Source organism: Pituophis catenifer, unplaced genomic scaffold, assembly GCF_029215685.1.
Source record: "Pituophis catenifer annectens isolate HBS135680 unplaced genomic scaffold, rPitCat1.0.hap2 SCAF_43, whole genome shotgun sequence".
In the NCBI taxonomy this organism is placed as follows: Eukaryota; Metazoa; Chordata; class Lepidosauria; order Squamata; family Colubridae; genus Pituophis; species Pituophis catenifer.
The window spans coordinates 184144-253859 of NW_027256923.1; the positions used below are offsets into that span (position 1 = coordinate 184144).

Below are 69716 nucleotides of genomic sequence, written 5' to 3' on the forward strand. Positions count from 1 at the left end.
CAAACAAAGGAAGAATGGATGGAAACTGAACAAGGAGAGATTCAACCTGGAAATAAGGAGGAATTTTCTGGCAGTGAGAACAATCAACCAGTGGAACAGAAGTTGCCTTCGGAAGTTGTGGGAGCTTCATCCCTGGAGGCTTTCGAGAAGAGACTGGACTGCCATCTGTCAGAAATAATGTAGGGTCTCCTGCTTGGGCGGGGGGTTGGACTAGATGACCTACAAGGTCCCTTCCAACTCCGTTTATTCTGTAATCTGTAACCTGTAATCTAACCCAGCCCCAATCCAAATATCACACCTCCCTGCTTGGCCCCAAGCGTCCATTGTTGGTTCTGAGCATCTCCATCCGAGCGGTCTTCTTACGGCCCCCAGCCAAAAGCAGTGGCGGCGACGGGAAAGAACTGTTATAATTAAAAATAATTATGACAATAATGCAGGCAGACAGTAGCAAATAAGTGAACCTAAGACGGCGCGCTTGCTAATTGCAGTGCAGAATTGCCGTCAAAACAATGCGACTGTGGATAAATATTGATGGGGGCTAAATAATAATCGTATGCAAACAACGCAGGAGTTGGCCCTGGGGGGGGGAGAGAGGGGGGGAGACGGAGCAGAAATGGAATGAAACATAAATCAAAATTTAAATAAGCCTGCTGAAGAAGGCTCCCATAGAGGAGATATTAAGAGCAAGGAGGAAGTTTTCCCTGTATCTAATTATCCGTTTTACAGTCGCCCTGTGCTATGGAGGGATGCGGTGGCTCAGCGGCTAAGACGCTGAGCTTGTCAATCGAAAGTTCGGCAGTTCAGCGGTTCGAATCCCTAGCGCCGCGTAACAGGGGTGAGCTCCCGTGACTTGTCCCAGCTTCTGCCAACCTAGCAGTTCGAAAGCAGGTAAAAAATGCAAGTAGGGAAATAGGTACCACCTTTGGTGGGAAAGGAACAGCGTTCCGTGCGCCTTTGGCGTTGAGTCCTGCCGGCCACATGACCACGGAGACGTCTTCGGACAGCGCTGGCTCTTCGGCTTTGAAATGGAGATGAGCACCGCCCCCTAGAGTCGGGAACGACTAGCACATATGTGCGAGGGGAACCTTTACCTTTACTTTAAATTTATGGATGGCGAATAAATTTACTAAATACAGGTAATTCTAAACAGTAGTTTGTTTAGTGACAGTTCGAAGTTACAACTGCCTTGAAAAAAGCAACTTAGGAACCATTTTTTCACACCACCGTCATGGCCTCCGCATAGTCACGTGATCGAAATTCTGACGCTTGGCCACTGACTCGTATTTACGACGGGTGCTGCGTCCCGGGGTCGCGTGATCTCCCTTGTGCGACCTTCGGATGAGCGAAGTCGGATTCATTTAACAACTGGGTACTAACTGAAATAACTGCAACGGTTTGCTTAACGACCGGGGGGGCAAGAAAGGTCGTAAAATGAGACAAGGGCTCACTTAATCTCACTGTCTCGCTTTGCAACGGAAAAGGTGGGCTCGATGGCGGTCGTAATGCATAAATAAATTTCAGATAGGGGCACAAGGCTGAGGAAAGGGCCAAGAACGAGCCTGAGAGTTTTACAGCCTCTTCTTTTCAAGGAATGGGAGCAGAAAGAAAGGGCAGCCTTGCCAGCTCTGTTTGCATTGGTAGTTTATTTTGGAGAAATTGCAGAACCGAAGGGCAGCCGGGCGGTATTTCCTCATTTGGGTTGTGTAGGTTTTTAATCGTTTTGCTGCGCGTATCGCACAAGGCTACTGAGCCACTGTGGCTGGCCTCTCCTCTTTATTTATTTATTTTTTTTGCAAGAATATTTTCTCTACTTAACGATAAATCCAGCAAGCCGATGAATATTACATGATTGTTTTGTGCATGTTATTTTCCTTCCTCCCTCCCTTCTTTCCTCCCTTCCTCCCTTCCTCCCTCCCTTCTTTCCTTCCTTCCTTCTTTCCTTCCTCCCTCCCTCCTTTCCTTCCTTCTTTCCTTCCTTCCTTCCTCCCTTCCATCTTCCCTCCCTCTCTCCCTTCTTTCTTTCCTTCCTTCTTTCTTTCCTTCCTTCCTTCCTCCCTCCCTCCCTCCTTCCCTTCCTTCTTTCCTTTCTTCCTTCCTTCCTTCCTTCCTCCCTCCCTCCCTTCCTTCCTCTCTCCCTCCCTTCCTTCTTTCCTTTCATCCTTCCTTTCTTCTTTCCTTCCATCCATCCTTCCTTCCTTCCTTCTTTTTTTCTTTCCTTCCATCCTTCCTTCCTTCTTTCCTTCCTTCCTTCCCTCCTCTCTCCCTCCCTCCCTCCCTCCTTCCTTCCTTCTTTCCTTCCTTCCTTCCTCCCTCCCTCCCTCCCTTCCTCTCTCCCTCCCTCCCTTCTTTCCTTCCATCCTTCCTTTCTTCTTTCCTTCCATCCATCCTTCCTTCCCTCCTTCTTTCTTTCTTTCTTTCCTTCTTTCCTTCCTTCTTTCCTTCTTTCCTTCCTTCCTTCCTTCTTTCCTTCCTTCCTTCCTTCCTCCCTCCCTCCCTCCTTCCTTCCTTCCTTCGTAACCACCCTGTTGCTAACTCAACGGCTGCAGTGATTCACTGAATGGGTTTGTGGCTAGAAGAATAGAAATGGAATGGAATGACAGAGTTGGAAGGGACCTTGGAGGTCTTCTAGTCCAACCCCCTGCTTAGGCAGGAAACCCTACATCACTTCAGACAAATGGTTATCCAACCTCTTCTTAAAAACTTCCAGTGTTGGAGCATCCACAACTTCTGAAGGTAAGCTGTTCCACTTTCTCACTGTCAGGAAATTCCTCCTTAGTTCTAAGTTGCTTCTCTCCTTGATTAGTTTCCACCCGTTGCTTCTTGTCCTGCCTTCAGGTGCTTTGCAGAATAGTTCGACTCCCTCTTCTTTGGGGCAGCCCCTGAGATACTGGAACCCTGCTATCATGTCACCCCTTAGTCCTTCTTTTCATCAGACTAGACATACCCAGTTGCAGAAAGGGAGCAAAAGTCATATAACCGCTGTCTCGCTTTGCAACGGAAATGCTGGGCACAGTTGTGGTCGTAAGACAAAGATTACCTGCATCCAAAATGGCTCTGGTTTAAGCATCTAATTAGAGGAGTGGTTTTGGGAATCGTGTGTCCGGAAACACGTGACTTCATTTCATGCCCAGCTGTTTCTTCAAAGCCTGGAGACCCGGCAGACTGATCCCACTCCCCCCACAAACAATGATGACGATGGACTCCAGCGTCTTGCTTAGCCTTCCTTCTTTCTGCAGCTTCTGTAGGTAGCCCGAATATAAAAGAGCCAGCGAGGCACCACAAGCGGGGTCTACCAAAATCCGTTCATCGTCTGAGAAAGACACAAGCAGCAAATGACAGCCGGGTTAAAGAAGTCAGGAGCAAAGGGGAGGGGGGGGTCCCTCAATATAGCATGTAACGGCAGCCAATCAGAAAAGCAGAAAGAAGGGGGGAAGGGGTGGGCTTCAAAAATTTTAGCAAGGGGTTCTCTGCCTGATTGCTGGGTGGGCGTGGCCTAGTCAGCCTCCAGCACCACAGTGGGGAGGGCATTTTTGCCCTCCCCGGGCTCTGGAGGCTTTCCTTGAGCCTCCGGGAAGACGAAAACGGCCTCCCCAGGCTCCGGAGGCCCTCTGGAGGCCGGAAGGCCTGTTTCCAGCCTTCCCAAACTTCCGGTAGGCCCATTTTTCACCCTGGGAGGGGAGAGGAGAGATGGGTGGGTCCAGCCAGGAGTGGGATTTGGGGGTTCTCCGAACTGCACAGAATCTTAGCTAGAGGTCAACCTTGAATGGAAGGAGACTACCATGCATAAACAGATCAATCAATCAATCCGTTAAAATAAAGAGGTGATATCCAGGAAAGTCTGGACATGTTCATGGAGTCAACCACAGGAGATGTCCAAGGAATTCTCTAGAGTTGATTGTCTCTCTTCAGGACTGGAAACATCCACCCAACCTTCCAGTCCCGTCTCTCAAAGTCAACTTCTAACACTCACCCAGAAATTGCTCTACAGCTTTCACAGCTTCCACGTCCTCCAGAACATAAGAGATGATTGGACATTCCTTGGTACAATCTAAGGCCCTCTGGGCCACCGTCTTAGCCCCAAGGCACCTGGCCACGCTGCGGAGTGATAAGCGGAAAAAAAGCCGGTGTAGAAAAGATCAACCACAAAGTTCAAGGGTGGAAGGGTGGAATTCCCCCACAGTTTCTTCAACCATGTATTTCACGATTCCCCTAGCCCAAACCCTACCCCTACCCCTACCCCTACCCCTACCCCTAACCCCCAACCCTACCCCTACCCCTAATCCTACCCCTACCCCTACCCCTACCCCTACCCCTAACCCTAACCCTAACCCTAACCCTACCCCTACCCCTACCCCTACCCCTACCCCTAACCCTACCCCTACCCCTAACCGTAACCCTAACCCTAACCCTAACCCCCAACCCTAACCCCAAATATAGGGTATAGGGTCTATTTCCTGAGCAGGGGGTTGGACTAGAAAACCTCCAAGGTCTCTTCCAACTAGAGTAGTATGTTTTATGACATTGCATTATGGTATATTTTATTGCATTTGCTATTTTTGCTTTATGGGATTCAAAAGGTAGAGTTCAAGGAGAAAAAGAAGGAAGGAAAGAAGAAAGGCGAGAAAGGGAAGGGAAGGAGGGAGGGAGGAAAAGAGAAGGAGGGGAAGGGAGGGAGGGAAGGAAGGAAGGAAGGAAGAAGAGGAAGGGAAGGGAAGGAGGGAGGGAGGGAAGGAGGAAGCAAGGAAAAGAAAAGGGAGGGAGGAAAAGAGAAGGAAGGAGGGAGGGAAGGAAGGAAAGAAGAAGGGAAGGGAAGGAGCGAGGGAGCAAGGAAAAGAGAAGGAAGGAAGGAAGAAGAGAAAGGAAAGGGAAGGAGCGAGGGAGCGAGGAAAAGAGAAGGAAGGAAGGAAGGAAGGAAGGAAGGAAGGAAGGAAGGAAGGAAGGAAGGAAGGAGAGAAAGGAAAGGGAAGGAGGGAGGGAGGGAGCAAGGGAGTGAGGAAAAGAGGGAAGGAAGGAAGGAAGGAAGGAAGGAAGGAAGGAAGGAAGGAAGGAAGGGAAAGGGAAGGAGGGAGGGAGCAAGGGAGTGAGGAAAAGAGGGAAGGAAGGAAGGAAGGAAGGAAGGAAGGAAGGAAGGAAGGAAGGAAGGAAGGAAGGAAGGAAGGAAGGATTCTTCAACCACCTTGCAGTGAAGTTCAGCTCCACACCACAACATACCTGGTGATATCGGGCAAAGTGACCAGCTGACCAGCCTGGATGGCTGCATTAAAACTTTCAGCTCCTCTGGTCTCCACAGCAATGATGGGGACGTCCGACCAGCCCACTTCCTGCAAACCAGAGACCACTCCAGCCAGAAGGCCACCGCCTCCCACCGACAGCACAATAGCTCCTGGTCTGATCACTAGAGACCCCTCCAGCTCCTTGACAAGGCTGCCGTGTCCTTTCCTGCAAGGAGAGTAAAACCCCAAGTCCTTGAAGGAGCTCCCCAAAGTTGCAAAGTTGGGGCCAAAGGTGTGCTCCAGGGCAGGGGTCTCCAACCTTGGCAACTTTAAGCCTGGTGGACTTCAACGCCCAGAATTCCACAGTCAATGAACTTCAACTCCCAGAATTCCACAGCCATCGGACTTCAACTCCCAGAATTCCACAGTCAGTGGACTTCAGCTCCCAGAATTCCACAGCCATCGGACTTCAACTCCCAGAATTCCACAGTCAGTGGACTTCAGCTCCCAGAATTCCACAGTCAGTGGACTTCAACTCCCAGAATTCCACAGTCAGCGGACTTCAGCTCCCAGAATTCCACAGTCAGTGGACTTCAACTCTCAGAATTCCACAGCCAGCGAACTTCAACTCCCAGAATTCAACAGCCAGCTTTGCCTAACCATTAATCCTAGCCAGCTTTGCTTGCTGTGGAATTCTGGGGGTTGAAGTCCACCACGCTTAAAATTGCCAAGGTTGGAGACCCCTGCTCCAGGGTAGAGCAGATGCCATCCTTAAGTCATATTTATTTATTAATTAGATTTTTATCCCGCCTTCGTTAGTTTCTAAATAGCTCAAGTTGACATACATACTGTACTTACAATAGTGGCCAAAATTGTGGGAAGCTTTTGGGAAAAGTTGTATTTTCTAAAACTAGCTAATAACACCACTTTTTTTTGTGGGTTTTTTGGGAGTAGTACCATAAAATTATATATCAGTGGAAGATAGTTTAATCAAGAATGTAATAATATTTATGAAGGATTTGCTATTAGAATAGCAGTTACAGTATAAAGAAGAAAAGTGAAGCACGTAGAAAAAACGAGATATACAAAAATTACCATAGAAAAAACGAGATATACAAAAATTATCACCACGTCAGTTCATACTTCGTTGGGTCACCTTTAGCACGAATGACGGCCTTACAACGTCTTCCCATGGAGTGAACCAAGTCTTTTAGTTCTGCAGCTGTTCTAATGTGAAACCAAGATTGAACGATGGCTTCTGTTAACTGGGTTTTATTGCTGGGTCGCTTCTGACTAACCAGTTTCTTTAGTTGGCTAAAGAATTTAGAATTTTCAATTGGGTTAAAGTCTGGGCTATTCCCAGGCCATTCCAGCAGTGGAATAGAATGATCTTGAAACTCCAAAAAATGGAGTTTTTTAATGGTGTTATTAGCCATCAAACCTCAAAAATACACTTTCCCCAAAACATTCCCACAATTTTAGCCACTGCTGTAGTACAACCTCAACTTTCTACAGTTCGTTTAGTTCAAATTTACAACAGCATTGAAAAAAAGGGACATAGGACCGTTTTTCACACTTAACGACCGTTGCAGCATCCCCATGGTCGCATGATCAAAATTTAAACACTCGGTCTCATATTTATGTCGGTCGCAGTGTCCCAGGCTCAGGTGATCTCCTTTTGCGACCAGACAAAGTTAGCGGGGAAGCAGGATTCGCTTAACCACCGTGTTACTAATTTATGAACTGCCGTGATTCACTTAACAACGGTGGCCAGAAGGGTCATCACGCGGGCCCCTTAACAAATGTCTCACTTAGCAACAGAAATGTTGGGCTCAATTGTGGTCGTAAGTCGAGGACTGCCTGCATTCCTTCCTCCTTAGAAAGAGATGGGGGATTCGGGAATGGCCCTCTTGTAATAGGTTTCTTACCATACTAGCGGGTGGTCGAAAGGATGGATATTGACCCAACCATCAGTCTTAGATAGCGCCATCGCTCGATCGTTGGCATCATCCCAGACCTGCCAGGATGAACAAGGAAAACCTGAATTTAGTAGAAAGCAGCATTCAAAACATGGCAATACCTAAATCGCTTGTCCAACTAGCAAGATGAAACTTTGATTCTGCTGCTTCATATAAGGTAGGACTCAGCATCTTGATCTCAGCCTTACCAAGTGTTAGAAATCGTGTGTGTGTGTGTGTTTGTGTGTGTGTGGAGAGAGAGAGAGAGAGAGAGAGAGAGGGAGGGAGGGAGAGAGAGATCTCCCCACAGATCAAACAAAGGGTACAGTCACCATGTGCTTTACTGCTTAACTGTTTTAACTGTAACAAGAAAAAAGAAACTCAATATATAGAGCTGTGACGGCAAACCTATGGCACGTGTGCCACAGGTGGCATCCGGAGCCATATCTGTGGGCATGCGAGTGTTTCCCTAGATCAACTCCAGCGCGCATGCGCACACCGGCCAGCTGGTTTTTGGGCTTTCCGGGCCCACCGGAAGTCAGGAAACAGGCTGTTTTCGGCCTCTGGGGTGGGTGGGGAAGGCCGTTTTTGCCCTCCCTAGGTTCCAAGAAAGCCTCTGGAGCCTGGGGAGGGCAAAAAAACTAGGCCTACTGGGCCCACCAGTAAACCTTTTGCCGTCACGTGCCAAAAGCAGGGGGGGGTGCAGGGGGGAGTGTGCGCATGCACGGGGGGGGGGGAGCATTGAATTATGGGTATGGGTATGGGCATGTGCGCACGCAAAACTTCCCCTGCACTCCCCCCACTTTTGGCACGCGATGGCAAAAAGGTTAGCCATCACTGATATAGAGCAGGGGTCACCAACCTTTCGGATCTCAGGGACCACTAAATTCATAATTTTAAATCCCGCGGACCACTAATACGATCTGCCTAATGACTGGTTGGGTGGGTGTGGCTAGGTGGTCATGTGACTGGGTGGGCATGGCCATCTCAAGGTCAGGTTGAGAGGTGCCTCGCCAGCCTCTACTCAACACTCCCCTGCCAGCTACTCCTCGTCTCTCCACCCGGGCTCCTTAGAACCCCAACAGGAAGCAGTTGTTGGAGCTAAGCAGCCACCACGAGAAACAGTTGGCAAAACAGCTCAGTTCAAATTGGATCTGGCCGAGAAGGAGGCTCAGCAGAAGCACCTCACTGAGGACTAGGAGCATAGGCTTTCCAAGCAGAGGGAAGACCTGTGGGAGTGCAAGGCCAGGTACTGGTGCCTGGAGGCTCAGCAGGCTGAGATGGTCAGCCAGTTCCAGGCCATGATGCAGTCCCACTGGAACGAGGCCCTCCGGCTCTTTGCCACCAGCGGCTCTTCCCTCCAGCCTTCACCCAAAGCCCCCTACCAGGAGGCTGAAGCAGACCCCAAGTCGGAATTTCTCCCCCCCCTTCGACCCACACAAAAAGACCCCGAAGGGGGAGACTCTCTGCAGCAACACAAACATTCATTGCACGTATCTGTCCCAGGGTCTGTAATTTGAGGACCCCTGATTTACTGCAATATAAAAATGCAAATCATTTTTCTGCGGACCGCCGAAATTTTCTCACGGACCACCAGTGGTCCTCGGACTGCTGATATAGAGTATAGATCCAGACTTGTAAACACTGCCATCTACTGGCTGAATACTACTGTGGTTGCTGCAGAAAAATACATCCCAACAATGAAGGACCAGATGGAGAACATGCCCAGATAAGCTAATTCTACTTTCCTGTAAAAAGGTAAAGGTTTCCCTGTCAGTTGTGTCCGATTCAAAGGCATGGTGCCCATCTCCGTTTCTTAGCCGAGGGAGCCAAAACTGTTCCTTAATTCTGGAACATTTTAATTTCCCTATGTTTACCTTCCCGAAAATTTCCACGTTTGCTCCGTACTGCTCGAGCCTTTTTATCGTTGACTCTGTGGTGCCGCGGGGCACGACGATTGTCGCCGGCATCCTCAGTTCCCTGGCTGCGTAGGCTGCAGCCAAACCGGCATTTCCACCTAAAAGGTTTTGGAGGAAGAGAGAGAGAAAATTGCTTTCTATGGGAATCTCAAAAAGTGCTTGAACAAGAGGCAACTGGACTTCCTTTGTTTTTCCCTGAAGAGGTTTCGCTTCTCATCCGAGAAGCTTCTTCAGTTCTCGGTGAATGGTGGGTCACCTGATCAAAAATTCAAATGCTTGGCAACTGACTCGTACTTATGACGGTTGCAGTTTCCCAGGGTTATTTGATTGCCTTTTGTGACTTTCTGACAAGCAAAGTCTATAGGGTAGCTAGCCATGACCACGTTACTAACTTAACAACTGCAGGGACTCCCTTAACAACTGTGGCAAGGAAGGTCGTAAGATGGGGCAATACTCACTTAACACGTGTCCCACTTACAACATGAATTTTGGCCTCCGTCGTAAATTGAGGACTATTTGTATAATCCTTTGCAGTCATCTGGTCATTAGCACTCTCTCTGAGAGCCATTGTGGCCATTTGGGGGTCACCTGAATCAGAGTGCAAATGGATGTGGAGCTTTCTTGGTCCTGCTGAAAGGACTGTGTTGTGAACCGGAGATGGGCGGTGTCGTATCCCTCCCCCTCTGTTGAGAGATGGCTGTTCAGTTTTGATACACATGGCCTCTTTTACCCTTCTTACAAACCAGAAGGTTCAGAATGTGGACTTTGCTGTCTTCAAAAGAGTGACCTTTGTCTTTCAAATGCAGATGGACTGCTGAATCTTGTTCTGGTGGGTTTGTTCTATGTTGTGCCATGAGAATGTAAAGTGGTTGTTTTGTTTCTCCAATATATACATATACATATATATTCCCCAATCTCTCTCTCTCTCCCTCCCTCTCTCCCTCCTCTAATCTCTCTCTCTAATCTCTCTCTCTCCTCTAATCTCTCTCCCTCTCTATCTCTCCCTCTCTCCCTCCTCTAATCTCTCTCTCTAATCTCTCTCTCTCCTCTAATCTCTCTCCCTCCCTATCTCTCCTTCTCTCCCCCCTCGCCCTCACCCTCCCTCCCTCCTCTAATCCCTCTCTCTCCTCTAATATCTCTCTCTCCCTCTCTCCCTCCTCTCTCGCTCCTCTAATCTCTCTCTCTCTCCCTCCTCTAATCTCTTTCTCTGTCTCTCTCTCCTCTAATCTCTGTCTGTCTCTCTCCCTCCTCTAATCTCTCTCCCTCCTCTAATCTCTCTCCCTCTCTATCTCTCCCTCTCCCCCTCTCCCTCTTCCTCTCTCCCTCCTCTAATCTCTCTCCACTAATCTCTCTCTCCCTCTCTCCCTCCCTCTCTCCCTCCTCTCTCTCTCCTCTAATCTCTCTCTCTCTGTCTCTCTCTCCTCTAATCTCTCTCTCTCTCTTTCTCTCTCCATCATAAATGTGACTCAGTTGCAAAGCGCCTGAATTTTGATCGCATGACCATGGGGATGCCTGCAACGGTCGTTAAGTGTGAAAAACAGTCATAAGTCCTTTTTTTTCTGGAACATGTAACTTTGAACAGTGAACAGTTGTAAATAGAGGACCACCTGTATGTACAAGACAGAGAGTATCAATTAATTACGGCATCTTTCACGTTTACGAGAAACGTTATGTATTATACGACAATATTTGGTGTAAGGCTGCCATTGTGTACACTGGAAGACTTGAAAGCAACCAGCCGGGTCAATTCCATCCAGTGGTTTTTGTTGCAGATGTGCAAAGCAACTGTTTACCTGAGGAGCAGACCAGATGTCGACAGCCCTTCTTAGCCATCTGAAATTTAAAAAAAAAAAGAGAGAGATTTTTTTGGGTTCGTTTTTCTCTATCATTTCCATTTGTCCATGAAAAACCGAGAAGGGCTTTAGGAAAAGCTACCAACCAAACCCAGGAGTGACATCACACTCCTGTGCTGACTTTCTTCCAGCTGCCTCTCACCTGTTTCCAGCATGCAGGTGAGTCTCTGACACTTCCTCTCACCCCTCCTCTCTCCATTGAAAACAAAAAGGCACCCCCAAAAACCAGTGACTCAGGGACATGTCCAGTGGTGAAATCCAATTTTTTTTAAACTACCGGTTCTGCGGGCACGGCTTGGTGGGCGTGGTGTGGCTTGGTGGGCGTGGCAGGGGAAGGATACTGCAAAATCTCCATTCCCATCCCACTCCAGGGGAAAGGATATTGCAAAATCCCCAATTCCACCCCACTCCAGGGGGAAAGATATTGCAAAATCCCCATTCCCTCCCTACTCCAGGGGAAGGATACTGCAAAATCCCCTTTCCCACCCCAGGGGAAAGGATACTGCAAAATCCCCATTCCCACCCCACTCCAGGGGAAGGATACTGCAAAATCCCCATTCCTACCCCACTCCAGGGGAAAGGATCCTGCAAAATCCCCATTCCCACCCCACTCCAGGGGAAAGGATACTGCAAAATCCCCATTCCCACCCCACTCCAGGGGAAAGGATCCTGCAAAATCCCCATTTCCCTCCCCGCTCTTTGGAGAAGAATATTGCAAAATCTCCATTCCCTCCCCACTCTGGGGCCAGCCAGAGGTGGTATTTGCCGGTTCTCCGAACTGCTCAAAATTTCCACTACCGGTTCTCCAGAACCTGTCAGAACCTGCTGGATTTCAACCCTGGACACGTCTGAAAAAAAGACTAGCACATACTTTTTTAAAACTAGGTTTCCCGGAGGCCGAAGGAGGATCTGAGGGGTGTCACCGCAGCCAGTGTGCAAATATGCAAATCTCCCAGGCGACACACAAGTTGTGACCAGAGCCCAGAACATTCCCAGTTGTCCATAAAAACTTACCTGTCCTGCCTCAGTCACTCACCTGTTGGCAAAAGTAGCCAATGCCTCGGATTTTGAAGGAGCCACTTGGCTGGACGTTCTCCAACTTCATGTAGACTTTGGTTCCAGCCGTTTGTGACAAAGAGACACTTTCCAGCAAAGGCGTCTCAATGTGGAAAAGTTTGTCGAAACCCCCGTCAGGCAGCGTCTCCATTTGGGGTGGGGGGGCAACAGAAGCTCCCTATTCAATTCTACGAAAAAAAAATCTGGGAGATGGAAGTTTGAGGTTCACCCAAACCTCTGCATTCTTTCGGGTTAATGCTTAATTAACGGTTAGTGATTTTGCTCTTCTTTTTCCGTCATCTACTTCTAAGGTTGTGCGCAATAATATAATATATTGCGCACAATGTATCGTACGATTGTGCATCATGTTTGCTATTGGTATATTTACATTTTTAATTCCCACCCCCCCCTCCCCGTTTTATTGATGTCAGGCACCCAGAGCAAGATTGGCAGCAAACGAATTTAGCAAATAAAATAAAATAAAATAAATAAGGCTCAAACTTCAAAACTCAAATCATCTTCAATCTCAAAGGTGTCTATTCGGAGGGCCAGCGTTATTATGTGATTATAGCGATAGCACTTGCAGCCCTCTCTAAACTGTTTACAGAATCAGCCTCTTGCCCCCAACAATCTGGGTCCTCATTTTACCCACCTCCGAAGGACAGAAGGCTGAGTCAACCTTGAGCCAGTCCGGATATCCTATTGCTTTGAAGGCAGAAAAGAATTGGGGTGTGTGGGGGGGGCAGGGGAATTCAGGAATTCGGGAAGGAAGGAAGGAAGGAAGGAAGGAAGGAAGGAAGGAAGGAAGGAAGGAAGGAAAGAAGAGAAGGAGGAAGGGAGGGAGGGAGAGAGGGAGTGAGGTAGTTAGAGAGAAGGAAGGAAGGGGGGAAGGAGGGAGGGAGGAAGGAAGAAAGGAAGGGAATGAAGTGAGTGAATGAGTAAGGGAGGGAGGGAGGGAGAGAGATAGGTAGAGAGGAAGGAGGAAAGGAAAGGCGGGAGGGAGGGAGGGGGGAGGAAGGAAGGAAGTACGAAAGGAAAAGAAAGGAGGAAGGGAAGGAAGGAAGGAAGGAAAAGGAGTTAATCAGTGAGGGAGGGAGGGAGGGAAGGAGAGAGTTGTAGGGAGGGAGGAAGTAAGGAAGGAAGGAAGTACGGAAAGGAAAAGAAAGGAGGGAGGGAAGAAGGAAGGAAGGAAGAGAGGAGTGAATGAGGGAGGGAGGGAAGGAGGGAGGGAGGGAGAGAGTTGTAGGAAGGAAAGGAGAGGAGAGGAGAGGAGAGGAGAAAAGAGGAGAGGAGAGGAGAGGAGAGGAGGGGGAGGAAGATGTCCCAATCAATTCTAGTTCCACAAAAGTAAGAAAAGATCTCAGAAAAGCAATTATCCCTGCTTAGCATTTTTGACCCAGCTTTGGGAATTATAAAACTCCATCTGCATACAAGTCACATTTTCTGACTTTTTGAGTGATACATTCAAACCCAGGGAGGCCATTTCCTAATTTTTATGGTTTTTCTAACCATTTGGGGTTTTTAACAGGTCTCTATCAAGATCAGCCTTTTACCGGCTCCACCTGGAAATACAAGGAAGAAAAAAGACAAGGACCTGGGGGGGGGGGCATGGGGAGGGGAGGAGATGTGGGGGAGAAAGCCCCCCCCCCCACGCCTTCCAAACCAAGAAATCAAACTCCAGCCAGGAGTGTTGTTTTTCCCCCTCTATGCCCCCAAACCTTCCCATCATCCACCACCAGATGCTCGCTGGGTTTCGGAACTTCTCAAGAAACCTTACTCTGTTTCTTCAAGCCGAGTTGTTTGTTTCCCTTCTTCGGAGGAAGACGACTCTGAGCGGGTGAGCAAAGTTTAGGAACGGAGGAGGGAGTCGGAAAAATGCCAAGGATGATGACGCTGTGAGTCTCTCTCTCTCTCTCTCTCTCTCTCTCTCTCTCTCTCTCTCTCTCTCTCTCTCTCTCTCTGTGTGTGTGTGTGTGTATTTGTGGTCTGGAGTGGTGTGTGAAAGGGAGGAAGAGATTGGGAAAGGCCTTCGCCGATGCCTTTGAGAACTGCCAAGTCTTTAACCTTGGGTTGATACGACATGTTGCCTTCTCAAGGATTTGCAGAGAGGAGGCAGTTCATTTAACATACTTCTTTTATTTTTCTCTCTCCGGTCATTTTTATTTTTTCCCCCTCCCAAAAAAGAAAAGATGATGTGGGAGACGGAAGGTTATTTTAATGAGCCAAGAACTGTCTAATATTCTTGTGAAAAGAAGGACTAGGGGAGATGCGATAGCAGCCTTCCAATATTGGAGGGGCTGTCACAAAGAAAGGGACGTGGTGGCTCAGAGGCGAAGACGCTGAGCTTGTCGATCAAAGGGTCGGCAGTTCAGCAGTTCGAATCCCGAGCGCCGCGTAAACGGGGTGAGCTCCCGTGACTTGTCCCAGCTTCTGCCAACCTAGCAGTTCGAAAGCAGGTAAAAAATGCAAGTAGAAAAATAGAGACCACCTTTGGTGGGAAGGGAACAGCGTTCCGTGCGCCTTTGGCGTTGAGTCATGCCGGCCACACGACCACGGAGACGTCTTCGGACAGCGCTGGCTCTTCGGCTTTGAAACGGAGATGAGCACCGCCCCCTAGAGTCGGGAACGACTAGCACATATGTGCAAGGGGGGGCTGACTTATTCTCCAAAGCACCTGAGGGTAGAACAAGAAGCAATGGGTCGAAACTAATCAAGGAGAGAAGCAACCTAGAACTAAGGAGGAATTTCCTGACAGTGAGAACAATCAATCAGTGGAACATCTTGCCACCAGAAATCATGGGTGCCCCAATACTGGAGGTTTTCAAAACTAGATTGGACAACCGTTTTATCTGGAATGGTAGCGGGTATATGCGGTTGCTAAGAATTAACACCAACTTGATGGTGCATAACAGGGTTGGTATTCACTTACCTCCGCTACCAGTTTACAAATGTGAGCCCGGGTAGGCGGAGCCTCCCTGCACCGCCGCTACCAGTTTGCCAGAACCTGATATAACCTGCATAATAACCTGATTATGCACTACTGGTGCATAATCAATCAATATGTATATACATATGAACATATATAGATATGAAGGGTGTAGTGGCTTAGTGGTGAAGATGCTTGCCTCCCCCTTGGAAGATGGAGAGTTCAATCCTACCTAGTGGCAGCTATTTCTTTCCCCAAAGAGCAAAGCAAAAATATCTGCTGTGAACTCCGCATAGGCATCAGGAAGGGCATCCAGCCAGTAAATGCTCAGCTTCATCCAGTTGCTGCTCTGACATTAAGGGATTTTACAAGGTCATAAAAGGGAGTTTTTATGGACATATATACATGTGTGTGAGAGTAAGTGTGTATATATGTGCATACCGAGACACACAATTCAGCACAACTTACTGGAGGTCCATGGATTCAGAGAAAATTCTACCTACTTTCTTAAGCTATCTTTTCTTTTATGTACACTGGGAGCATATGTACCGAGACAAATTCCTTGTGTGTCCAATCACACTTGGCCAATAACAAATTCTAATTCTAATTTATCTAAGCAATATAAATAAATGGTAATATTTATTGTTTTAATGTTTCGATTGCTATTGCAGTGTTTAGCTTGTTGTAAGTCACCTGGTTACCTGATGGCAAGACGGATGGCATAGACATGTAGTAAATAAATAGAAGTCTATTTGTTTTGAAGGCTTCATCAAATCGCCCTGAATCCAGATGTTCTATTACATCTTTACCCATAATTTAAGATCGATATTCACGAGAGAGCTGCTGTCAAAAATCCCACCTATTCTGGAAATCTTTGGGGGAAATGACTTGCCTCTTTTTTTAACTGTAAAAAAAAATAAATACATTTCTGGAATAGTTAAAGATTCTGTCTTGGTAATATGAACAAGAAATCTGGATTTGGGCTTTTCAGATGGATAATAGAGCCGAGGCGCTATGAGGACTTTGTAGCTTTCTTATCTCTTCAACTCTTGCCTGTTGCTCTGTTGTTGTAGCATCTGTTGTGGATGTCACAATTGTTGGAACTTGACCCTTCACCTATTCCTACTCAGAGGGAGAAAAATTCTGGAATTCCTTCGCAATCATGAGAATTTGACACGGGGAAGACGGTCTTCAGGATTTCTGGAGTCATGTCCACCATGTTCCTGGAGGTTCTTTAGGTACCTGTGAAGGTCTCCCCGCCCCCCCTTAGATCTTGGTCGGGGCATAGTCCCTCCTATAAAACTCCAACCTAATGTGATTGGCTAAAAGGTGGGTAATTGAAGCTAACATCATTGGTTCTCCACTTCCTCTAATCAAGTGCAGGAAAAATCAGGAAGTCTGGGCAGTTAAAACTGAATATAAAGGTTTAGTGCAAGCTCTCGCTCTCTACAAGAATCTGAACTACTAACGGTCAAAGCAAATTGGCGGTAGATAAGAGTCAAGGTAATTCAAGGAGGGCTGGATTTAAATCTCTTGTGGGCATGCAGGGACTCAAGACTGATGATATATTTGACTCCCCCTTCGGGCCTGGTCATCACCTTCAAAACGGGCCGCATGGGGACTCCTGGGAGGGGAGGGGTGGGCGGGCCAGCCAGGAGTGGGATTTGGGGATTCTCCGAAGTGCACAGAATCTCAACTACAAGTTCTCCTGAACTGCGAACCCCCACCCCTGCTTAATATGCTTAAAGAGGAAGGAGTTCCAATTCACGAGTAAGCCTTATGAGCCCTGCACTCACTCACTCACTCACTCTCTCTCTCTCTCTCTCTCTCTCTCTCTCTCACACACACACACACACACACACACACACACACACAATAAATAAATAAAAAGGAGCTGGCTGCTAGAATGAAATTTGCAGGAATGTATGTCAACAAGACTGCTGCTAGATTGCGGCATCCGTGCAAACTCCAGCTTGGAGAGAATCAATACTTTATAATAAGTTTCTAGGCTGCCTGGTAGTGAAAATATGTTTTGAGTATTATATGAGAGTAGAAGAACCGAAGCCCCGACAAAGAGAAACCAATTAAATTTCCAACAGGCAAAATGAGATGAATTTGCAAAATGCCTTGCTCGGAACGATTAGCGAAAACGGGGTGAAATAATCAGGACAGAACCGATTTGTAGGATGCAAATTATGGTTGCCTGCGAAGACTCCTGGATTTTCCAATTTGGGGAGTTGATAGTTGAAGGTGTATCCGCTTCCCATGCTTGGCCCCAGAGATAAGGAGTCATAGTGGTGGTGTAGCCACCGGAGATTCTATTTTGAAACAGTATCCAAATCGCCCACAAGAAGTTGGTCTTTAAAAGTTGGCCACCTGCACTTAACCCCTTTGAGATTAGCGAAAATATACCCTAAAATGAGCCCTATGTGTTGGAAATGTAAAAAGAAAGAGGGAACATACTACCATATGTGGTGGTCCTGCCCTGAGGCTCGAAAATATTGGTTTAAAATTAAAGATTGGCTACAGGAAATTACTAGCGAACAATTAGATTTAGAACCGGAACTCTTCCTATTGGGGATCTTCCCAAAAAAATATGTGAAGAACACAAAATATCTAGTACTACACATACTAACCGCTGCCAGGATTGCCTTCGCTCAATGTTGGAAACAGCCATGCACACCCGCAGAGAAATTCCCAGAATGAAGCAAGTTGAAGGACCATTGCCAAATTATTGAGTCTGTCATCTGCACCTCTATAACTGTCTGGTTTGGTTCTGCAACCCAACAAGACAGACGCAGACTTCAGAGGATAATTAGAACTGCAGAAAAAACAATGGCTACCAACTTGCCTTCCAAGGAGGACCTGTATACTGCAGGAGTCAAAAAGAGGGCTGTGAAAATATCTACAGATCCCTCTCATCCTGGACATAAATAGTTTCAACTCCTACCCTCAAAACGAGGCTATAGAGCACTGCACACCAAAACAATGAGACGCAAGGAGAGTTTTTTCCTGAATGCCATCACTCTGCTAAACGACTAATTCCCATGACACTGTCAAACTATTCACTAAGTCTGCATTACTATTAATCTTCTCATCGTTCCTATCACCCATTTCCTCCCACTTATGACTGCATGACTGTAACTTCGTTGCTGGTATCCTTACGATTTATATTGATTGTTTCCTAGTATGATTTGCTTGCTTATTTGTACCTTATGACTATCATTAAGTGTTGTACCTTATGATTCTTGACGAATATATCTTCTCTTTTTATGTACACTGAGAGCATATGCACCAAGACAAATTCCTTGTGTGTCCAATCACACTTGGCCAATAAAGAATTCTATCTATCTATCTATCTATCTATCTATCTATCTATCTATCTATCTGTCATCTATCTATCAATCATCAGTCTATCTATCTGTCTATCTATCTATCTATCTATCTATCTATCAATCATCTATCAATCATCAGTCTATCTATCTATCTATCTATCTATCTATCTATCTATCTATCTATCTATCATCTATCTATCAATCATCAGTCTATCTATCTATCTATCTATCTATCTATCTATCTATCACTCATCTATCAATCATCTATCTGTCTGTCTGTCTGTCTGTCTGTCTGTCTGTCTGTCTGTCTGTCTGTCTATCTATCAAGAGATCCAAGTTGGACCTGTTTTGAGTCTCTTTCTTACGCTTTCCTGTTTTCCTGGACCGAATTTACGTTTTTGCTAATGGTCTCTACATACTGTACCTTCTCCAAGCTCAGATCTGTGCTCTTTTGCAGCCCGTGATGGATGCCCAGTTTGGCTAAGCCTTGCTGGCCATTCCTCCTTGTTAAAATCTGCCCTCGTCCTCTCAGCCACCTCCACAATCTTGCGTTTCCTACAGAACCCTTCAATAAATTGAAGAAGGACCACAGATTCAGCATGCTCAGTGGCCAAGACACTGAGCTTGTCGATCGAAAAGGTTCATCCCTAGCACAGGTATCCTGCGTGAGCAGGGGGTTGGACTAGATGACCTCCAAAGTCCCTTCCAAATTCTGTTACTGTTACATCTCAACCACAGCGGTGTTGAGATTCTTTGGTACAACTTTCTTTTCCCCGCCCCCGCAAGGAGTCGTTCTTTTTTTCCAACCCAAAAGTCGATGGCGGAGGAACTTTTAAAATAAAACGAACCAGGCAGACCTGGAAAAGGGTGGGTGGGCACGGCAGGGGAAATCTGAATTGTTTGTTTTGCCTGTCAATGTGCTGGATTGGATGGGAGGTTTTCGAGCTGGCTCTCCATTCCGGATCGAGCCACCCGTCCTGGTTTCAGCCGGTTTTGGTCAGCATGAAGGGTCCCTTTGTCATTTTAGCCTGCTTGCCCTGCTTTCCAGGCCCCCCCTGCTTCCCTCCCTCTCTCCTTCCACCAACCAACCAATGAGGCTATCTCCCCTTTTGGAATTGAAATGATAGAAGTGAGCTGTAAGCCCTGCCTTAAACCCCCTCTGACCCTCATCCTCTCTGCTCTTTTTTTTCTCTCCAGCTGGAATTTCGGGGTTGGACCAGAGAAAGGAGGGATGTCATCGGAGATCAAGGGGGTAGTCTTGGGGGGTGCCTGGTTCCCTCCCCTCATTGGCCCCCAAGCCAAGGCCACCAGCTTATAAAAGTTGGGAGAGACGGATTCATGTTCTCCAAAGACACAGATTGAAGTTCAGGACCGAAGCTGCCTGAGAGAAGAAAAGACCCTTGAAAAGTTGGCTTCCATCCCTTGAAGACTACCGAGACCATCTCACACACATTAAACCCCCTTCGCTTTTGGCAACCCATTTTCCACAGCTTTTCCTAGGCCTGTCTGGGGTAAGTGTATCCTTGTTTCTCAGCCGCTCCTTCTCAATCGCTTAAATAACTCAGAAGGAGCCACACTTTTTTCAGTCTCTGGATTAGCAGCGGACGAGAAGGCTCAGGGGGGAGTCAGATAATCAAAACGGCAGACAAGAGGCCGGGTTTTATCGATAGGGAATTGGCTTGGAGGGATGATTTTCGTTTCAGCAGAGTGATATATGGCAGCAGATGAGGCCGCCAGATCCTGATTCAGAGGGGAAGTAGGAAAGACTTTTAAATAAGGGGCCTAAAGCATTTTCCTTCTTCTCGCTCCCTGTTGTCTTCATGGGATTCCTCAATTAAAGGGGCAAAAGGGGAATGGACAGGTAGGTAGGTAGGTAGGTAGGTAGGTAGGTAGGTAGGTAGAGATGATAGGATAGATAGATAGATAGATAGATAGATAGATAGATAGATAGATAGATAGACAGACGACAGAGACACACACACAGAGAGAGAGAGACAGAGAGAGAGAGACAGATAGACAGGCAGTTGGGAGATAGATGATGGATGGATGGATGGATGGATGGATGGATGGATGGATGATAGAGATAGAGAGACAGAGAGAGAGAGACAGAGAGAGAGAGACAGATAGATGGGCAGATGGGGAGAGAGAGACAGACAGATAGGGGGATAGGCGATAGAGAGAGAGAGAGAGATAATAGAGATAGAGAGAAATAGAGAGAGAGACAGAGAAACAGAGAGACAGAGACAGAGATGGATAGATGGGCAGATGGGGGAGAGAGAGAGACAGATAGGGGGATAGGTGATAGAAATGATAGATAGATAAATAGATAGATAGATAAGATAGAAAGAAAGAAAGATGATAGAGATAGAGAGGCAGAGGCAGAGGCAGAGGCAGAGGCAGAGGCAGAGGCAGAGGCAGAGAGAGACAGAGAAACAGAGAGACAGAGACAGAGATGGATAGATGGGCAGATGGGGGAGAGAGAGAGACAGATAGGGGGATAGGTGATAGAGATGATAGATAGATAGATAGATAGATAGATAGATAGATAGATAGATAGATAGAAAGAAAGAAAGCTGATAGAGATAGAGAGACAGAGGCAGAGAGAGGCAGAGAGAGACAGAGAAACAGAGAGACAGAGACGGATAGATGGGCAGATGGGGAGAGAGAGAGACAGATAGGGGGATACGTGATAGAGATGATAGATAGATAGATAGATAGATAGATAGATAGATAGATAGATAGATAGATAAGATAGATAAGATAGATAGAAAGAAAGATGATAGAGATAGAGAGACAGAATCAGAGTCAGAGTCAGAGTCAGAGAGAGAGAGAGAGAAACAGACAGACAGAGACAGATAGACGGGCAGATGGGGAGATGGGGAGAGAGCGAGAGAGACAAATAGGGGGATAGGTGATAGATAGATGATAGATACGTAGGTAGGTAGGTAGGTAGGCAGATGGGGGAGGGAGGGAGGGAGGGAGGCAGATAGACAGACAGACAGTCAGATGGGAAGAGGGAGGGAGGCAGACAGACGGGGAGAGAGGGAGGGAGGCAGGCAGACAGACAGACAGACGCATGGATTCTTTGGATTCTTACAGTGGTTAGAAAGAAAATAGCTTCAGCGTTGGACGAAGACACGGCACCATTCCTGATAAGATCGCCCAATAGAAGCAGGGAAACTGACACGCAGGGAACAGCTGAAATTGCACGGATTAACTTTTGAAGGAAAAAAAGCTTTGAAAATCCCATTGATTCCCTCCTTGGCAGAAACAATGGGCCTTCACTGCTCGCTCGCTCCTGAACAGCTGAAGGGTTGAATTTCAGCCAGAAATGGAGAAGACAGCATCCATTTACAGTATATAAGCACTCCTCTTGCTTGCTGGGAGACCTTAGGGGTCATTTGCTTTGACATAGGGAGGGCCTTTTAGATATCTGGGCTGCAAAGATCCAGGTAGCCCCTAGGGGGCAGTCATCTAACACCCCATCCCACCTCCCCAGAAAATACTAGCTCTTTTCTGCCATCTTGTGGCCATGCTAACGTTTGCAGTTCTGATATGTAGACTTAACATAGGGGAGATGCCGGGAAACTGAATGAAAGTTTCATGGCATTGAGAGCCAGGATGGTGTAGTGATTAAGGTACCAGGCGACAAACCAGGGGACCGTGAGTTCGAATCCCACTTTAGGCACAAAGCCAGCTGAGCGAACTTCAGCCAAGCCTTCTCTCAAGTTTCAACTCCTACCCTCAAAACAAGGCTATAGAGCACTGCACACCAGAACAACTAGACACAAGGACAGTTTTTTCCTGAACCCCATCACTCTGCTAAACAAATAATTCCCTCAACACTGTCAAACTATTCACTAAGTCTGCACTACTATTAATCTTCTCATTGTTTCCACCACCCATCTCCTTCCACTTATGACTGTCACTTTGTTGCTGGTATCCTTACGATTTATATTGATATTGTTTCCTGATTGCTTATTTGTACCCTATGACTACCATTAAGTGTTGTACCTTATGATTCTTGACAAATGTATCTTGTCTTTTTACGTACACTGAGAGCCTATGCACCAAAGATAAATTCCTTGTGTGTCCAATCACACTTGGCCAATTAAAAAAATAATAATTCTATTCTACTCTCTCTCAAGTCCTAGGAAGGAAGGAAGCACTTTTGACTCAAGGGCACACACACAAAAAAAATAAATTAAAAAACCCAACGCCTCGTTAGTTTAATATGGCTATATATAAATGCTGCCCAGAGTTTATGGGCTGCATAAGAGTTTATGGGCTGCCCAGAGCTGGCTGAAGAACTCTGGGAGTTGAAGTCCACAAGTCTTAAAGTTGCCAAGTTTGGAGACTATCATGATCAGGAATGGTATTTGCTTACTTTCTCTACCGGTTCGCAAATGTGAGCACCCATGCCTTCTGCGCATGCTTCCGGCCTCAAAAACTTGCCTAAATAGGATGGCATATAGAGCCGGGATGGGTGGGCGGGGACACTTGTGATTTCTGCTACCAGTTCAGGCAAACCGGTCTGAACCGGCAAAATACCACCTCTGTTCATGATCCAATAAAGTTGACCAGCTGGATGAGTCTGCAGAAGCAAACCAAAATCTCTGTGTGTGTCTGTGTGTATGAATGTAGATTAAAGAAGTACCGCTTTGAGTTCAATCATGCTGCATCTCATCATCTTTAATTTCTCAGCCTTCTAGATGGCTCCTACTGATCCCCTCCATGTGACTACACCACTGAGAGAAAGCATCCCTCTTTCTAAGTTGGCCGGCACCAAGGTCTACCTCAAACTGGAGTGCGCCCAACCCACAGCTTCTTTTAAGATACGGGGCATTGGGAATTTCTGCAAAACGGTATGGATTGGAGAGAGGTTCTGTGAGCGGGACATGACGGGAGTTGTCCAATTCACATCTGACAGGGCTGGAAGCAAAGGCTGTGCCTAGGAAGAACCAAGTTTGGCCAATTAGTTGACATTTTATTTTATTTTTATTTTTTGTAAAAAAGAGAATTATGGAATCCTTGAGTCACAAGGTAGAATATAGACCCGGGATGGCGAATCTATGGCATGCGTGCCACAGGTGGCATGTGGAGCCATATCTGTGGGCATGTGGCCAGCTGATTTTTGGGCCTTCCGGGCTCACCGGAAGTCAGGAAACGGGCCGTTTCTGGGCTCTGGAGGACCTCCGGGGGGTGGGGAAGGCCGTTTTTTGCCCTCCCCAGGCTCCAACAAAGCCTCTGGAGTCTATGGAGGGTGAAAAACGGGCCTTCCGGGCCCACCGGAAGTCAGGAAATGGGCCGTTTCTGGCCTCCCAGGGGGGGGTTCACCCTCCCCAGGCTCCAAGAGCCTCTGGAGCCTAGAGAGGGCAAAAAATGGGGCCTACCGGGCCCACTGGAAGTCGGGAAATGGGCTGTTTCCAGCCTCTGGAGGGCCTCTGGGCAGGGTGGGGAGACTGTTTTCTCCCTCCCCAGGTTCTAAGAAAGCCTCGGGAGCCTGGGGAGGGTGAGAAACAGGCCTACTGGGCCCACCGGTAACCTTTTTGCCATTGCGTGCCAAAAGCAGGGGAAGCGCAGGGGGATCGTGCATGACTGCATGGGGGCAGGGGGCATGGGGGGGCATTGAATTATGGATGTGGGCACGCGATGGCAAAAAGGTTAGCCATCACTGATATAGACCATCCAGTTAGTCCAATTCCTGCTCAATCCAGGATCCTGTAGAACATCTGTAATAGATGATGATTCGTCCTTTGTTTGAAGAAATGTTTGTATGGGGGTAATGAAATAACCACTGTTGTGGTGCGGTGGCCTAGAGGTGGCATTCTCGCCTCACATTCAGGAGGCTGTGAGTTCGATCCTAGGTAGAGGCACATATTTCTCTCTCTGGGCACAATGAGAATATATCTGCTGACAAAATTCCGCATTGGTGACAGGAAGGGCATCTGGCCAGTAAAACATTCAGCTCCATTCAGTTGCCCAGGCTCCACCCCGCAAGGGATTATGGGGTTGTTAAAAGAAGATGATGATGAACGAAATAACCAGTGTTGTAGGTGTTAGAAGCCTAAGGAAAAAAAATCCTTCTAATTCATAATATAGGGCAAAACTCCCTTGACAAATGTCTCACTTAGCAACAGAAATTTTGGGCTCAGTTGTGGTCATAAATTGAGGACAACCTGTATATTCCCATCATGTATATATACACACATTTGGTCATGAGATGATTAGGGGACTGGAGACTAAAACATACGATGAACGGTTGCAGGAACTGGGCATGGCTAGTCTAGTGAAGAGAAGGACCAGGGGAGACATGACAGCAAGTCTTCCAATACTTGAGGGGCTGCCCCAGAGAGGAGGAAGGGGGTCAAGCTATTTTTGAAGGCCAGACAAGGAAGAATGGATGGAAACTGACCAAGGAGAGATTCAACCTAGAAATAAGGAGGAATTTTCTGACAGTGAGAACAATCAACCAGTGGAACAGAAGTTGCCTTCAGAAGTTGTGGGAGCTTCATCCCTGGAGGCTTTCAAGAAGAGACTGGGCTGCCATCTGTCAGAAATGGTGTAGGGTCTCCTGCTTGGGTGGGGGGTTGGACTAGATGACCTACAAGGTCCCTTCCGTTAATCTGTATGTAATGTTGATGAATGAAAAATATCCATTAGTCCCAACTAGCACGATGCAATTATTCAGCTATATTTGAAGGAATCCCTGCTTTTCCTATTTTTGTGACCACATTAAGGGACGTCAAGTGAGAAATACCTTCAGTCGGTTGAAATTCTCTTGTGCCGTGAAGGATGTCACTTCTCATGTTTCTGCTTTTGCTTCCACAGTGGGTGGAACGAGGGTGCAAGCATTTGGTCACTTCCTCAGGTAAATGGATACCCGTGGCAGCCTTCCAATAAATACAGTAGTGGCCAAAATTGTGGGAACCTTTCGGGAAAAGTGTATTTTCTAAAACTAGCAAATAACACCCCCTTTTTTTGGGAGTAGTACCATAAAATTATATATCAATGGAAAGATAATTGAATCAAGAATGTCATGCCATAACTTTAATGAAGGAAAGGAAGGAAGGAGAGAGGGAGGAAGGGAAGGAAGGTAGAGAGTTGTAGGAAGGAAGGAAGGAAGGAAAGGAAACGAAGGGAGGAGAGACAAAGGAAAGGAGGGAGGGAGGGAGAAAGGAAGGAAGGAAGGAAGGAAGGAAGGAAGGAAGGAAGGAAGGAAGGAAGGAAGGAAGGAAGGAAGGAAAGGGGAGAAAGAGGAAGATGTCCAAATCAATTGTAGTTCCACGAAAGTAAGAAAAGATCTCAGAAAAGCAGGCAGCCGGCAGTCAGCAGAAGTAGCCTGTGGGTACTGCCCTCTAACCACTGTGCCACCATGGCTCTTCTAACACATGAAATGGGTTATTTAGGTTACTACCTGCTAAGGGGAGGATGCGAACGAAGGGTCAGAGGTTAAAGATGCTGAGCTTGTCAGCTGGAAAGCTGACAGTCCGGTGTTTGAGACCCAGCGCTGTAGTTCACATTAAATGTCAAACACCTTTCCTTTTCAGGTGGAAATGCTGGCCTTGCGGTGGCCTATTCTGCCCGAAAATTGGGGATCCCAGCCACCATCTACGTCCCCTCCTGTACCCCAGCTTTCACTATTGAGCGACTGAAGGAAGAAGGCAGCTCAGTGTATGTTGAAGGAGAGGTAGGTTTGGAGATAGTGGGCTGAGGAATATTGCATTCAGTTTTGCTCACCACGATAAAATAAGATGTGGAGATTCTAGAAAGAGTGCAGAGAAGAGCAACAAAGAGGATTAGGGGACTGGAGGTTAAAACATATGAAGAACGGTTGCAGGAACTGGGTATGTCTAGTTTAATGAAAAGAAGGACCAGGGGTGACATGATAGCAGTCTGCCAATATCTCAGGGGCTGCCCCAAAGAAGAGGGAGTCAAGCTATTCTCCAAAGCACCTGAAGTGCAGGACAAGAAGCAATGGGTGGAAACTCATCAAGGAGAGAAGCAACTTAGAACTAAGGAGGAATTTCCTAAGAGTGAGGAGAACAATTAACCAGTGGGACAACTTGCCTACAGTATATTGTCGCTCTTCAAGGTTGCAGATAGCGGTCGATATTTCTTGGTATTGTTTTCTTAGCGTCTTCTTGATCTAACAAAGGGACTTCTCCTCCCCAGATATTAGCAGACAGCACAAAAGCAGCTAAAGAGTTGGTGAAGAACAATCCTGAGTGGGTTTATGTGCCTCCGTTTGATGATCCCTTGATTTGGTAAGTATTCCTAAAAGAGGTCTCTAAAGAAATACACATCTTCCTCCTCCTCTTTCCTCCTCCTCCTGTTTCTTCCTTCCTCTTCCTGCTTTCTCCATCCTCCTTCTCTTTCCTCCTTCTTTGTTCCTCTTCCTCCTCCTCCTCCTCTTTTTCTTCTCCTCCTCCTCCTTCCTTCTTTCCTCCTTCTTTCCTCCCTCCTCCCTTCCACCTCTTCCTCCTCCTCCCTCCTTCCTCTTCCTTTTCCATCTCTTCCTCCTTCCTCTTTTTCTTCATCCTCTTCCTCCTTCCTTCCTCCTCCTCCTCTTCCTCCTCCTTCTTTCCTCCCTTCCTCCTCCTCCTCCTCTTCTTCCTCCTCCTCCTTTTCCACCTCCTCCTCCTTCCTCTTCTTCTTCATCTTCTTCTTCTTCCTCTTCCTCCTTCCTTCCTCCTCCTCCTTTTCCACCACCTCCTCCATTCTTCCTCCTTCCTCCTCCTTTTCCTCTTCTTCCTCTTCCTCCTTCCTTCCTCCTCTTCCTCCTTCCTTCCTCCTCCATTAAATTTATAGCCCCATCTTTCCTATAAGGACTCAAGATTGCATTCTGTCCCTTAATTTTATCCCCTCTACACTTGATCTTACCTGACAAGACCAAGAAGAAATTCCTTACCCAGATGCTGCAGTTATCTCACTTGGCTTCAGGGCAGGACTTCTTCCTTCCTTTACCTCCCAATGCATAAAGAACGGATTAATTATATTAGAGCCAAAAGGTGGGGGAAAAGAGGTTATGGCCTTTATGAAAACCTATGAAAAAGATCTGCAAGCCACAGGCATCGGTGTCAAATTAATAGGAACCACATAGAACAAGTTTTATTTCATATTTTTCATACCTGTAGCACATGGAAAGTCCAACTAAGGTCTATTCTAAAGAGTGCCCAAAGGAACACAAGGATCATTCTTACTTTCTTTTATGCCGAGATGGAAATTACATCCTCAAGGCACTAAAAGGTTTGGAGGCCATCAGGGTCATCTATCAATTTTGGTGTGAAGCCCAGATCTGTCCATACCGTGATTGTAGACATCTTTGGAAGACATTCGATTCAAATTTCTCAGAACCAATTTACGGTCTTTTGCCATATATCAAATGTCTTTCCACTTTTGGTTTCTGGGCTTTTCAAAGTCAAGGATGTCCAAGAACATCTCTACCACTTAGTTGAGCTTGAGCTGCTGAGTTTCAAGGAAAGTTGGGACCTGCAAATCACTGCAGTTGTTAAGGGGGTTGTTGAGAATGCTGCTGCAGCAGCCATAAGTGCGAGGACAAGGGTGGGATTGAAAAATTTAACAACCGGTTCGCTGCCCGGTTGCTGGGTGGGTATAGTCATGGGGGCGTGGCCTACTTGGCCTCCTGCACCACAGTGTGGGAGTGTTTTCATCTTCCCAAGGCTCCGGAAGCTTTCCTCGAGCCTCCAGAAGGGTGAAAACGGCCTCCCCGGGCTCCGGAGGCCCTTTGGAGGCTGGAAATGGGCCCATTTCCAGACTTCCGGTACTTCCGGTAGACCCGTTTTTTCGCTGTCTGAAGGCTCCAGAGGCTTTCCTCGAACCTCCAGGAGGGCAAGAGCAGCCTCCCTGGGCTCTGGAGGTCCTTTGGAGGCCAGAAATGGGCGCATTTCCAGAGTTCCAGTACTTCCGGTAGGCCCGTTTTTTCGCCCTCCGGAGGCTCCAGTGGCTTTTCTCAAACCTCCAGGAGGGCGAAAACGGCCTCCCCGGGCTCCAGAGGCCCTTTGGAGGCCGGAAACGGGCCATTTCCGGACTTCCGGTAGGCCCATTTTTTGCCCTCCAGGAGCCTCCAGGAGGGTGAAAACAGCCTTCCCTGGGCACCGGAGGCCCTCTGGAGGCCGGAAATGGGCCTATTTCCGGACTTCTGGTAGGCCCATTTTTTTTGTTAAGCCACTGGGGGCTCCTGCCTGTCTTATCTAACTGCTTCCTAGGTCACACACCTCTTCCCCTGGTTCCCCAAGATCATCTGTACATTCCGTTAGACAAGCAGTATGTGTTAGGACCCTTGGGTCCCATCAAGACCCAAGGAGATATCATCCTTCAGGGTTCTGAGAAGAGTCGGGACAGAAATCTTCACCAACCTCGGTCTCGTTTTCTTCCCCCAGTTTATCTTCTCCTCTCCTGCCTTCTCAATTCTTTGCTAAGGCAGTTCGGCTCACCCCTATTTCTCTCCCTTCCAGGGAAGGTCACATGTCTCTGGTCAGGGAGATGAAAGAGCAGATGGCCTCCAAGCCTGGAGCCATTGCCCTCTCTGTTGGAGGAGGGGGCATGCTATGTGGAGTGATTCAAGGCCTACGAGAAGTGGGCTGGGAGGATGTGCCAGTGGTTGCCTTGGAAACCAAAGGAGCTCACAGCCTGAATGCTGCCTTGGAAGCCGGGAAGCTGGTGACACTTCCTCAAATTACCAGGTGAGCCTTGTTGGGATGGACCTCTGCTGACCAGGATGAGCAGCCCATGCTGAGAAGAATTAGTAGCTGGATGGGGCAGTGTCTTCTCTAGTTCACAGTGGCTGTATTCATACCACCAACTGGATGATGGTTGGTATGCACAGGACGTTTTCTGGTCTGCACAGGACGTTGTGCAAACCACAGGAAGCCACTGTTGTGGCCCACCAGCAGATTCGGACAGTGAGGAGGTTGGGGAGGAACATGGGCCAGCCCTGGTATCTGGGGAAGGCTCTGATGAGGGCTCTGCATCAGAGGCAGAGAGGGAGCCAGGGCCATCTGATAGTTATCAGCTGCCTTCGGAGTCGGACATCAGTGAGGCAGAGGAACAGCTGGAGCCTGTTCCCAGTGTGCGCATGGGCAGAGTTGCCAGACGAAGAGAACAGCTAAAGAACAAGGGTCAGCTTGGGAGTAAGGCCACAGGCAGACGATGAATGGCCCTTCCCAGAGGGAATAAAAGAGGAGCGAAAGGGGAGTGGAGTTTGCAGGAGACAATTAGTTCATTCCTGCATTCTTGTCAAGTATTGCAGCGTCTGAAAGATATCGGCCTGGCCACTCTCCAAGCCTGATCAAGGTCGGTAATTGTGACCCATCTTGAAAGACCGTGAGAGAGGAAAGACTTTGCTGGAGAGGAATTCACTGTCGATTAAATAAAAGGGGTTTATCGGGATGAAGACTCGGCTTCGTGCTGCTGGGGAAGCCTAGATCAGAACAGCCACAAGTTGGGGTGACAAACCCTCTGAAGTTAACTCAAAAGATTCCTTTATTAGAAGCGCCAGCAGCCCTGGAAAAAAGTCTGTTTCTCAATGCTGGCTAACAAGTCTGGAAGATGAATAGTTGTCTGCCACATCTATTCATCTCCGCCTCCTGCCTTTTATCCCCAGAACTAGGGTGGGCTTCGCTAGCAGCGGTGGCTCTTCTGTCCCAAGGACCGGCCCATAGATTTTCACTGCTCTCCTCTCCTCTGCCTTCTGTGCATCCGTGCGTCAGGCACTAGACCCAGCTGTTCCTCCTCTTCCTCATCAGCCACCTCCAGACCTGGGAGCTATTGACTCTTTGTCTGAGGGCTGATGGATGGCCCAGGCTCTGCCTCTTTCTGCCAGCTCCATTCCCTCGTCCCCCTCAGAGCTCTCAGGTTGCCTTGATGCTGGCCCTGATTCCCATGCCTTCTCCTCCTCTGATTCGGCTGCTGGAGGGGCCATCGGCCGACAGGCCACAACAAGTATCAAGGGTGAACCCCCTTTGAATCTGATAAATATGGCCTCTGTCGTAAAGGGCTATATAGGAGCTCATTGGAGTTTATTCAATAATACCTGGTTAACCAAAGTATGGTTTGGTGTAGTGACTACAACACTTTTCTTTTCAGTGTCGCTACAACTCTGGGGGTGAGCATTGTGGCAGCAGAGACTCTGAAGCTGGCTCAGGAGCACCCAACTTTCTCAGTAGTGGTCACGGATCAAGAGGCAGTAGAAGCTATTGAAAAGTTTGTGGGTATGTGGTATGGGTCCTGGCACACTCAACCTGTCTTGCCTCTCCATCTCGGTCACTGTTTCTACCTCTACCTCCATTTCTACTTTAATTTAAAGCTCTACTTCTACTTCCACCTCCAGCTCTTTATCTTCTTTATTTCTATCTTCATCTTCATCTCCACCTTCGACTCCATGTCCACTTCCTATCTTTATCTTATCTTTACGCCCGTCTCCATCTCCACCTCCATTGTCATCTCCATCATCTTCACCTCCACCTCCTATTTTTATCTTTATTATCATTATCTTCATGTCTATCTCCACTTCCACTTCCACCTATCTATCTACCTCTACTTCTTCATTCACCTTCATCTCCACATCCATCTCCATTTCCTATCTTTATCTTATCTTTACGCCCGTCTCCATCTCCACCTCCATTTTCATCTCTTCCATCTCCATCATCTCCACCTCCACCTCCTATTTTTATCTTTATTATCATTATCTTCATGTCTATCTCCACTTCCACCTGCACCTATCTATCTATCTACCTCTTCCTCCACCTTCACCTTCACCTCCACCTATTTTTACCTTTATTATCATTATCTTCATGTCTATCTCCACTTCCACCTCCACCGATCTTTACCTCTACTTCTTCCTCCACCTTCATCTCCATCTCTATCTCCACCTTCATTGCAACTTCTCCAAATGCCATTTTAACAGTCAAGGGGTATACCTAAAGCTCATCACACTCTGCCCCATGGTGGCACAATGGTTAGAATGCAGTATTGCAGGCTAACTCTGCCAACTGCCAGGAGTTCGATCCTGTTCCGGCTTAAGGTTTGACTCAGCCTTCCATCCTTCCAAAGTTGGTAAAATGAGGATCCAGATTGTTGGGGGGCAATAAGCTGACTCTGTAAACCGCTTAGAGAGGGCTGTAAAAACACTGTGAAGTGGTACATAAATCTAAGTGCTATTGTTACTCCTAATAGTACCTTTCTTCAAAATGCCAGCTTATTGGATACACCATTCCAGCATAGATACATTATCTTATTTCTCGGTGACCCTCCTTTCAGCTTTAATCTTACTGTCACTTGCTCTGCAAGCTTTTAGTTAGATAAGACTATAGTACTAGAGCTGAGCTACCATATAGACGACCACTAGATGGCAGCAAAGAGTACCTAAATAAATTCTTTTTGGCCATCTAGTGGCCAGCCAGTTTAAGGGTCCTAGATTTACAATGATGCTGAACTCATAGGCATCAATTTCCTCTTCTCCTCACTGGCATTCGGTGGGTTAAAATCCCCATTTTTTTCCCCACCACCACCGCTCACAGATGATGAGAAGATCCTTGTGGAGCCCGCTTGTGGAGCTGCCTTGGCCATTGTGTACAGCGGAAGGGTCCAAAATCTCCAGGCAGAAGGCAAGCTGACTCCCCAGCTGGAGTCTCTCGTGGTGATTGTGTGTGGAGGAAACAACATCACACTGGCCCAGTTAAAGCATCTCAAGGCCCAACTGGGCCTCTCGAAAGATGAGGAGCCGTGGGATGATGACGTAGAAGAAAGCCACATCGCGATGGCCGTGTGGTCTTCACAAAAGAAAGGTGGCCATTTCCGGGCTTCGTTCCAGACTCACCGTCAACCCTACACTTATTAAAACGCCGTTGCCTCATGCTGTCTTCCTTCCTTCCTTCCTTGGCTTCTCTCTTACACAAAGGTGTGTGTTTGTGCCACAGGAACACACTGGTGGGAATGACGGTCTGGGGTCTTCTCCCTTAAAACCTTAATTGGATCACCAATCAAGAGGGAGCCATCCCTAGGTCACTGTCAGAAGATGTTTCATGGAGTTGGGTTGAAGCCCAGTTGTCCAGTGTGGTGACCATGCAGCATGTTCTTCTGGCTTTGGAGACCATCCCTTAAGACTGGCTATTGGTTCCTCCTGGACAGGAAGGAGATCAAGAGCTTCCTGTTCCAGTTGGATCCAACCTCTTGTAAGTTCCTCCTCCTAGGGAACCTTTTCAGATCAGACACCTTGGACCATCAGAAAGGTTCCAGAGGGATGGAAATACAAGTAGTCCTCAACTTATGACCGGTCACTTAATGACCATTTGAAGTTACCGTGGACTTCCCCTGGGGTACTTACGACCCAGTTTCGAAGTTCTGAGGGCCATCCCCACTCCAAAGTCACATGACCTCACTTTGGGTGTCCATATTTACGGCAGTTTGTAATATCTCATGGTCATGCAACCACGTTGGTTCTGCTGAAAACTGGCAGTTCCTTCCGATTTTTGTCAAAACGGGCCCATAGCCAATGATTGCTTCGCTTAATGACCACAGTGTTTGTTTAATGACCACCGCAAAAAGGACCATACAATTGGGCCAGTCATATGTCCGGTGTCCTGATCTATGACTGTCCTGACTTACAATCATAATGGGCATGTTCCTTTACGGTCGTAACTTGAGGACTGCCTGTGTTTGTACAAGGGAATCCTCTCTTTGGGGGCCTGAAGCTTCTGCCCTCAGTTCTGAGGGAAAACAACGGAAGGGGGGAAACTTCTCTTTGAAAAACCCTGAGAAGAAATTTTAGTCATTCATATTTTACTTCGATAGCCAAGAGTCCCCCATTCGTCCTTGGATCTGTCATTCCTTCCCCCCTACACAGCAATCTGTCTCCCCCAAAAAAGCTTCTCCTGGTGCAAACAATAATAATAATAAAAAGCCCTGATAATTAAAAAAAAAAATAGTAATGTCTTCTTTCTCTTTCTTTTCCTGTCGCTCCTTTAAACGCAACAAAAATCAATAAATGAATAAAAATGAAAGAAAGAAAGAAAGAAAGAAAGAAAGAAGAAAGAAAGAGAAGAAGAAAGAAAGAAAGAAAGAAAGAAAGAAAGAAAGAAAGAAAGAAAGAAGAAAGAGAAAGAAAGAAAGAAAGAAAATGGGTGTTGTTCATTTAATTCCTGTTTTATAGGTATATACAGTTGATCCTAAAGAGTGTCAAACTCTGTGCTGAGCTTTACACATACACACACACAGAGAGAGAGAGACAGATAGACAGACAGACAGAGGAAAGAAGGAAAGAAAGAAAGAGAGAGGAAGGAAGGAAGGAAGGAAGGAAGGAAAAAAGGAGAAAGACAGAAATAAAGAGAAATAAAAGGGAGCAAGAGAGAGACAGAGAAGGAAAACAAAAGAAGAGAAAGAAGAGAAGAGGAAGAAAGAGAAAGAAAGAAAAAGAAAGAAGAGGGAGAAAGAAAGAGAGACAGAGAAGGAAAATGAAAGAAGAGAAAGAAGAGAAGAGGGAGAAAGAGAGAAAGAAAGAAAAAGAAAGAAGAGGGAGAAAGAAAGAGAGACAGAGAAAGAAAAAGAAAGGAGAGAGAGAAGAAGAGAAAGCCAGAAAAGAAAAAAGAGAAAGAGGGAGAAAGAGAGAGAAAGAAAGAAAAAGAAAGAAGAGGGAGAAAGAAAGAGAGACAGAGAAAGAAAAAGAAAGGAGAGAGAGAAAAAGAGAAAGCCAGAAAAGAAAAAAAGAGAAAGAGGGAGAAAGAGAGAGAAAGAAAGAAAAAGAAAGAAGAGGGAGAAAGAAAGAGACAGAGAAAGAAAAAGAAAGAAGAGATAGAGAAAAAGAGAAAGCAAGAAAAGAAGAGAGAGAGAGAGAAAGAGGAAGAGAGAGACAGAAAGAAAAAGAAAGAAAGGGAGACAGAGAAAGAAAGAAAAGAAAGAAGAGAGAGAGAAACAGAGGGAGAGAAAAAGAGAGAAAAGGCAGAAAGAAAGTGAGAGAAAAGAAAGAGAGAAAGACATGAGGAAAATTGGCTCCAATTGGGTGGGGTGGGGGAGTCTTTTTTCAAAAGACCACTGGGGAAAGACACAGCCTTAAACCTGGGTAATTTTCAGGAGCCTTATTAAAGGAACTGGGTCGGGGAGGGGGAGAGAGAGAGAGACAGACAGACACAGAGAGAGAGAGACAGATAGACAAAGACAGAGAGAGACAGAGAGACCGAGGCTGCCTATTTGCTAAGATACAATGGAGATCGTCCTTGAATCCCTCTCCTCATTCATCCGCGTGAACGAGCTTCCCTTTGTCAAAGGACTCCGCTATCTTGGAGAGCTTTGGCCTTAGGCTGGCGGTGGGAAAATTGCAACTCCCAGGGTGCCGTGCCAAGCATCACAAAAGAACAAACTGTACGGGTGGTTGGGTGCGCGGTGAAAATCACCATTGCTGAGGAAGGCAAGTGCCATTCCGTATATCGAGTGGAGTGGAGTGGGGGGGGAAAGTGTGTGTGTGTGTGGCGGGGGGGTGTTTCTCCAGAAAGCGCAACAGGGATTGGACGACGAAGCTGTGAAGGTTTTGGGGTGGGGTGGGGTGGACTCCGGCCCTCGGAGCCCAGAGCCAGAAGCTTCTGTTTCAAGGCTCTTTTCGGCCGAGTGCCTTCTTACGCTCTTTTGATCGTTTGTTTTTTTAGAAGTAGGTCAAGCGCAGTTGCCTCCCAGGATGGAGTTGGCCAAAAAAAAATGCAGAGAAGAGCGACGAAGATGATTAAAGGCCTGGAGGAAGAACGGTAGCAGGAATTCTAGAGAAAAGAAGGACTGGCGTGGGGACAGACGGACGGACATGATAGCAGTATTCCACAGCAGTTCGGCAGTTCGATCCTGACCGGCTCAAGGTTGACTCGGCCTTCCATCCTTCCGAGAACCTGAACCTGGAACCTTCGGAGGGATTGCTGTCCTCTCCGAGGTCCTCGGAATTTCCCCTTTTATCTATTGACCTCTCCGCGGTCAATAGTGCCTAAATCGGCTCCCAAATCGAGGATATTAGGGACTTCAAGAGCGGAGATCCGTTCTCGTTGTCCCTAACACGATGACGTCGCCGCTGGAAGTTTTTTCACTGGAGGCTTTTTTTAAGAAGAGACTGGACAGCCAGCTGTCTGGAATGGCCTAGGGCAGTGATGGCTAACCATTTTGCCATCGCGTGCCAGGAGTGTGGGGAATGTGGGGGCGGTTGCGTGCATGCCCACGCCCATAATTCTATGCGCCCCGCTCCCGCGCAGGCATGTGCGACCCCCCCCCCACTCCCTCCGCTCCTGGCACGTGATGGCCCGGTAGTCCCGTTTTTCTCTCTCCCCAGGCTCCAGAGCCTTTCTAGGGGTGGGACCGGAAGTTGGCAAATGGGCCATTTTCGGCCTCCGGAGGGGGCTCGGGTGGGTAGGAAAGGCCGTTTTCACCCTCCCCAGGTTCCTAGAAAGGCTCTGGAGCCTGGGGAGAGCAAAAAATGGGCCTTCCGGTCCCACTGGAAGTTGGCAAACGAGCCGTTTCTGTCCTCCAGAGGGCCTCCAGAGGGGGGAAGGCTGTTTTTGCCCTCCCCAGACTCCTAGAAAGGCTCTGGAGCCTGGGGAAAGAGAAAAACAGGCCTTCCCTACCACCACCCCTGAGGCCCTCTGGAGGCAGGAAACAGCCTGTTTCCCTACTTCTGGTGGGCCCAGAAGGCCTGAAAATCAGCTGGCCAGCACGCACATGCACGCCGGAACTGAGCTCGGGTGCCCACCGATATGGCTAGGTGGCACGCGTGCCATAGGTTCGCCATCACGGGCCTAGGGGGTCTCCTACCAGAGCAGGGGGTTGGACTAGAAGACCTCCAAGGTCCCTTCCAATTCTATTATTCTGTATCACTGCCGTTTCCCTGCCTAAAGAGACGGCTACCGCCGCAGTTAAAAAAACAGGATAGCAGAAAGGGAGAGAAAATATATGAAGTCATTGGTGTCCTGGTGATTTTTTTTTTAAAAAAAAATTCTCCCCACATAACACACACAAATTAAACCCTCTTGTGGCACAACCCATTCAAGCATCTCTGAACTACACAATCCACGGCAGGTTTTGTGTAGGCGTTTATTGGAACAACAGAACGAAACGAAAGTTTTAAAAGGTTCGGGTGAGAAATCTCATCATACGACCCAACAAGCCACTTTTACACCCTGATTTACGAGTCGTCTTCTCAACCATCTCCTTCCTTTTAGACTCAAGCCATTTTTGGCTTTTCCAGTTCGTCCCAGGATAAGGGCCCCTGCTTGCTCTATCCCATAATCTCGGAGGACCTCTCATGGATCAAGTTCCCCTTTTCTTTCAAGAAAGCCAGCCCAAGGGTGGAATCAGCACCCCAAAAAGCTCCATGAAGATAGCTAGAATTAGGCTCACAATCTGAGCCTGGCCCATGGGGGGGGTGGGGTAAGACCAGTCTTAGGAAAATTCAGCCCCAATGGACTTGGATGGGCGAGAATTTCCATAGATCTGGCTGTCCCATGTGGGATATATTGCAATAGGGAGAAGTGCTCCACTGGAAAGGAGGAAGGTCATCCCAGGTAGGCCCGCTGACGGCCAGGAAGCTGTAATTCTTCATCATTTCGAAAGAGGTCACCTAGAAAGAGGAAAGCCGGGTTTTGTTTAAGAAGAACTTCTCCAATTTTAGCAAGGTATGAGCTACAGGCATCTGAGCTCAAGCAAAATCCCCCCCCCAAAAAAAAAACCACTAGGGAATTTCTGGAAGCTTGGCATTCAGACGAGTCAGCCATCGACAGACACAGAGAGATCAAGCACATTTACATGCCATTCAAAGGAGAACAAAGCGAAGGGAACCAAAGGACTAAAACTTAACCTCTCCACCAGTGGTGGGATTCACCGGTTGTAACAACCGTTTCGCTTCTTGTGCCCACCAGAGGCTGGAAATGGGCCTGTTTCGGGACTTCTGGTACTTCCGGTAGGCCTGTTTTTTCACCCTCCCCAGGCTCCAGAGGCTTTCACGGAGCCTCCAGGAGGGCAAAAACAGCCTTCCCCGGGCACCGGAGGCCCTCTGGAGGCTGGAAACTGGCCCATTTCCAGACTTCCGGTAGGCCTGTTTTTCGCCCTCCCCAGGCTCCAGAGGCTTTCCTCAAGCCTCCGGGAGAATGAAAATGGCCTCCCCTGGGCACCAGAGGCCCTCCGGAGGCTGGAAACAAGCCCGTTTCCGGACTTCTGATAGGCCCGTTTTTCACCCTCCCAGAGCCTCCGTACGCACCCTGCACTTACCTGGCATCCAAAACAGGCCACGTGGAGACTCCTGGGAGGGGAGGGGCGAGTTGGGTGGGGTCAGCCAGTCCTTGGAACAACCAGTTCGGCGAACCAGATTAAAATTAACATCCGAACCGGTGCGAACCGGCTGAATCCCAACCCTGCTCTCCACAGCCAATAGCATTAGCACTTAAACTACCTGTATCCGTTTTTCGATGGAAAACATGCACACACCGATTAGCCGCATAAAGTGATTAAAAAGTTTCAGTCCTGTGTCTTGGGGGGGGGACTAAGGGGGTTTGCTGATGTCTTCCTTCGCCTTTCTTCCCTAGGTTAAGCTGGTTGTGAACTTGAAAAATTGGATTAATGTCATGAAGCAGCACGGAGTGGATTACGCGGCACGGCTCAAGCATCTCCCGAGCGGCTCCTAACTTTCTTTAAAAAGGATTGATGCCCTCGACTACAGGGATACCGCCTCATGGAAGGGGTGTTTGGAAGAGGCCACGTGGCTGTGGCCGATATCTTGACTTTTTTGACACACAAACACACACACACCCGCCAAGAAGCTCAGCAACGAAAGGAAGATCTAGGCCGAATTCGCTTTGCTGTGCCGTGCGTCCAACTGTTCCTTTCCTTCAGTTAAGTGAGAAAAGAACGTGAAAAAAAAATAATAAAAGGGAGATGTTTGGTTGACTGTCCAATCTATTCCACAGCCCTGGGAAATTTAATCAAACCCGATTAATTTTTTGAACCCGAGCGAGATCAGACAAGGGCTGCTCTCTGCTGAGATGGATACAATCAACAAACTTTTGAAAACAACGCCACAGCAGCGAGACTTCTCAGCTCATCTCCCCTTCCTCTCGGTTTCTCTCTCCTTCACCTCCTGCCCCTCACCTTCATATCGGTGCCCCCGTGTCGCCGCTGGTAGAGAGCACCAAAGGGGTATGTGCCGTTGGCAGGATTGAGATCAGAGCGGGCAGAGATGGCATTTTCTCCGTTCTGGGATGGGTTGCAGCCTTGGCACCGGGACAGAGGATCTTGAAGGAAGTTGTTGAACCTAGGCAGAAGAGGAAGAGCAAAGCACAGGTAAGCCAGGTTCTCATTTGTCTGTCCGTCCTTCCTTCTCAGTCTGTCTGTCCGTCCGTCCATCCATCCATCCACCCACCTCTATCTATCTATCTATCTATCTATCTATCTATCTATCTATCTATCTATCATCTCTTTTTTTCTTTCTTTCTATCTATCATCTCTCTTTTTTCTTTCTATCTATTTATCTATCATTCTCTCTTTTTCTTTCTATCTATCATCTCTCTCTTTTTCTTTCTATCTATCTATCTATATCTCTCTTTTTATTTCTTTCTATCTATTTATTATCTCTCTCTCTTTCTATCATCTATTTGTTTATCTATCATCTCTTTCTTTCTATCATCTCTATTTTTTCTTTCTTTCTACCAATCCATCTATCATCTATCATCTATTTATCTATCTATGTATCTATCTATCTATCTATCATCTCTCTATCTATCAACTCTCTCTTTTTCTTTCTTTCTTTCTATATCTATCATCTCTCTTTTTCTTTCTTTCTATCTATCATCTCTCTCTTTTTCTCTATCTATCTATCTTTCTGTCTGTCATCTCTCTCTCTTTCTATCATCTATCTATTCTATCATCTACCTATATCAATATCGATCTGTTTGCCTGTCTATCATCTATCAATCCATCCATTTCATCCATCCTCCATCCATCCATCATATATCTATTATTCATTGTCACATTTTTCTCTATTATCCATCCATTTTTTTCTATCTATCTATCTATCTATCATGTATCTATCTATCATCTATTTACCATCCATCCATTTATCCATCTATCTATCCATCTTCACATTTATCCATCCATCCATCCATCCTATTCATCCCAACACCAACTGGCTGGGGAATTTGGGGAGTTGAAGTTAACACAGCTTCAAGTTGCCAACTTTGAGAAAACGCTACTCTAGATGATTGCCAAGGTATCTTCCAACCCTGTGATTCTATGTACTCCTTAAGCCAACATTTATCCTCATTTTTACCACCTTGCTCCATGAATCTGCTGTTTATTTGTCAGGTTGGGCTTCCCGTTGCCCAGAATTCATGTACAAAGAAATATTACCCAAAGGTCATTCCTTAATATGCAGACACCTGGGCAGGACAAACAAACTTCTAACCTCATCAATCGGATCATTGAATCCATATCCTGTATAAGAGTTTGGTTGCGCCGGAAAATTTGGGCTCGGGGAGTTTTCTCGTAGGTGAACCAGTCCCCATATTTCTGAACTAGTGCTGGGAGCCCGCTAGTGTTGAAGATATCTTGGAAATACCTAAGGGCAAAAAGAACAATTGTCAAAGAATGAATTGGCAGCTTTGAGGGATCTTGCTGTTAAGCTATTCTTTTGGGCTGTTTAATTCAATTCTGGGCCTTCTCCACCTTCTAAGTGGCATATCCTCACCCTTTCAAACCTCAAATGGAAGGAAGGAAGGAAGGAAGGGAAGGGAAGGGAAGGGAAGGGAAAGGAAGGGAAGGGAAGGAAGGAAGGGAAGAAGGAAGGAAGGAAGGAAGGAAGGAAGGAAGGAAGGTAGGTAGGTAGGTAGGTAAGAAGGAAGGAAGGAAGAGAAGGAAGGAAGGAAGGAAGGAAGGAAGGAAGGAAAGAAGGAAGGGAAGGACGGAAGGAAGAGAAGGGAAAGGAAGGAAGGAAGGAAGGAAGGAAGGAAAGAAGGAAGGAAGGAAGGGAAGGACGGAAGGAAGAGAAGGGAAGGAAGGAAGGAAAGAAGGAAAGAAAGAAGGAAGGAAAGGAAGGAAGGGAAGGGAAGGAAGGAAGGAAGGAAAAGAAGGGAAGGGAAGGGAAGGGAAGGGAAGGGAAGGGAAGGAAGGAAGGAAGGAAGGAAGGAAGGAAGGATAGAAAATCCTTACGGCACATTGTAGCTTGCCCAGTAGCCTTCTTGGTACAACAGTTTGGTCATGTCGGCAGTAATCACCATTCCCCTGGAGACACAGGAAAAAAAGTGGGAGAGGCGGGGAGACACCAGCAAGCATTATTCAGGTAGTCCTCGGCTCATTTAGTTCATTTAGTGACCGTTCAAAGTTACAACGGCGTTGAATAAAGTGACTTATGGCCATCAAACTCAGAGAGCACCAAGGACCCCACAGAAGGACCTCCTCCTTCTCCTCTGTCCCTCCTCCTCCTCCTCCCAAACACCCTTCTAGAACTAATGATGTTCCCTAGTTGGGTCATGAAACGTCTGTAAGAACATCAACCAAGCTCAGGGAGCACCAAGGGCCCCTCATTTCAGCCCTGAGCTACAAATATTCTCCTTTATTAAAATAGAGGTTGCAACACTTACGGAATCTGTTCCAGCACAGTCAGGAGGCCACGTTGGGGAACAACAACGCCTGGGACAAAAAATTTATAATCCACAATCATCCACTGGTTATTGTACCTGTGTGAAGCGAAAATGAAGCGTAAGAGGAGAATATCAATTGGAAGTCAAGGGTTAACAAGGTCAACCTTTGGGTTATATCTGGTCTTAAGAAGTCTCTGCCTCTCTCTCTCTCTCTCTCTCTCTCTCTCTCTCTCTCTCTCTCTCTCTCTCTCTCTTCTGTCTGTCTCTGTATCTCTCTCTCTCTCTCTCTCTCTCTCTGTCTCTCTCTCTGTCTCTCTTTCTGTCTGTCTCTGTATCTCTCTCTCTCTGTGTGTGTGTGACTCTCTGTATCTCTCTCTCTCTGTCTCTCTTTCTCTGTCTCTCTTTCTGTCTGTCTCTGTATCTCTCTCTCTCTCTCTGTCTCTCTGTTTCTCTCTCAGTCTCTCTTTCTGTCTGTCTCTGTATCTCTGTGTGTGTGTGTGTGTGTGTGTGACTCTCTGTATCTCTCTTTCTCTCTGTCTCTGTCTGTGTGTATGTGTCTGTCTCTCTCTCTTTCTCTCTCTCTGTCTCTCTCTGTCTCTCTCTGTGTGTGTGTCTCTCTCTCTGTGTCTCTCTGTCTCTTTCTCTGTCTCTGTCTCTCTGTCTCTATCTTTCTGTCTCTCTCTCTGTCTTTCTCTCTGTGTGTCTCTCTCTGTCTCTTTTTCTGTCTGTCTGTCTCTTTCTCTGTCTCTCTCTGTGTCTCTTTCTCTGTCTCTCTGTCTCTGTCTCTCTCTTTCTCTTTCTCTTTCTCTGACTCTGTCTCTCTCTGTTTCTCTCTCTCTGTGTCTCTTTCTCTGTCTCTCTGTCTGTCTCCCTGTCTCTTTCTCTCTGTGTGTGTGTGTGTGTCTCTCTCTCTGTCTGTCTGTCTCTGTCTGTCTGTCTCTCTCTCTCTCACACACACACACACACACACACACACACAGACACAGACATTGTGCATTACAAATTTAGGGACAGTGCAATCCATAGTGGTAGGTTTAAGATGCAAGTAGGAAAACCGCACAGGTAGTCCTTGATTTACGACCACAATTGAGCCCATAATTTCTGTCTCTAAGCGAGAAAGTGGTTAAGTGCATTTTGCCCCGTTTTATGACTTTTCTTGCCACCGCGGTTAAGCGAATCCTGGCCAGCTAACCAACCAGACAACGTGGTAGTTTACCACAACCTTCTGCGGGATCTCACATCTGGGCCTAAGAGGACCTAAGACCATATTCTCCGACAGATTCATGACCTGGCAGAGACATGGTAACAAGGTCAGCCAATGAATAGGCATAGCAACTAAGTCAGCCAATTGGGAGCTGAGACAGACTGGAGCCAGGGGGTGTCTTAGTCTGCAGCTTCTGACTCTGTGCAGAGAAACTGAAACTAAGCAGCGTGTGCTTATCTGTGTGTGCTTCTGGATTTGATTTTTTTGCAAGAAACTCTGACATTCTCTGCAGATGTTTCTGGACACCATGCCAGCTGCTTGGTTTGTGTCTTCAAGTGTACAGGTAAGTCCTCGTCTTGCAACCATTCGTTTTGGTGACCGCTTGAAGGACCAGAAGACAAGGGTGATGATAGAGGCCCTGTTCAACCCCAAAACTCAAGACCTTCGCCATGGCCGTAGACGTTCTTCAGGAGCCCAAACTCACGTGCCACTGTTGAACTTCTCAAAGGTGGCCGCCCATTCTGCCCCAGTCCTTGAGAGACGGTTAGCCACAATGTTACGCAACCATTCCAACACACTGTTGTCAGGTGTGATGAATTTCCAAAGGTCACTATTGCTGTTTCCAATCGTCGTTTCCAGACTCACCTGAAGAAGAAAAACGTTCTGAGCATCTCCCCTAAATTAGGTATTAAAACAGTCAGGTCCATATAGGGATTCTTTAGATCAGGGGTGGCAACCTTAAACACTCAAAGAGCCACAAAGGCTTTAACCGGAAGCTCCCCATTCAATTCTGGAGCCAACCGGAAGTCCGGTTCCCCCCACCATAGTGTCTCCTCCTAGCATGGTGTCCTTTTTCCTCTACCTATCCTAAAAAATCATAAATCATAGACCATAAATGGTAGTTACAGTCATTAACCATAAGATACAACCAATGTTATGAATCATGAGATACACTGCCTAAGACAGTGCCATGGGAATTACGTGCTTAGCAGAGTGATGGGGGGTGGGGAACGGACTTGTCTTAGCCCAGGCAGACATATTCTCCTAAATTCTCTTTTTAAAAAAGCTGTTGCCTACCTGTGTGAACTAGTTAGTGCGGGGGGGGGGGGGAAATCCTCCTGATCTGCATTAAATCCCCTTCAAGTGGCATGAATATAAAATAGAACTGGTTCTTCAGGACCCTGGACAGTACTCTGGACCTTGGGCCAGGCTTGGTTCTGCTTCAGTACCCCAGACAGCAATTTATCTGGATTTATGACTACAATTGGGACCGAAATTTTGTTGCTAAGCAAGATGGCTGCTAAGGAGCACCGCGTCCAATTTTACAACCTTTTGTCCCGCAGTAAAACCTTGGTCATTAAGCGAATCCAACTTCCCCTGTCAACTTTGCGAGAAGCCAGTTGGAAAGTTTACAATGGCGATCGTTGCTTACAACCCTTGTGAATACATGCTAGTTGGCCAACGCTCACCAACCACTGACCCCACTTACCAATCCGCTACTCAAGATGTAGAAATCGTCGCCGGAAAAGATAGTGCCTGGATACGAAGAGAAAGCTTGGGTGTGACCAGGAATTGTGGTATCACCTGAAGGACATAAGGCAAATGTCGGTCAACGCCCATCTGCAAACACATATTCTAGTCCAGGGCTCACCAACTTTTCAGACCTCAGGGATCACTAAATTCATAATTTTAAATCCCGCGGACCACTATAATATGATCTGCCTAGTGACCGGCTGGGTGGGCGTGGCTAGGTGGCCTTGTGACTGGGTGGGCGTGGCCAACTCAATGTCACTCGTGTTGAGGGGCGTCTTGACGGCCTCTACTCGCCCCTCCCCTCCCAGCCACTCCTCGCCTCCTTAGGGCCCCAACAGGAAGCAGTTGTTGGAGCTAAGCAGCCACCACGAGAAAGAGTTGGCAAAACAGCTCAGTTCAGATTGGATCTGGCCGAGAAGGAGGCTCAGCAGAAGCACCTCACTGAGGACTAGGAGCATAGGCTTTCCATGACAGTGACTTAACTTACGACAAAGCTCACCAGGGCTACTTATGTCTCAGATTTAAAGTTCTGGCAGTGAAGGACACATCCCAGTCCCAATGGATCAGCAACTGGACCACATTCGCAACTGTTGCCCCATCCTGCAGTCACATGCTTAAGGTCTTCTGCTTAGGCAGTGGGTTGGACTAGATGACCTCCAAGGTCCCTACCGCTCTTACGTTCTAAATAAACGCTTCGCTTTTGAAATTTTTCCACTCTTTTTTTTTTTTTACTCACTGCGAGGTGAAGTCCGGAAGGGCAGAGTATATTTTTTGAGAATGCGCAACATGGCTTCGTAATTATTCCATGTGTCGTGTGAAACCAGAAGATCTTGATGGCCAGGTAAAAATTTGATCAGAGCCGAGCAGGAGCCAGAACCAAGAGCATCCTCCTTTTCAGGTTTATGGAAGGCTGATTCCAAGTCTTCCAGATCACCACCCAGCTGGAACAAGCTAGAAGAAGAAGAAGAAGAAGGAGAAGGAGAAGGAGAAGGAGAGGGAGAGGGAGAGGGAGAGGGAGAGGGAGAGGGAGAGGGAGAGGGAGAGGGAGAGAGAAGAAGAAGAAGAAGAAGAAGAAGAAGAAGAAGAAGAAGAAGAAGAAGAAGAAGAAGAAGAAGAAGAAGAAGAAGAAGAAGAAGAAGAAGAAGAAGAAGAAGAAATAATCACAGAATCACAGGGCTGGCTAGAAGAGACCTTGTCTGGGCAGCAGGTTGGACCTAGTCCAACCTAAAGGAGACTTTATTCCATCCCAGGCAAACTCAGTCTTTCCTTCATTGATCAGGGAGAGAATAATGTTGACTTAATTTATAGGATTTTGATTTAAAAAAAAATATCTAAGCTATCTTGAATAAGTAAAGCAGGATGGTCATTGCAGGTAACCTGGGTTAGAAGGATTGCTTAGTATGAGACAGGCAGTTTGGTCTAGTGGTTATGGCAATAGGCTAGAAAGTAGGAGATGGTGAGTTCTAGTCCCGCCTTAGCCATGAAAGCCAGCTAGGTGACTTTGGGCCAATCACCAGGAGATGGTGAGTTCTAGTCCCGCCTTAGCCATGAAAGCCAGCTAGGTGACTTTGGGCCAATCACCAGGAGATGGTGAGTTCTAGTCCCGCCTTAGCCATGAAAGCCAGCTGGGTGATTTTGGGCCAATCACCAGGAGACTATGAGTTCTAGTCCCGCCTTAGCCATGAAAGCCAGCTGGGTGACTTTAGGCCCAGTCCCCCTCACTCAATGCAACTCGCTCCACAAGGTTGTTGTGGGGGAAAAAGGGAGGACGGAGGAGTATCAGGTATGTTCACAGCCATTAATAAATAAATAAGGGATACAAATAAACAAATAGCCTTAAAATACAAAACAAAAAAATCAGTAAGGTATATATTCTCAAAGGCAGATTATTCCAAAGTAGATAAACCTGCAGGATTATCCTAAGAAGACACCATACATGCATAATAATAATAGGGATTTCCAAACTTGAAATCCATGATTCCTTTCTCTCTAAAAGATTTAATAATGGAGTAACAGAGTTGGAAGGGGCCTTAGAGGTCTTCTAGCCCAACCCCCTTGCTTAGGCAGGAAACCCTACACCGCTTCAGACAAATGTTATCTCCAATCTCTTCTTTCAAATCTCCAGTGGTGGAGGAGCACCCACAACTCTCTGGAGGCAATTTGTTCTACTGCTCAGTTGTTTTCGCTGTCAGGAAATGTCTCCTTAGTTCTTAGTTTACTTTGTCTCCGCCAACGAAGCAAAACATATTTTTCTGCTTGGTTGTCCATCCGCAGCCTGCCCTGCCTGTTTATGCAATCCCAAATTCCTGGAAAGTTTTCAGGGCCGAGAGAAGGTTGCTTCTGACCCCGGAGTGTCTGCAAAAGGCTCCATCCTTATCTTGGAAGTGATAAGCGGTTAGATCAACACAAGAAACTTTTAAAACATCTCCAAATCCAAGGAAGGCTGCAATCTGCGGGCGAGAACGAGACATTCTTCTCCGCAGGACATCGAACATAGAATTACAGAATTGGAAGGTACCTTACACGACTTCTAGTTCAACCCCCTGTCCATGCCTGCGGGGACCCTATATCCAGGATGGCGAACCTATGCCACGTGTGCCGGAAGTGGCAACACAGAGCCATCTCTCTGGGCACGCCAGCCGTTGCTTGTTGCTCTTCGGGCTTCCGGCGTGCACGCTCATCTTCACGCACATGGGAGTGCTGGAAACTGATGAGCAACTCCCTGGGGCGCATACGTGCGCAGGGAAGCTGAGCTTCCAGTTTCCAGTGGGTGCATGAGCGCCAGCCAGCTGGTCTTCGCACATGCATGCACCAGGGGTGGGTTCTAAATTTTTTTACTACCGGGTCTGTGGGCGTGGCTTATTTTGTGGGTGTGGTTTGATGGTCATGTGACACACAATTCTTTAGGACTGAGCAGAGGTACTGGTCTACCAGGCTTTTAACTGTTTGCAGAACCGTACCGGTCTACCCATTTGTTTTTGCAGGCACTGGTCTACTCATTTACTTTTGCAGGCACTGGTCTACTCATTTATTTTTGCAGGCACTGGTCTACCCATTTATTTTTGCAGGCACTGGTCTACCCATTTATTTTTGCAGGCACTGGTCTACCCATTTATTTTTGCAGGCACTGGTCTACCCATTTGTTTTTGGAGCATTCCAGTCTACCACCACACTGCCTTTTCCCACTGATCAGCTGTAGGGCGGCCCTTTGAAGCGCCGCGGCGAGAGTTTTAAACAGTTTTTTGCCGCTCTGCCACCACCGAGAGCATCGGAAACCGCTTTCAGGCAGCTTGGCCTCAATTGCCAATCTACCACCACCGAGCGGTTTACAAGGAGCGGATCGGTTCTAGAAGATCAGTTGGGAGGCTTCTTGGCTTCTCAATTTAAAGCGACAGTGTCTTGTTTTTTCTCTCTCTCTCTCTTCTTTGTCAAGTGAGCCCTGGTTTTTTCCTTCTAGCCGATCAGCTGGGACTCGGGAGGCAGTGACTAGATTGGGGGCGGGGCCAGTGGTGGGTTGCCCCCGGTTCGCACCGATTCTATAGAACCGGTAGTAAAACCAGTGGGAAGCTCCGCCCACCGACCCCGACGTCACCAAAATGCTTCTGCGCATGCGCAGCCCCGTTGCGAACTGGTAGTAAAGGTAAGTAGAACCCACCCCTGGGCGGGGCCAGGCAGAGGTGGTATTTACCGGTTCTCCGAACTACTCAAAATTTCCGCTACCGGTTCGCAAGAATCGGGGAGAACCGGTAGCAACCCACCACTGGCGCATGTGCACACCGGAAACTGGAAGCTCAGCTTCCCAGCGAACGCATACGTGCCAGCGAACTGCTCTTCCGGTTTCTGGTGCTCCTGCATGTGTGCGCCAGGGAGCTGCTCTTCCGGTTTTTGGTTGGTCCCGTTTCAGCACTCGGTGCCGCAAAGATTCGCCAACACTGCCCTATATCATTCTAGACAAATGGCTGTCCAGTCTCTTTTTGTTTTATGCCAGTGGTGGCAACTTTAAGACTTGTGGACTTGGCACTTTCAAACAAGTGGACTTCAACGCCCAGAATTCCCCAGCCGGCATACTTCCTCCCCTTTCCTCCCTCTGCTTTTCGAAAGGTACTTACAGAAAGCCGAAAGGAGCGATGGAGAAGCTGCCCGTCGGGAAGGAAATCTGACCGTTGTACCCATCCTCGAGGCCTTTCAACTGCAGCAGAACAAGGCGAACCTGGAAATTTGGAAAGTCAACAGAGAAAGAAGACATCAGTTCCAGGAGACGGCCTCAGAGAAAACACGTAGCAAACATTAAATAAAACATGAGCCAAGTCTGGGAAAACAGGTGAGAAAGAAACTCAAGATTGCCCTGCCTTGATTCTCTTTGGTATATAATTAAGAAAAAGGGACTTTCAAGAGTCTGTTGTTGTACCTTATACTATGTTAAGGTTTTGAGATTTAAGATCTGGCCAACTGTAAAGCTGATGCAATGAAGATGAATCAGCATTGGTATTGCCAGTTGTAGACGACGGTCACCTTTAAGACAGGTGGACTTTATGGTCATTAAGTCGAGGACTACCTATATCCATCTTTTACCCTTCCCCTTCTGATTTTGTGGGTTGTAGAGATCACTCCCCTCCGGCCGCTGTGGGTAACCCTGGGAGACAGCCCTGAGAGAGATATGTCTGGAACGCGCTCCTGTATTTGGCTGCCATGCTGCTTTGTCGGTTTCCCATCCCCCTTGCCTATGGCAACGCGAGAGCAGGCCAGGGATGCTTTGCGAGTTGACAAATCAATATATATTATAATTATGTATACAGTCTTTTGGCTGTATTGTTTAAATTATTAAGAGGGACTGTTTTAAATGATGTATATATATATACCTGATGCCAATACGCAGAATCCATTCCTGCTTGTTCAATCTGTTGCTCCATCCATTTCAAGTTGGCTTCAATGTAATTTTTCAACTTTTGGCAGTAGTCCGTCTGGTAGGTAAACGGCCCACAGTAGCTAACCATCGTGTTCATCCAATGCATATATATCAGCTGTAAGGCACAGAATAAATAAATAAATAAATAAAGGCAATATACAAAGCTAAATTCTTCCCAGAAAATCCTGGGCTAGAATTCTGATTTATACCCTTACTCATTCAGTTCAAGCTGTGGTTTCTTTGGTGTATCCCGCTACGCCTGCACTGCAGTGGTGGGTTTATTTATTTATTTGTTATTTATTAGTTCAATTTATATGCCGCCCTTCTCCGAAGACTCAGGGCAGCTTACAATGCACTTATAGCAATAGCCTTCATTCTTTTGTATATACCTGCTTATTAGGGCTTTTGACCCCCGCCCATAAGCGGTGTTTCTACAAAGTCAGCTTATTGCCCCCACAATCCGGGTCCTCATTTTACCTACCTCGGAAGGATGGAAGGCTGAGTCAACCTTGAGCCTGGTGAGATTTGAACTCGCACTAATTGCAGGCAGCTGGCAGCTAAGTGCTACATAACAGCACTTAGTCCGCTGCACCACCAAGGCTCTGCACGAACCGGTTGCTTCCTGTTCAGACCGGTTCACAAGAACCGGTAGTAAAAATTTGTAGTAGTTCGGAGAACCGGTAATAACATTGGCTGGCCATGCCCCCGAATCGGTCCCCGGCCCGGTCGCCGCTCGTTTTCCCCGCCCACCTCATCAGAGGCTTTTTTTTTTTTTTTTAACTTTTAAAAGTTAAACTTTTAAAAGGTGCACTAGCGTGAGGCACAAATGGTGGCACTGAACTCAGCTGCGGTTTTCCTGGCTGTGAGCTCACCTGCTCAGAGACTGCGGCTTCAGCCAGTCCAGCTGCATAAGCCTGAATGCTGTCGTTGTATTTCTCGTTGGTGGTTAAATCCAGCACTGCCCATCTGGGAGAAAGAGAGAAAAAAGAAAAAACAGCCAAGAAGTTAAAGAATGCATTCCTCTCCATTATCATCTCCTCCTAGTACTACTGCACCAACACCCCTTGGCTTAATTCCGAATGCGGTCTGACCAGTTGCACGTTTCAAGCTTCTAGTCCCCAGCGTGAAAACTTGTCTTTTCAGTTCTCGCGACTGTAAAGTCTTCCCACGCGCATCTAGTTGGTGTGCGGGTGTGTGTTTTCCTCTTCTCTCAACTCTCTCTCTCTCTCTCTCTCTCTCTCTCTCTCTCTCTCTGTGTGTGTGTGTGTGTGTGTATATATATATATTTTAAAAAGGCAGGTTTTCATGCTGAGGACTAGAAGCTTGAAACCAATACAGAGTGTAATGGGGAGGCCGTGTAAGAAACTATGCAAGCAAAATTGCTGTGCCAGGAAAAATAAAGGACATATATATTTTGCAGTTTCTTACCCGGCTTCCCTATTATACTCTATATTGGTTCCAAGCTTCTAGTCCTCAGCGTGAAAACTTGTCTTTTCAGTTCTCGCGACTGTAAAGTCTTCCCACGCACATCTAGTTGGTGTGCGGGTGTGTGTTTTCCTCTTCTCTCTCTCTCTCTCTCTCTCTCTCTCTCTCTCTGTGTGTGTGTGTGTGTGTGTGTATTTTAAAAAGGCAGGTTTTCATGCTGAGGACTAGAAGCTTGAAACCAATACAGAGTGTAATGGGGAGGCCAGGTAAGAAACTATGCAAGCAAAATTGCTGTGCCAGGAAAAATAAAGGACATATATATTTTGCAGTTTCTTACCCGGCTTCCCTATTATACTCTATATTGGTTCCAAGCTTCTAGTCCTCAGCGTGAAAACTTGTCTTTTCAGTTCTCGCGACTGTAAAGTCTTCCCACGCACATCTAGTTGGTGTGCGGGTGTGTGTTTTCCTCTTCTCTCTCTCTCTCTCTCTCTCTCTCTCTCTCTCTGTGTGTGTGTGTGTGTGTGTGTATTTTAAAAAGGCAGGTTTTCATGCTGAGGACTAGAAGCTTGAAACCAATACAGAGTGTAATGGGGAGGCCAGGTAAGAAACTATGCAAGCAAAATTGCTGTGCCAGGAAAAATAAAGGACATATATATTTTGCAGTTTCTTACCCGGCTTCCCCATTATACTCTATGTTGGTTCCAAGCTTCTAGTCCTCAGCGTGAAAACTTTGTCTTTTCAGTTCTCACAACTGTAAAGTCTTCCCATGCGCATCCAGTTGGTGTTTGGGTGTGTTTTCCTCTTCTCTCAACTGTGTGTGTTTATATATATATGGCATATATTAAAGGAAATGTTTACACGCTGAGGACTAGAAGCTTGAAACCAATACAGAGTGTAGCGGGGAGGCCGGGTAAGAAACTATGCAAGCAAAATTGCTGTGCTAGGAAAGACAACGGACATATAGATTTTGCATAGTTTCTTACCCAGCCTCCCCATTACACTCTGTATTAGGTTCAAGCTTCTAGTCCTCAGCGTGAAAACTTGCCTTTTCTTTTCCTCCCTGGTGCAGTGGTGAAATCCAATTTTTTTTTTACTACCGGTTCTGTGGGCATGGCTTGGTGGATGTGGCAGGGGAAGGATACTGCAAAATCCCCATTCCCTCCCCACTCCAGGGGGAAGGATGCTGCAAAATCCCCATTCCCACCCCACTCTGGGGCCAGCCGGAGGTGGTATTTGCCGGTTCTCCGAACTGCTCAAAAATTTCCACTACCGGTTCTCCAGAACCTGTCAGAACCTGCCGAGTTTCTTTCGGATCGGTTGCAAGCTTCTAGTCCTCAGTAAGTTATCATCCATAAGGAAAACCCTATTGAATTGGCTAGAGTTTCTTCCCTCTCCCTGCTGCTAAATCAGTCCCTTTTGACATTTCTTCCGTTGACTCATGTCTCCTTGTCTTCAAATCCACATTCAAGGTTTTACTTTATCTCTTAAAAATGTCCTTGGGTTCTTTCTTTATCCTATAATATCACTCCTTTAACTTCTTCCCGGCTTTTCTCGGTTGAAAACCATTGTCCACGGATAAAAAGGTTAACATCGGCATCTAAATCTCGCCGAGTTAATTTCTTAAGGAACTGTAGCAACACAGGAAATGAGCCAGCATATCACAGAATTGCTGAATCAAAGCTTTCCGTAGCTTAAGGGACAAGAAGAAGGGGGGGGGAGATAAGAAAATTTGCCTATTTTTTCCCCCCCAGCAAACTTGAATTATAAGAACAGGTTTTGTCATCCAAACCAGTTATTCAGTGAAGGGATGAATGTTACGATATCAAATATTAAAACCTATTTTTTTTTCAGTTAGCCGGGCTGTCCTGATTTTATGGTAGGGTTTTTAAAATTTGAAATTGGTTTTGAATTGAAATGTTTCAAACTTTCCAAACTTTATTTAATTATTTTAAATCTATTTTAACTTTTGTGTACAAATGTTTTACTTTGGCTTGTTCGCCGCCCTGAGTCCGAAAGGAGAAGGGCGGTGTAGAAATCTGAAAATAAATAAAATAAATAAATAAATAAAATCGAATAGAGCAGGGGTCTCCAACCTTGGCAAGTTTAAACCTGGCAGACTTCAACTCCCAGAAATCCCCAGCCAGCAAAGCAAAGCAAAGCAAAGCAAAGTCCGGAGACTCAGGGCGGCTTACACTGCGTTAAGCAATAGCCTTCATACTTTTGTATATTTATACAAAGTCAGCTTATTGCCCCCACAAACTGGGTCCTCATTTCACCTACCTTAGAAAGGATGGAAGGCTGAGTCAACCTTGAGCCTGGAGAGATTCGAACCTGCAGTAATTGCAGGCAGCTGGTCTTAATAACCAGCTTAATAACAGGGTGCCTTAAACCACTGTACTACCAAGGCTCTATTTAGGGGTGGGGGAAGAGGAATGGGCTTTATACAGGTAGTCAGATAACATAACAGTAATAGAGTTGGAAGGGACTTTGGAGGTCATCTAGTCCAGCGGTCACCAACTGGTGGTCCACAAGAAAATTTCGGCTGTTAAACACAGCATATTCATTTTTGGGTTTTTTGGCCGTTCACGGCATATTCAGTTTTCTACACCATTTCCTGACAAATGGCCGTCCAATCTCTTCTTGAAAGCCTCCAAATTCTGGAGAAGCAAGCTGCGTTTTTAGCGCACGAAATGGTTGCAAGAATTAACTGGAGGACCCATCATCCCCTCTCAAGAACTGAGGCCAGGAACTGGCCCTTTAAGGGAGGCTTTTGAAGTGGAAAGGCTGAATAACCTCTAACCAGATCTGTGGAGGAATTTATCTGCTTCGGCCCCCGAGTGCCTAACTGTGTAAACACAACCAAGGTTAAAAAGGAACGGAAAAAGTAAATATCATGCAATTTGTTTTAGACCTCAAATGGCTGGAGGATCCTTGCCTTCCTCTCACCCACCCCCAAAAAGAAAATTGTGCCCCCTTTGAGATTTGCAGCTGGAGCTGGTTTTCTTCCCAACAACCTTGTTGTGTCTTCTCCGGGATTTCCATAAACATAACCTTTAACAGTTAACAGAGTTGGAGAAGAGACATTAGAGGTCATCTAGTCCAACCCTCTGCTCACCCAAGAGACCTGTACTAGGGATTCGAACTGCCGAACTGCCGACTTTTCTGATTGACGAGCTCAGTGTCTTAGCCACTGAGCCAGGCAAAACCTAGGCAAGCTCGGTGTCTTAGCCACTGAGCCACCTAGTCAGGCACCTTCCAGAGGACTAGCCTCTTGTATGTTCGTTTTTAATTGGGTCTTACGGATCACGGATTCAATAAAACTCAGGGTGAATTTGAGATTGTTTTTAGAGTCATTGCAGCAAGATTATGCTAGGCAAAAGGATGGACGAATCGAGATAGGCCCAGGGTGGAAGAATAGATAGTAAAAATAGCAGAAATGGTGAACTGGGCCTGCTTGATCAGAGAATAAATACCAAAATATTTCTTTTTTTTTTTTCTATTTTGACAGATAGGGATGTTTGCTGAAAGAAAAGCAAAAGGCGTTCATAATTTATGGGTTTGAAAACGAAGGTGGGGGCTCGGTTTTAATTGTGAGTCTCAATGCTAAATTTGAATTTTAATTGCACGCCGCCCACAATTAACTCTGCAAAGTGAGCTGGGTGGCATATAAATTTAAAGAATAAATAAATAAATGAAGACTTCTCACTTAAGAGAAAAGAGAGACGATAACAATGTAATTATGGGAAGGTGATAGAATTGAAAAGATTCTCACACCTAGGCTGCCCGTCATCTTGGTTTTTGATTTTTTTTAACTTTTTATTCTAAGGTTTTATTTTTTTTTTAACCCTTTTAAACTTTTTGTTCTACTGTAAGCCACCCTTCTTTCTCCCCTTCATTTATTGATGTACGAGTCGGATGGGCGGCACTGAAATTTAATAAATAAATAAATTTTTAAAAAACTAAAGAAATCAGTTGAAAACAACAGCCAGAAGTCATCTATACAGCAGTGGCCAAAATTGTGGAAACCTTTTGGGGCAAAGTATATTTTTGAGGTTTGATAGCTGATTACACCACTTTTTTGGGGGGAGTTTCAAGATAATCCTATTCCACTGCTGGAATAGTCTGGGAATAGCCCAGGCAGGTGTTATTAGGCATCAAACCTGGCTCGGTGGCTAAACTACTGAGCTTGTCAATCAGAAAGGTCGGTGGTTCAAATCCCTAGTACAAGTTTCCTGCGTGAGAAGGGGGGTTGGATGGATGTCCTCCCAGGCCCCTTCCAACTCTGTTACTGTTACCTCCAAAGTACCCTTTCCCCAAAAGGCTCCCACCATTTGGGCCACGACTGTAGACTCTCTTTCTCCGACAGGGGGGTTGGACTAGATTTATTTATTTATTTATTTTATTTTACTTGTATACCGCCCTTCTCCAACAGGACTGAGGGCGGTGAACAGCCATGGTAAAACATAACCTATAAAATTTAAAAGCAGTTTAAAAGACATTAAATAATTTTGGCCATCAATTGAAAACAACCCAGTTAAAACCAATTACAAATTAAAACCGCAAGGATGGGATCAAGCCAGCTTCCCAGGTCCCTTTTAACTCTCTTACTGTTACCTCCAAAGTACCCTTTTCCCAAAAGGTTCTCACCATTTGGGCCATGACTGTAGACTCTCCTTCTCCAACAGGGGGTTGGACTAGATGACTTCCCAGGTCCCTTTTAACCCTGTTATTAAAACAACTGCTTGCAATTACTGCTGGTTCAAATCTCGCCAAGGCTCAAGGTTGACTCAGCCTTCCATCCTTTCTAAGGTAGGTGAAATGAGGACCCAGTTTGTGGGGGCAATAAGCTGACTTTGTATAAATATACGAAAGGATGAAGGCTATTGCTTAACGCATTGTAAGCCGCCCTGAGTCTCCGGAGAAGGGCAGCATATAAATCAAATTAAAACAAACAAACAAACAAACCTCTCTTACTGTTACCTCCAAAGTACCGTTTTCCCAAAAGGTTCTCACCATTTGGGCCACAACTGTAGACTCTCCTTCTCCAACAGTGGGTTGGACTAGATGACCTCGCAGGTCCCTTTCCTTCCAAGGCTGTTACCTCCAAAGTACCCTTTTCCCAAAAGGCTCCCACAATTTTATTTTATTTTTTTTAAATTTGATTTATATGGCCAATTTTGGCCACTCCTTCTCCAACAGGGGGTTGGATTAGATGACCTCGCAGGTTCCCTTCCTTCCTTCCAAGGCTGTGTATTCTATGACGTCTTTAAAAAAAAAAAGGTCACAAAACGCCTGCGGTGGGTGGGTGGGTGGGAAGCCAAGCGGAGGGGCCTCCGAAAGCCCCACCACCACCACTTCCCCCACGAACCTTAGGATGGGGATGATGAGGCTATCCTCCTACCCGTTATCCTGGATCCCGTCGGTCAGGTTGGCCCAAGCGACGGCGTCCGGTACCCATCCCTGGACCACTTGCAGCTCCCGGGACACCGGGTCCAGCAGCACGGAGGAGCCGCGGGTGGGTTGCCCAGGCGCGTTGGGGAAGCGCGGGGGAGAAAAGGCGGACAGCGCCCCGAGCAGCAGAAACGGCAGGATTGACAGCAAGAGCCCGAGCCTCGCCATGGTTCTGTCCGAGCTGTCCTTCCCGGGTAGGACGATGTGCCAAGCCCCGGCTGGCGTAGGCTCTGATGCAGCCGGAGGAGGAGGAGTCCCCGCCGCCGGCCGAAGCCACAGCTGGCCTCTGGCCGTGCGCTTCCAACCAGCGCCCCGCGAGGGAGCCCCGAGCTCGGGGAAGGCTTGGCCGGGCAGGAATCGGAAGGGGGGGTGGGGGAGCCAGACTTGCAAGGCGGAGGAAGCCTAGGCTTGCCTTGCCCCCCATCACCGCTGTCCAGCCCTCGCCTCCACCCCTCGCACCCTAGGACCTGGGGTAAGGGGAGCCCCCCCACCCCAAAGCTTGGCACAGAAATTTATAGTAAAGGAAATGCATTATTTAATTATACATGTATTAACTGCAGAGAAGAGAAGAGAAGAGAAGAGAAGAGAAGAGAAGAGAAGAGAAGAGAAGAGAAGAGAAGAGAAGAGAAGAGAAGAGAAGAGAAGAGAGAGGAGGAAGAGGGAAGGAGAAGAAAATTAGAAGAGAAGGGGAAGGAGAAGAGAAGAGAAGAGAAGAGAAGAGAAGAGAAGAGAAGAGAAGAGAAGAGAAGAGAAGAGAAGAAGGAAGGAGAAGAGAAGAGAATAGGAAGAGAAGATTTATAAAACTTTTTAATAAAAAAAAAGAATAGGAAGAGAAGAGAAGAGGAGAGGAGAAGAGAAGGTGGAAGAGGGAAGGAGAAGAAAATTAGAAGAGAAGGGGAAGGAGAAGAGAAGAGAAGAAGGAAGGAGAAGAGAAGAGAATAGGAAGAGAAGATTTATAAAACTTTTTAATTAAAAAAAAGAATAGGAAGAGAAGAGAAGAGGAGAAGAGAAGGTGGAAGAGGGAAGGAGAAGAAAATTAGAAGAGAAGGGGAAGGAGAAGAGAAGAGAAGAGAAGAAGGAAGGAGAAGAGAAGAGAATAGGAAGAGAAGATTTATAAAACTTTTTAATAAAAAAAAAGAATAGGAAGAGAAGAGAAGAGGAGAAGAGAAGGCGGAAGAGGGAAGGAGAAGAAAATTAGAAGAGAAGGGGAAGGAGAAGAGAAGAAGGAAGGAGAAGAGAAGAGAATAGGAAGAGAAGATTTATAAAACTTTTTAATAAAAAAAAAGAATAGGAAGAGAAGAGAAGAGAAGAGAAGAGAAGGTGGAAGAGGGAAGGAAAAGAAAATTAGAAGAGAAGGGGAAGGAGAATAGAATAGAATAGAATAGAATAGAATAGAATAGAATAGAATAGAATAGAATAGAATAGAATAGAAAAGAATACAATGCAATACAATAGAATGGAATAGAATAGAATTCTTTATTGGCCAAGTGTGATTGATAGAGATGTAAACAATATGATGATGATTAATACGCTTGTTAAGATTATTATATCTAATATAATATAATATTTTCAATAGAAGATATGTTAAGAGGGAGAAATGAATAATGCTGCTTCTTTAAACCAAATGTAAAAACGGACCCCAGGATGAGTTTCGGGATGAAATTCCATGTCTAGAAATGGTGTTGCTTCCACTTTTTAAAAATCAAGCCTTTTTGGTGCCTGGGGAAGAAAACGCGTGATGGCGCAGTCAGAAAAAACGCTGCCCAGGACCAAAAATTTTTCTTTGACTCAAATGTAACAACGGATACTAGAATGTGATTCGGGGTGGAATTCCATGCTTAAAAATGTTATTATTAGCTGTTTTTAAAAATCGAGTGTTTTTGCTGCCCGAGGAAGAAAACGCGTGATGCCGCGGTCAGAAAAAAGCCTGCCCAAGAGCAAAAAATTTTTTTTGACTCAAATGTAATAACGGATGCTAGAATGTGATTCGGGGTGGAATTCCATGCTTAAAAATGTTATTATTAGCTGTTTTAAAAAATTGAGTGTTTTTGCTCCCTGAGGAAGAAAACGCGTGATGCCGCGGTCAGAAAAAAAGCTGCCCAGGACCAAAAATTTTTTTTGACTCAAATGAATTAACGGATGCTAGAATGTGATTTGGGGTGGAATTCCATGCTTAAAAATGTTATTATTAGCTGTTTTTAAAAATTGAGTGTTTTTGGAAAAAAATTTTTTTTGACTCAAATGTAATAACGGATGCTACAATGTGATTCGGGGTGGAATTCCATGCTTAAAAATGTTATTATTAGCTGTTTTTAAAAATTGAGTGTTTTTGCTCCCCGAGGAAGAAAACGTGTGATGCCGCGGTCAGAAAAAAAGCTGCCCAAGACCAAAAAAATTTTTTTGACTCAAATGTAACAACGGATGCTAGAATGTGATTCGGGGTGGAATTCCATGCTTAAAAATGTTATTATTAGCTGTTTTTCAAAATCGAGTGTTTTTGCTGCCCGAGGAAGAAAACGCGGGATGCCGCGGTCAGAAAAAAAACTGCCCAGGACCAAAAAAATTTTTTTTAACTCAAATGTAATAACGGATGCTAGAATGTGATTCGGGGTGGAATTCCATGCTTAAAAATGTTATTATTAGCTGTTTTTAAAAATGTTAAGTTTTAACATTTAAAAATGTTAAGTGTTTTTGCTCCCAGAAGAAGAAAACGCGTGATGCCGCGGTCAGAAAAAAAGCTGCCCAGGACCAAAATATTTTTTTTCGACTCAAATGTAAGAACGGATGCTAGAATGTGATTCGGGGTGGAATTCCATGCTTAAAAATGTTATTATTAGCTATTTTTAAAAATCGAGTGTTTTTGCTCCCAGAAGAAGAAAACACGTGATGCCGCGGTCAGAAAAAAAGCTGCCCAGGACCAAAATTTTTTTTTTGACTCAAATGTAACAACGGATGCAAGAATGTGATTCGGGGTGGAATTCCATGCTTAAAAATGTTATTATTAGCTGTTTTTAAAAATCGAGTGTTTTTGCTCCCAGAAGAAGAAAACGCATGATGCCGCGGTCAGAAAAAAGCTGCCCAGGAGCAAAAAAATTTTTTTTTACTCAAATGTAACAACGGATGCTAGAATGTGATTCGGGGTGGAATTCCATGCTTAAAAATGTTATTATTAGCTGTTTTGAAAAATCGAGTGTTTTTGCTCCCAGAAGAAGAAAACACGTGGCGCCGCGGTCAGAAAAAAAGCTGCCCAGGAGCAAAAAAAATTTTTTCGACTCAAATGTAACAACGGATGCTAGAATGTGATTCGGGGTGGAATTCCATGCTTAAAAATGTTATTATTAGCTGTTTTTATAAATCGAGTGTTTTTGCTCCCAGAAGAAAAAAACGCATGATGCCGCGGTCAGAAAAAAAGCTGCCCAGGACCAAAAATATTTTTTTGACTCAAATGTAACAATGGATGCTAGAATGTGATTCGGGGTGGAATTCCATGCTTAAAAATGTTATTATTAGCTGTTTTTAAAAATCGAGTGTTTTTGCTCCCAGAAGAAGAAAACGCGTGATGCCGCGGTCAGAAAAAAAGCTGCCCAGGAGCAAAAAATTTTTTTTTTACTCAAATGTAAGAACGGATGCTAGAATGTGATTCGGGGTGGAATTCCATGCTTAAAAATGTTATTATTAGCTGTTTTTAAAAATCGAGTGTTTTTGCTCCCAGAAGAAGAAAACGCGTGATGCCGCGGTCAGAAAAAAAGCTGCCCAGGACCAAAATATTTTTTTGACTCAAATGTAACAATGGATGCTAGAATGTGATTCGGGGTGGAATTCCATGCTTAAAAATGTTATTATTAGCTGTTTTTAAAAATCGAGTGTTTTTGCTCCCAGAAGAAGAAAACGCGTGATGCCGCGGTCAGAAAAAAAGCTGCCCAGGAGCAAAAAAATTTTTTTTTACTCAAATGTAACAACGGATGCTAGAATGTGATTCGGGGTGGAATTCCATGCTTAAAAATGTTATTATTAGCTGTTTTTAAAAATCGAGTGTTTTTGCTCCTAGAAGAAGAAAATGCGTGATGCCGCGGTCAGAAAAAAATCTGCCCAGGAGCAAAAAAATTTTTTTCGACTCAAATGTAAGAACGGATGCTAGAATGTGATTCGGAGTGGAATTCCATGCTTAAAAATGTTATTATTAGCTGTTTTTAAAAATCGAGTGTTTTTGCTCCCAGAAGAAGAAAACGCGTGGCGCCGCGGTCAGAAAAAAATCTGCCCAGGAGCAAAAAAAATTTTTTTGACTCAAATGTAACAACGGATGCTAGAATGTGATTCGGGGTGGAATTCCATGCTTAAAAATGTTATTATTACCTGTTTTTAAAAATCGAGTGTTTTTGCTCCCAGAAGAAGAAAACGCGTGATGCCGCGGTCAGAAAAAAATCTGCCCAGGAGCAAAAAAAAATTTTTCGACTCAAATGTAACAACGGATGCTAGAATGTGATTCGGGGTGGAATTCCATGCTTAAAAATGTTATTATTAGCTGTTTTTAAAAATCGAGTGTTTTTGCTCCCAGAAGAAGAAAACGCGTGATGCCGCGGTCAGAAAAAAAGCTGCCCAGGACCAAAATTTTTTTTTTGACTCAAATGTAACAACGGATGCAAGAATGTGATTCGGGGTGGAATTCCATGCTTAAAAATGTTATTATTAGCTGTTTTTAAAAATCGAGTGTTTTTGCTCCCAGAAGAAGAAAACGCGTGATGCCGCGGTCAGAAAAAAATCTGCCCAGGAGCAAAAAAATTTTTTTTGACTCAAATGTAACAACGGATGCTAGAATGTGATTCGGGGTGGAATTCCATGCTTAAAAATGTTATTATTAGCTGTTTTTAAAAATCGAGTGTTTTTGCTCCCAGAAGAAGAAAACGCGTGATGCCGCGATCAGAAAAAAAGCTGCCCAGGACCAAAAATTTTTTTTTGACTCAAATGTAACAACGGATGCTAGAATGTGATTCGGGGTGGAATTCCATGCTTAAAAATGTTATTATTAGCTGTTTTTAAAAATCGAGTGTTTTTGCTCCCAGAAGAAGAAAACGCGTGATGCCGCGGTCAGAAAAAAAGCTGCCCAGGAGCAAAAAAATTTTTTTTTACTCAAATGTAACAACGGATGCTAGAATGTGATTCGGGGTGGAATTCCATGCTTAAAAATGTTATTATTAGCTGTTTTTAAAAATCGAGTGTTTTTGCTCCCAGAAGAAGAAAACGCGTGATGCCGCGGTCAGAAAAAAAGCTGCCCAGGACCAAAAAATTTTTTTTCGACTCAAATGTAACAACGGATGCTAGAATGTGATTCGGGGTGGAATTCCATGCTTAAAAATGTTATTATTAGCTGTTTTTAAAAATCGAGTGTTTTTGCTCCTAGAAGAAGAAAATGCGTGATGCCGCGGTCAGAAAAAAATCTGCCCAGGAGCAAAAAAATTTTTTTCGACTCAAATGTAACAACGGATGCTAGAATGTGATTCGGGGTGGAATTCCATGCTTAAAAATGTTATTATTAGCTGTTTTTAAAAATCGAGTGTTTTTGCTCCCAGAAGAAGAAAACGCGTGATGCCGCGGTCAGAAAAAAATCTGCCCAGGAGCAAAAAAAATTTTTTCGACTCAAATGTAACAACGGATGCTAGAATGTGATTCGGGGTGGAATTCCATGCTTAAAAATGTTATTATTAGCTGTTTTTAAAAATCGAGTGTTTTTGCTCCCAGAAGAAGAAAACGCGTGATGCCGCGGTCAGAAAAAAATCTGCCCAGGAGCAAAAAAAATTTTTTCGACTCAAATGTAAGAACGGATGCTAGAATGTGATTCGGGGTGGAATTCCATGCTTAAAAATGTTATTATTAGCTGTTTTTAAAAATCGAGTGTTTTTGCTCCCAGAAGAAGAAAACGCGTGATGCCGCGGTCAGAAAAAAAGCTGCCCAGGACCAAAATATTTTTTTGACTCAAATGTAACAATGGATGCTAGAATGTGATTCGGGGTGGAATTCCATGCTTAAAAATGTTATTATTAGCTGTTTTTAAAAATCGAGTGTTTTTGCTCCCAGAAGAAGAAAACGCGTGATGCCGCGGTCAGAAAAAAAGCTGCCCAGGAGCAAAAAAATTTTTTTTTACTCAAATGTAACAACGGATGCTAGAATGTGATTCGGGGTGGAATTCCATGCTTAAAAATGTTATTATTAGCTATTTTGAAAAATCGAGTGTTTTTGCTCCTAGAAGAAGAAAATGCGTGATGCCGCGGTCAGAAAAAAATCTGCCCAGGAGCAAAAAAATTTTTTTCGACTCAAATGTAAGAACGGATGCTAGAATGTGATTCGGAGTGGAATTCCATGCTTAAAAATGTTATTATTAGCTGTTTTTAAAAATCGAGTGTTTTTGCTCCCAGAAGAAGAAAACGCGTGATGCCGCGGTCAGAAAAAAATCTGCCCAGGAGCAAAAAAATTTTTTTTGACTCAAATGTAACAACGGATGCTAGAATGTGATTCGGGGTGGAATTCCATGCTTAAAAATGTTATTATTACCTGTTTTTAAAAATCGAGTGTTTTTGCTCCCAGAAGAAGAAAACGCGTGATGCCGCGGTCAGAAAAAAATCTGCCCAGGAGCAAAAAAAAATTTTTCGACTCAAATGTAACAACGGATGCTAGAATGTGATTCGGGGTGGAATTCCATGCTTAAAAATGTTATTATTAGCTGTTTTTAAAAATCGAGTGTTTTTGCTCCCAGAAGAAGAAAACGCGTGATGCCGCGGTCAGAAAAAAAGCTGCCCAGGACCAAAATTTTTTTTTTGACTCAAATGTAACAACGGATGCAAGAATGTGATTCGGGGTGGAATTCCATGCTTAAAAATGTTATTATTAGCTGTTTTTAAAAATCGAGTGTTTTTGCTCCCAGAAGAAGAAAACGCGTGATGCCGCGGTCAGAAAAAAATCTGCCCAGGAGCAAAAAAATTTTTTTTGACTCAAATGTAACAACGGATGCTAGAATGTGATTCGGGGTGGAATTCCATGCTTAAAAATGTTATTATTAGCTGTTTTTAAAAATCGAGTGTTTTTGCTCCCAGAAGAAGAAAACGCGTGATGCCGCGGTCAGAAAAAAAGCTGCCCAGGACCAAAAATTTTTTTTTGACTCAAATGTAACAACGGATGCTAGAATGTGATTCGGGGTGGAATTCCATGCTTAAAAATGTTATTATTAGCTGTTTTTAAAAATCGAGTGTTTTTGCTCCCAGAAGAAGAAAACGCGTGATGCCGCGGTCAGAAAAAAAGCTGCCCAGGAGCAAAAAAATTTTTTTTTACTCAAATGTAACAACGGATGCTAGAATGTGATTCGGGGTGGAATTCCATGCTTAAAAATGTTATTATTAGCTGTTTTTAAAAATCGAGTGTTTTTGCTCCCAGAAGAAGAAAACGCGTGATGCCGCGGTCAGAAAAAAAGCTGCCCAGGACCAAAAAATTTTTTTTCGACTCAAATGTAACAACGGATGCTAGAATGTGATTCGGGGTGGAATTCCATGCTTAAAAATGTTATTATTAGCTGTTTTTAAAAATCGAGTGTTTTTGCTCCTAGAAGAAGAAAATGCGTGATGCCGCGGTCAGAAAAAAATCTGCCCAGGAGCAAAAAAATTTTTTTCGACTCAAATGTAACAACGGATGCTAGAATGTGATTCGGGGTGGAATTCCATGCTTAAAAATGTTATTATTAGCTGTTTTTAAAAATCGAGTGTTTTTGCTCCCAGAAGAAGAAAACGCGTGATGCCGCGGTCAGAAAAAAATCTGCCCAGGAGCAAAAAAAATTTTTTCGACTCAAATGTAACAACGGATGCTAGAATGTGATTCGGGGTGGAATTCCATGCTTAAAAATGTTATTATTAGCTGTTTTTAAAAATCGAGTGTTTTTGCTCCCAGAAGAAGAAAACGCGTGATGCCGCGGTCAGAAAAAAATCTGCCCAGGAGCAAAAAAAATTTTTTCGACTCAAATGTAACAACGGATGCTAGAATGTGATTCGGGGTGGAATTCCATGCTTAAAAATGTTATTATTAGCTGTTTTTAAAAATCGAGTGTTTTTGCTCCCAGAAGAAGAAAACGCGTGATGCCGCGGTCAGAAAAAAAGCTGCCCAGGACCAAAAATATTTTTTGACTCAAATGTAACAATGGATGCTAGAATGTGATTCGGGGTGGAATTCCATGCTTAAAAATGTTATTATTAGCTGTTTTTAAAAATCGAGTATTTTTGCTCCCAGAAGAAGAAAACGCGTGATGCCGCGGTCAGAAAAATAGCTGCCCAGGACCAAAATTTTTTTTTTGACTCAAATGTAACAACGGATGCAAGAATGTGATTCGGGGTGGAATTCCATGCTTAAAAATGTTATTATTAGCTGTTTTTAAAAATCGAGTGTTTTTGCTCCCAGAAGAAGAAAACGCGTGATGCCGCGGTCAGAAAAAAAGCTGCCCAGGACCAAAAATATTTTTTTGACTCAAATGTAACAACGGATGCTAGAATGTGATTCGGGGTGGAATTCCATGCTTAAAAATGTTATTATTAGCTGTTTTTAAAAATCGAGTGTTTTTGCTCCCAGAAGAAGAAAACGCGTGATGCCGCGGTCAGAAAAAAATCTGCCCAGGAGCAAAAAATTTTTTTTTCGACTCAAATGTAACAACGGATGCTAGAATGTGATTCGGGGTGGAATTCCATGCTTAAAAATGTTATTATTAGCTGTTTTTAAAAATCGAGTGTTTTTGCTCCCAGAAGAAGAAAACGCGTGATGCCGCGGTCAGAAAAAAATCTGCCCAGGAGCAAAAAATTTTTTTTTCGACTCAAATGTAACAACGGATGCTAGAATGTGATTCGGGGTGGAATTCCATGCTTAAAAATGTTATTATTAGCTGTTTTTAAAAATCGAGTGTTTTTGCTCCCAGAAGAAGAAAACGCGTGATGCCGCGGTCAGAAAAAAAGCTGCCCAGGACCAAAAATATTTTTTTGACTCAAATGTAACAATGGATGCTAGAATGTGATTCGGGGTGGAATTCCATGCTTAAAAATGTTATTATTAGCTGTTTTTAAAAATCAAGTGTTTTTGCTCCCAGAAGAAGAAAACGCGTGATGCCGCGGTCAGAAAAAAAGCTGCCCAGGACCAAAAATATTTTTTTGACTCAAATGTAACAATGGATGCTAGAATGTGATTCGGGGTGGAATTCCATGCTTATAAATGTTATTATTAGCTGTTTTTAAAAATCGAGTGTTTTTGCTCCCAGAAGAAGAAAACGCGTGATGCCGCGGTCAGAAAAAAAGCTGCCCAGGAGCAAAAAAATTTTTTCGACTCAAATGTAACAACGGATGCTAGAATGTGATTCGGGGTGGAATTCCATGATTAAAAATGTTATTATTAGCTGTTTTTAAAAATCGAGTGTTTTTGCTCCCAGTAGAAGAAAACGCGTGATGCCGCGGTCAGAAAAAAATCTGCCCAGGAGCAAAAAATTTTTTTTTCGACTCAAATGTAACAACGGATGCTAGAATGTGATTCGGGGTGGAATTCCATGCTTAAAAATGTTATTATTAGCTGTTTTTAAAAATCGAGTGTTTTTGCTCCCAGAAGAAGAAAACGCGTGATGCCGCGGTCAGAAAAAAAGCTGCCCAGGACCAAAAATATTTTTTTGACTCAAATGTAACAATGGATGCTAGAATGTGATTCGGGGTGGAATTCCATGCTTAAAAATGTTATTATTAGCTGTTTTTAAAAATCAAGTGTTTTTGCTCCCAGAAGAAGAAAACGCGTGATGCCGCGGTCAGAAAAAAAGCTGCCCAGGACCAAAAAATTTTTTTTGACTCAAATGTAACAACGGATGCTAGAATGTGATTTGGGGTGGAATTCCATGCTTAAAAATGTTATTATTAGCTATTTTTAAAAATCGAGTGTTTTTGCTCCTAGAAGAAGAAAATGCGTGATGCCGCGGTCAGAAAAAAATCTGCCCAGGAGCAAAAAAAATTTTTTCGACTCAAATGTAACAACGGATGCTAGAATGTGATTCGGGGTGGAATTCCATGCTTAAAAATGTTATTATTAGCTGTTTTTAAAAATCGAGTGTTTTTGCTCCTAGAAGAAGAAAACGCGTGATGCCGCGGTCAGAAAAAAATCTGCCCAGGAGCAAAAAAAATTTTTTCGACTCAAATGTAACAACGGATGCTAGAATGTGATTCGGGGTGGAATTCCATGCTTAAAAATGTTATTATTAGCTGTTTTTAAAAATCGAGTGTTTTTGCTCCCAGAAGAAGAAAACACGTGGCGCCGCGGTCAGAAAAAAATCTGCCCAGGAGCAAAAAAATTTTTTTCGACTCAAATGTAACAACGGATGCTAGAATGTGATTCGGGGTGGAATTCCATGCTTAAAAATGTTATTATTAGCTGTTTTTAAAAATCGAGTGTTTTTGCTCCCAGAAGAAGAAAACACGTGGCGCCGCGGTCAGAAAAAAATCTGCCCAGGAGCAAAAAAATTTTTTTCGACTCAAATGTAACAACGGATGCTAGAATGTGATTCGGGGTGGAATTCCATGCTTAAAAATGTTATTATTAGCTGTTTTTATAAATCGAGTGTTTTTGCTCCCAGAAGAAAAAAACGCGTGATGCCGCGGTCAGAAAAAAAGCTGCCCAGGACCAAAAATATTTTTTTGACTCAAATGTAACAATGGATGCTAGAATGTGATTCGGGGTGGAATTCCATGCTTAAAAATGTTATTATTAGCTGTTTTTAAAAATCGAGTGTTTTTGCTCCCAGAAGAAGAAAACGCGTGATGCCGCGGTCAGAAAAAAAGCTGCCCAGGAGCAAAAAAATTTTTTTTTACTCAAATGTAACAACAGATGCTAGAATGTGATTCGGGGTGGAATTCCATGCTTAAAAATGTTATTATTAGCTATTTTGAAAAATCGAGTGTTTTTGCTCCTAGAAGAAGAAAATGCGTGATGCCGTGGTCAGAAAAAAATCTGCCCAGGAGCAAAAAAATTTTTTTCAACTCAAATGTAAGAACGGATGCTAGAATGTGATTCGGGGTGGAATTCCATGCTTAAAAATGTTATTATTAGCTGTTTTTAAAAATTGAGTGTTTTTGCTCCCAGAAGAAGACAACGCGTGATGCCGCGGTCAGAAAAAAATCTGCCCAGGAGCAAAAAAATTTTTTTGACTTAAATGTAACAACGGATGCTAGAATGTGATTCGGGGTGGAATTCCATGCTTAAAAATGTTATTATTAGCTGTTTTTAAAAATCGAGTGTTTTTGCTCCCAGAAGAAGAAAACGCGTGATGCCGCGGTCAGAAAAAAAGCTGCCCAGGAGCAAAAAAATTTTTTTTTACTCAAATGTAACAACGGATGCTAGAATGTGATTCGGGGTGGAATTCCATGCTTAAAAATGTTATTATTAGCTATTTTGAAAAATCGAGTGTTTTTGCTCCTAGAAGAAGAAAATGCGTGATGCCGCGGTCAGAAAAAAATCTGCCCAGGAGCAAAAAAATTTTTTTCGACTCAAATGTAAGAACGGATGCTAGAATGTGATTCGGAGTGGAATTCCATGCTTAAAAATGTTATTATTAGCTGTTTTTAAAAATCGAGTGTTTTTGCTCCCAGAAGAAGAAAACGCGTGATGCCGCGGTCAGAAAAAAATCTGCCCAGGAGCAAAAAAATTTTTTTTGACTCAAATGTAACAACGGATGCTAGAATGTGATTCGGGGTGGAATTCCATGCTTAAAAATGTTATTATTAGCTGTTTTTAAAAATCGAGTGTTTTTGCTCCCAGAAGAAGAAAACGCGTGATGCCGCGGTCAGAAAAAAAGCTGCCCAGGACCAAAATTTTTTTTTTGACTCAAATGTAACAACGGATGCAAGAATGTGATTCGGGGTGGAATTCCATGCTTAAAAATGTTATTATTAGCTGTTTTTAAAAATCGAGTGTTTTTGCTCCCAGAAGAAGAAAACGCGTGATGCCGCGGTCAGAAAAAAAGCTGCCCAGGACCAAAAATTTTTTTTTGACTCAAATGTAACAACGGATGCTAGAATGTGATTCGGGGTGGAATTCCATGCTTAAAAATGTTATTATTAGCTGTTTTTAAAAATCGAGTGTTTTTGCTCCCAGAAGAAGAAAACGCGTGATGCCGCGGTCAGAAAAAAAGCTGCCCAGGAGCAAAAAAATTTTTTTTTACTCAAATGTAACAACGGATGCTAGAATGTGATTCGGGGTGGAATTCCATGCTTAAAAATGTTATTATTAGCTGTTTTTAAAAATCGAGTGTTTTTGCTCCCAGAAGAAGAAAACGCGTGATGCCGCGGTCAGAAAAAAAGCTGCCCAGGACCAAAAATTTTTTTTTGACTCAAATGTAACAACGGATGCTAGAATGTGATTCGGGGTGGAATTCCATGCTTAAAAATGTTATTATTAGCTGTTTTTAAAAATCGAGTGTTTTTGCTCCCAGAAGAAGAAAACGCGTGATGCCGCGGTCAGAAAAAAAGCTGCCCAGGAGCAAAAAAATTTTTTTTTACTCAAATGTAACAACGGATGCTAGAATGTGATTCGGGGTGGAATTCCATGCTTAAAAATGTTATTATTAGCTGTTTTTAAAAATCGAGTGTTTTTGCTCCCAGAAGAAGAAAACGCGTGATGCCGCGGTCAGAAAAAAAGCTGCCCAGGACCAAAAAATTTTTTTTCGACTCAAATGTAACAACGGATGCTAGAATGTGATTCGGGGTGGAATTCCATGCTTAAAAATGTTATTATTAGCTGTTTTTAAAAATCGAGTGTTTTTGCTCCTAGAAGAAGAAAATGCGTGATGCCGCGGTCAGAAAAAAATCTGCCCAGGAGCAAAAAAATTTTTTTCGACTCAAATGTAACAACGGATGCTAGAATGTGATTCGGGGTGGAATTCCATGCTTAAAAATGTTATTATTAGCTGTTTTTAAAAATCGAGTGTTTTTGCTCCCAGAAGAAGAAAACGCGTGATGCCGCGGTCAGAAAAAAATCTGCCCAGGAGCAAAAAAAATTTTTTCGACTCAAATGTAACAACGGATGCTAGAATGTGATTCGGGGTGGAATTCCATGCTTAAAAATGTTATTATTAGCTGTTTTTAAAAATCGAGTGTTTTTGCTCCCAGAAGAAGAAAACGCGTGATGCCGCGGTCAGAAAAAAAGCTGCCCAGGACCAAAAATATTTTTTTGACTCAAATGTAACAACGGATGCTAGAATGTGATTCGGGGTGGAATTCCATGCTTAAAAATGTTATTATTAGCTGTTTTTAAAAATCGAGTGTTTTTGCTCCCAGAAGAAGAAAAACGCGTGATGCCGCGGTCAGAAAAAAATCTGCCCAGGAGCAAAAAATTTTTTTTTCGACTCAAATGTAACAACGGATGCTAGAATGTGATTCGGGGTGGAATTCCATGCTTAAAAATGTTATTATTAGCTGTTTTTAAAAATCGAGTGTTTTTGCTCCCAGAAGAAGAAAACGCGTGATGCCGCGGTCAGAAAAAAAGCTGCCCAGGACCAAAAATATTTTTTTGACTCAAATGTAACAATGGATGCTAGAATGTGATTCGGGGTGGAATTCCATGCTTAAAAATGTTATTATTAGCTGTTTTTAAAAATCAAGTGTTTTTGCTCCCAGAAGAAGAAAACGCGTGATGCCGCGGTCAGAAAAAAAGCTGCCCAGGACCAAAAAATTTTTTTTGACTCAAATGTAACAACGGATGCTAGAATGTGATTTGGGGTGGAATTCCATGCTTAAAAATGTTATTATTAGCTATTTTTAAAAATCGAGTGTTTTTGCTCCTAGAAGAAGAAAATGCGTGATGCCGCGGTCAGAAAAAAATCTGCCCAGGAGCAAAAAAAATTTTTTCGACTCAAATGTAACAACGGATGCTAGAATGTGATTCGGGGTGGAATTCCATGCTTAAAAATGTTATTATTAGCTGTTTTTAAAAATCGAGTGTTTTTGCTCCTAGAAGAAGAAAACGCGTGATGCCGCGGTCAGAAAAAAATCTGCCCAGGAGCAAAAAAAATTTTTTCGACTCAAATGTAACAACGGATGCTAGAATGTGATTCGGGGTGGAATTCCATGCTTAAAAATGTTATTATTAGCTGTTTTTAAAAATCGAGTGTTTTTGCTCCGAGAAGAAGAAAACACGTGGCGCCGCGGTCAGAAAAAAATCTGCCCAGGAGCAAAAAAATTTTTTTCGACTCAAATGTAACAACGGATGCTAGAATGTGATTCGGGGTGGAATTCCATGCTTAAAAATGTTATTATTAGCTGTTTTTAAAAATCGAG

The 69716-nt window shown here is 45.0% G+C and overlaps 3 protein-coding genes across 3 annotated transcripts; 1 reads left to right on the forward strand and 2 right to left on the reverse strand.

The window, feature by feature from the left end:
- Positions 1-2508: 2508 nt before the first annotated feature.
- Positions 2509-13815, reverse strand: SDSL (serine dehydratase like). Its single transcript, XM_070956498.1, has 8 exons — positions 13777-13815; positions 11980-12202; positions 10884-10923; positions 9049-9188; positions 7142-7230; positions 5212-5439; positions 3971-4095; positions 2509-3310 (listed from the first exon to the last, which is right to left on the reverse strand). The coding sequence occupies exons 2-8, from the start codon at positions 12148-12150 to the stop codon at positions 3117-3119; spliced, it is 987 nt and encodes a 328-aa protein (XP_070812599.1). The 5' UTR covers positions 12151-12202; positions 13777-13815; the 3' UTR covers positions 2509-3116.
- Positions 13816-19625: 5810 nt separating this feature from the next.
- Positions 19626-32198, forward strand: SDS (serine dehydratase). Its single transcript, XM_070956500.1, has 8 exons — positions 19626-19771; positions 22965-23125; positions 25092-25131; positions 25811-25950; positions 26436-26527; positions 28739-28966; positions 30369-30493; positions 31802-32198. The coding sequence occupies exons 2-8, from the start codon at positions 22973-22975 to the stop codon at positions 32119-32121; spliced, it is 1098 nt and encodes a 365-aa protein (XP_070812601.1). The 5' UTR covers positions 19626-19771; positions 22965-22972; the 3' UTR covers positions 32122-32198.
- A 4107-nt stretch (positions 32199-36305) lies between these two features.
- Positions 36306-55580, reverse strand: LOC139326458 (putative phospholipase B-like 2). The gene is made up of 12 exons (XM_070956499.1): positions 55343-55580; positions 49389-49482; positions 48470-48631; positions 47720-47820; positions 44347-44561; positions 43567-43661; positions 42562-42722; positions 40874-40969; positions 40443-40514; positions 39700-39852; positions 38388-38550; positions 36306-36864 (listed from the first exon to the last, which is right to left on the reverse strand). Exons 1-12 carry the CDS (start codon positions 55558-55560, stop codon positions 36697-36699), a joined length of 1698 nt encoding a protein of 565 aa, XP_070812600.1. The 5' UTR covers positions 55561-55580; the 3' UTR covers positions 36306-36696.
- Positions 55581-69716: the final 14136 nt, after the last annotated feature.

Bases quoted from the DNA above. Each gene is read 5' to 3' on its own strand.
- SDSL (XM_070956498.1), bottom strand. From the start codon at position 12,150: ATGGAGACGCTGCCTGACGGGGGTTTCGACAAACTTTTCCACATTGAG. The intron at 5,440-7,141 runs GTAAGAAACCTA...CTCTCCTTGCAG, and splicing joins TTCGACCACCCGCTAGTATG to GAAAGGACACGGCAGCCTTG. The intron at 4,096-5,211 runs GTATGTTGTGGT...ATCACTCCGCAG, and splicing joins ACTTTGCCCGATATCACCAG to CGTGGCCAGGTGCCTTGGGG.
- SDS (XM_070956500.1), top strand. From the start codon at position 22,973: ATGGCTCCTACTGATCCCCTCCATGTGACTACACCACTGAGAGAAAGC. The intron at 25,951-26,435 runs GTAGGTTTGGAG...TCTCCTCCCCAG, and splicing joins CAGTGTATGTTGAAGGAGAG to ATATTAGCAGACAGCACAAA. The intron at 26,528-28,738 runs GTAAGTATTCCT...TCTCCCTTCCAG, and splicing joins TTTGATGATCCCTTGATTTG to GGAAGGTCACATGTCTCTGG.
- LOC139326458 (XM_070956499.1), bottom strand. From the start codon at position 55,560: ATGGCGAGGCTCGGGCTCTTGCTGTCAATCCTGCCGTTTCTGCTGCTC. The intron at 43,662-44,346 runs GTGAGTAAAAAA...TATGTCCTTCAG, and splicing joins CTTCCGGACTTCACCTCGCA to GTGATACCACAATTCCTGGT. The intron at 40,515-40,873 runs GTAAGTGTTGCA...CTGTGTCTCCAG, and splicing joins ACTGTGCTGGAACAGATTCC to GGGAATGGTGATTACTGCCG.